The sequence below is a fragment of the Misgurnus anguillicaudatus genome, chromosome 18, assembly GCF_027580225.2.
Source record: "Misgurnus anguillicaudatus chromosome 18, ASM2758022v2, whole genome shotgun sequence".
Lineage (NCBI taxonomy): Eukaryota > Metazoa > Chordata > Actinopteri > Cypriniformes > Cobitidae > Misgurnus > Misgurnus anguillicaudatus.
The window spans coordinates 16,660,151-16,725,441 of record NC_073354.2 but is presented as its reverse complement, the minus strand read 5'-3'; the positions used below and the strand labels follow the sequence as shown (position 1 = coordinate 16,725,441).

General features: G+C 38.6%; 1 protein-coding gene across 2 annotated transcripts; it reads right to left on the bottom strand.

Moving 5' to 3' along the window:
- Positions 1–4,791: 4,791 nt before the first annotated feature.
- Positions 4,792–43,469, bottom strand: nudt14 (nudix (nucleoside diphosphate linked moiety X)-type motif 14). 2 transcript variants are annotated; one of them, XM_055186175.2, is made up of 5 exons: positions 43,285–43,469; positions 25,951–25,994; positions 18,940–19,004; positions 14,662–14,965; positions 4,792–9,769 (listed from the first exon to the last, which is right to left on the bottom strand). In XM_055186175.2, the coding sequence occupies exons 1-5, from the start codon at positions 43,363–43,365 to the stop codon at positions 9,520–9,522; spliced, it is 744 nt and encodes a 247-aa protein (XP_055042150.1). In that variant the 5' UTR covers positions 43,366–43,469; the 3' UTR covers positions 4,792–9,519. The 2 variants fall into 2 exon arrangements, with proteins under 2 accessions (XP_055042150.1, XP_055042151.1); XM_055186176.2 differs by lacking the exon at positions 18,940–19,004 and having other exon boundaries at positions 43,285–43,444.
- Positions 43,470–65,291: the final 21,822 nt, after the last annotated feature.

Here is a 65,291-nt window from a genome sequence, read left to right as displayed (position 1 = left end):
AATATAATAATTCATCCAAAGGTTTAAAAAAATTTGAATAAACAGATCAATCTTATTTACATATCTACAAAATAATTATGATTATATAGATTGAAAATAAAAAAATTAATTAAACGTTTGTAAGATAAAATGATTCATATTTAAGCTTATTTAGTGATCTAGTGAAGTTCAAATATGGTGGCACAGAGATAACGTTAAATCTCATTGGTTCTTGCATGTCTCATAGTTGTCAAATGTGACCCTGTACGACAAAACCAGTCACAGGGATACTTTTTCTGAAATTGAGATTTATACACCACCTGAAAGCACAATAAATAAGCTTTCCATTGATGTAAGGATAAGACAATATTTAATCGAGATACGCCTAGTTGTAAATATGGAATCTAAGGGTGTGTGCACACCAAAAGCTTTTAAACGCGTCTGAAAACGACTGGAGGATGCTGAACGCCAGCTTTCTTCACTTCAGCACTTTGGTTGCTGTGATACTTCTGCTTTGTGTATCAGTCGTTGTACGATGCGCAGGTTGGTTGTTGATATTTGTCCCGCCCCTCCTCCACTGTGACTGGACGACTGTGTGAGAGCTGACATTGACGAGCTGAGCTTTTCACCCAAAGTTGAATATTTTTCAAATCTCTGCACTTAGCGTGGAAAAACTGTCAAGTGCCGGCTTTCAACGCAAACCCCCCCCCCCCCCCCCAGCTGCTGGCTTTTTTGAAAAAGACCGAACTTTGGGCGTAAAAGCTTTGGTGTGCACGTCGCCTAAGGGTGCAAAAAAAAATCTAAATCAAATATTGAGAAAATTGCCTTTAAAGTTGTCCAAATGAAGTCCTTAGCAACACATATTACTACTAATGATAAATACAATTTTATATCTTAACGGTAGGAAATTTACAAAATATCTTTATGGAACATGATCTTTACTTAATATCCTAATGATTTTTTGGCATAAAAAATGAATTTTATTTTGATTAAGTTCGACTTACCAGAAGAAAAAGCGAAAAAGCTACTTTCACACTGAAAAAGAAAAATGTTTTAATTTCACGTGGTAAATGTTCCAGGGTGAATCTCAAAGGTGATACTTTGATCATTTTGCCGCTCTGAAAACAAGTTCAAATGACATCTGTGGCTTGAAAACATGGTATAAGGTGTCTATGAGGTATTAACGTTCCACCTTTTGGACCCAAAACTGAAAACAACAGGCCTTAATTAATCACCTTCCTACCTGGCGTGACAAAACTCCCAGTGGATGTCTGGGTATTCCCCACTGAATCGCAACTCCGTCAAACCAAAGTACAAATCAGTATTGCTTTTCTGGCAAAAGCGAGATGGTTTTGTTGGCTGGGGGTCAGATTGCGCATTAAAGTTGACATCAAGATGGGACAAGTTCACATAAACATGTACAAGTGTGCCATTAATGCATAAAGCTCTTACTATCTACAGTGAATCTTATCAGCTGCGCTTGGTGTGCGGAGCAGGATGGGGGAGTGATGACAGATCGTGGCTTCAGGGAAATGGAAATGCCCTTTCTTTAAGGAACCTGCATGAAATATAGAAGCTGAGGCTCATCGTGTGCTGAAATGGTGACCTCATTTTCCCATCATCAAAAACACTTCGTTGTTACATTTTGCTTTCTCTAAGATGATTTATGAAAGCATTGACAGTTAAGAATATAAATAAGAAATGTTAGAACATGATAACTTTAAGTCACCCCTTAGGCTACTGTATGGTTGAAAATAGCACGCTTTTGTCAGCAAATGTAACCGTTTCCAGTAAAAACAAACAAAACCCATGGTAGGAATCATTATATTCTAGAATCGATGTGTTGATATAAACCAAGATGTTTTTATGCCTTAAAAGTGTTAAAGAGCACCTATTTCATTGCTTAAAAAGCAACGTTATTTTGTGTATTTGGTAGAGTACACTGTGTTGATGTGGTTTATGGTTAAAAACACTTTGGGCCCTATCATACACCCGGTGCAATGCGCGACGCAAGTGTCGTTTGCAAGTTTCAACCCGGCGCAATGATCATTTTCACGTTTAACGTCACGTTGTTTAAATAGCAAATGAATTTGCGCCCAATTTTGCGCACATGGTCTAAAAACGAGGTGTGTTCAGGCGCATTGTTGGCATGTTGCTATTTTGAGGCAACCAAAACAGACTACACTATTGACCAACTAAAACCTGGTCTAAAGTCTAAAGTGAATGGCGCAATATTGTTTTTGTAATTTAATGAGCGTGTTAATATCCAGCAGCACACAACTGTTTTTAAATGTAAATTAAAGGATTAAAATGTAAAAGATTATTATTGAATCGCTTGGACATAAATGAGGACCGATGATGAGACGTTAGAAGGGGTAAAGAGCTGCTTCACCTGCAGCCTGGTAAGTAATTGAATGTTTTGCTTTAAACAAATGCAAATATTGCAGCTATTTTGAAAAGTTTTTTTTAACTGCTACCCCACGGATTTAGTGTATATGATGACTATGTACCAGTTGATATGCTGAGATGAAAACATTTATGCTTTTCAAAACCCTTACGGCGCTGTTCGAGTACTGAAACGTTTCGGCTCTCCACACGTTCGTAAATTCTTTATCTCCTGTTTGTTACAAATAAAGTATTTTTAGAGTAAAAACCTTTTCTTGCATATTTGTAAATAATTTTTTGAGATAACGCCGATGGCTATCCATACATTTACTTCAATCCATGACTGAAAGAAAACAACTGTTAAAGGTGGTCTTCTTCCTCCCCTTAGCTTTTTATTTTACAAATTCCGCCATCTAAATAGGTAATCGGCACAGCACCAGCGCAACTGGCTTTTAAAGGGGATGAGAGCTGTGACTCTTATAGGTTTATTGCTCGTTACGCCCAAAACACACCAATTACTCTCTTTTAGACCATACGCTTGGCGCAAAATAAAAAAAATCCCATCGTCCGAGAAAAGGAGACAATAACTCACGTCATTGTTTGCTTTGGGGTACAGTACCTTTTGCATATCGTTAACATGTACTATTACACACTTACAAACCAAAGGAAATGTGGAAATGTGGAAATGTAAAATTGTGAATCAGACCATTGGTGCTCTTTAATACAATTAATAATTTTTTATAGTTAATGCATTAGCCTACATGAACAAACAATACATTAATCAAAGTTGATTGGCCATTTGAAAAAATTGGCCATTTTTGCCTTTATTTGACAGTGAGTAGGAAAGGACAGGAAAGTACAGGGAGGAAAGAGGGGTATGGGATCGGCAAATGAGCTGGAAATCGAACTCGGGTCGCCAAAAGTGCAAAGCACCACACATTGGAGCGCTGCCCATTGGCTCCGACAGAATTTATTATCTTTTTAATGTTCGTTAAAACAAATGGATTGATCATTTTTTGTTTATGTCAATTCGTGCATCAACAACTTTGGATTTTAAAAATGTTTAAGTAAATGTTGAAATTAACATTAACTAATAATAATAAATGCTGTATTGTTCATTGTTAGTTTATGCTTGTAATGTTCTAATGTTAACGAATGGAACCTTATTTTAAAGTGTTACCAAAAAAAGTAAAATAATTTAGCTTTACACTGACAAACATTCATGCGAACTGAACACCAAGTTATCCAATCAGACATACATGCATAGACAACAGAGACAATTATGGTCATCATGGAGAATTACTTACACATCATTGGGTATAACACCAAGTATGTTGCTGGACAGTCATTAAACATGAAAAGTATATGAAACAAAATTAAGATGTTTAAAAATGCACAAAAATGTTTGTGCAAAACAAATCCAAAGACAGTCATGATTCTGCTCCTGACAAAAAAAGATAAAATTACGGGCTGGCGCAAAACACAAAGCAACATAACTGTCTCCCACACTTTGTTTTCATAGTAAAACGATCATCATACTGATGCCAGGCCACCCAAAAACAACATCTGGAATATTCAAGCCAGTATGTGTGGCCATCAGTGTAGGAAACCTCTACTTGGCTATGAAATGATGGGAAGAGAGTCCAAAAGTCTAAGTTGGTCCCATCACCACCATATCAATTTCTACTAACAAGCTAATCCTCTAAAGACCTACAGTACTATGATAGCATCTCTAAAACAACTGAACAAACTACAAGAAAAGTTTAAAACAGGCTTGGCCCAGTTGACAAACGACCAATTGTTTTGTATCGATTATAAATTCACTAAACGTACAGTTCACAAACACTTTCTAGGTCATCTAAACAAAGGCATCAGTAAATCAAGAAGACAGAGAAAGCGCTTAAGCGCACTCGCGTATCATCTCCTCTACTCTGCCCCACAGATCAAACTCATTGTGTGCCTTGTTGTGAGGCGTGTGGTTGCTATAGTAAAGTCGTGGTAGTTGCACTTAGTTACTTAATTCTATTATTTGTGACCCCCTCCCCCTACCACCTGTCCCTCCTCCACAATCCTTTTGCCGAACATTCATCAATAAGGCTGTCTAATGATTACCAACGTGCCTAAAAAAAAGAAAACAAACATTACCTTGACAGCTCAACTCCTTTCAAGTATCTTCTAGCGAAGAGCTCTCTTCAACCCCTAGAGAAGGCTTTGACGAATTGTCCCTCATCTTAAATGAAAACATTTGGTTGTTTGGCTCATGATGAATGCCAGACTGTAACCAAAAGGTGTTGCAATAGGGGGCAAATGGATTTTGAATTTTATATGATCATAAAAACATTTTACAACACTTTACAATATTGCATTAGTGTTACTTCTAATGCAATATTCCCTTTTGACAGAACAATGAAAGTCGAGACTCAATAATCGAAGGCATCAGACCTTTTTATTCATTGAAACTGAATGCAGATTAATATAATACAGATGCACATGCAATACTTCATTTCTGAAATAATCATTTCATTTTTCTATATTCAAAAGATACATTTTTGCATATATATATTACGTATTTGAAATATATATTTGCTTGAGGTGCCATTAAAAAAATCTGTAAACAAAGGCTGCGAGATATAAAATAAAAGATATAAAGACATTAGTGATTAAAACAACACCTCTGTAGAAATACTGAGTCTAAAAACCAAGCATTAGTAACAGTGGCACATGACAATAAATCAACGATAAGATTTACAATAAATATTAAACAATTATTATCAAACAATAATTTATTATTTCGAACAACCAAAGCCCTATCCTGAGATTAATGTACAAAACACTCAAACAAGTTTAAAGTTCAGAAACATGATTTTATAAGAGATTAGTAGTATGATATCTGAGGCATTATGAAATGAAATATGCTCTCAAGAGAATAACAACTAACAAAACCACTGCCTAATTCTCATTTGCATACTTTAAATAAAACTCCAAATATGGAAAAGCCAGAAAAATGATAAAGGTTTTCCCCATACCTCCACCAACTTCCAAATTGGTCTCATAATCTGACAGGACACTCGCAAAAACACCATTTTTGACCAACACCTCTACACAACACTTTGATTCTGCTTATATGAAAGTGACCATTGTGAATTAGCATATTGACCATCTGTATTGATCATTAAAGTCGTAACAACAGGACATAGACTAGAGTACAGTCACAAGAAAGAGAGAATGTGTTACAAAAAGATCCTCTTAGAATAGAGATTTTATTTTATGTGGTGGTGATAAGTTGTCACGGCAAGAACAGAAGAAATTACGTTAACATTGTATGCGTACTTCAATATCCTTCACAAAAAAAGAAATATGAAATAATGAGTGCAACAAGTGTAGAGTAAAATTGTGCAAGAGAATCTAAACTAAACTACAATAGATTGCTCAGATGGCTTATATGTCCTTAGGCGGCTTGTACAAAAAATATTTGTTCATCAATATTACTTCTGAGACTCGTGCCTCGTCTTGGGTAAAGCAACTTCTCAATTATTCCAGTTTTCAAATATATGTAAGTGATATAAAAAATTGCAGAAGTTTAAGTTAAGACAACTTCTCTTGAAATTAAGTTCAACCAACAAACTATATTGAGTTACAAATACTTTAAAAAAGCATTTTATGGAAAAAAATTGAACACACCAAAGCTGTTCCTCGCTCTAGATTACTCGCAAGATTTAACTTCGCATCATGGAAATTTTTCGCATGAATTGATTATTTTCAACTTGCACAGAGGCGAATAGCATATGTTTGCTGCAGTCGCGCTGCTCAATTTGCATCATTTGCATTGCCCTGCACAAATTTGTCTCTATTTGCGTATTTGCATTGACTGTATGTAATCTTCTCACGCAAATAATTTAATTAGCTTCTGGTGTGTACGCAGAATAAGTTGAATGCTCATAAAATTAAGCTGTTCTGTTTTGCTTTGCTATTTTAATATTTAAGCTTGAATCAGACTTACACAAAACTAACAAAAACAATTACAACTTTTTATTAAACAATACTCAGTGTTGTCAGGTTAAAGCAGAAAATGATCAAGTCTCCAGTATTTCCATCAAGTCTGATTTTACCAACATGTAAGATACTGTAATGCCCGGTGAGTCTGTTCTCAACCTAAACAAATGCTCAGCTCTTCAGCACAACGGTATCCTCGTAAAACCCATCAACAGAATAGAAACTCTTTGAAATACCAAAAGAACAAATGAAGAGTTTGGTTCCAAAACAAGATAACTCGAGTGCCCGAAAATAGTCCCCTTGGTTACTTTTCAATAGCGTGGGACTATTTTCAGGCACTGCCCAAAATCATTGCGCCTGCTGCAGCCATGGTACGGTCTACAATTACTCTCATTATACAATCCCTGCTGGGAACCTAAAACTTAAACTGATTGTGTGAAAAAAATCAAGCTATCAACCTAATGCAGATATTTAAGTTGACGTTAGACACAATATTACATTGATGTAATTATTAACACTTATGTCAGGACAACTCATTAAAAAAAGTTTAATTAAAATGATTATTTCAATTTTTTTACTTTCACCAGACTACATATTTCTAAACCAGACCAAAGTAAAATGATTTTCAAGTAAGAAATTCGAAAGATTTTAAAAGTACTTATGACTTCAAGAGGTATCAGCCACTCTTTCTGACACTAAGGGTGATTTCATATTAGGTTAGATTGCCTGGTCCCATTGCTCCCCATCCCTCTTCCCCCCTGGTCTCTGTTCACATTATAATATTTTGTTCTAAACCGCGGTACACTTGTGTCATCAAGCTGCAGCCATTTACCGATGTTGCTAGACAGAGGCTATAAAAGAGAAAGCGCCAAAATGGACAAAGTTGTTTGTAACCTTGTCTTTTATTTGAACATTTGGTTTTGTTATCAAAGAATAAATACAGAAACCCACTTGCATCTGTCTGCTGCAAAAGTGTTTAAATTGTACAAAATAGAGTGGGCCATCCACTGCCCACAAGCATCATTAATAGCGGTTCACTTACGCGATTTAGTTAGATTGTGTTCATATCAGCAGCAAACCGTACCGCAGTCCACACAAACCATACCCCAGACAACCATTTTTAGCCAGACCGGGGTGCGGTTCGCAGGTGCACACCCGAGTTCGTAAAACAGTGTTCACATCATCCAAACAAACCGAACTCTGATGTGAAATGGACTCGGATGCGCAACAAAAGTGCTAATGTGAACCCCCCCCAAGGAGTAGTTTCCTGGACAGGGCTTATCCTAGTCCCAGACTAATGTGCTTTTACATTGCATAGTACCCCACGGTTTGGTTTGGGTCAGCTCACCTCACCTTGGCTTGGTTAGCTTTTCCATCGAGTTTAGTAACACTTCAGAGTGGGAGGGATTATAGGCGTGTCGTTATATTTGTGCTGCCTACTGCTGTGACATCATAAGAGTGAGAGCGTTGTTGTACATTCCCATACATTCATTTATTTCTCAGTCCACAACAAAATTAAAATTGACCACCACAAATAGATGTTTGCATGTCGCGTTTATCACTAACTCAGTCTCACATGACAGTTTCTGTACAAACACCGGTGGGGTCAGTCTACGCATTTCGCCGAGCCTCATTTAAGTTGCATTTAAGCATATGTGCGGACGTGCGCATCGTGAATGTGCCGCCACAAACTGCAAGTCTGGAAAAAATTAGTATGGTGTTTCTGATTCTCAACCTGTGGATGTTTTTCAGCGCTAAAAGGGAGTTTGTGAACTTTTAGCAGAGCACAGATAACAACATGTTTGCTTGAGACAGCGCAAGCTAGCATGAAGGTAAAGCTAATCTTTTACATTATAGCGATGATGCTGGTAGTGACGATTCTCTCAGACTAATCAGTGATCTACAGTGTTTTCGCGTCACGTTTGGTATCAGTTCAGCTCGCTTGGAACCCCAACCGACGTGGTACTAAAAAAAGTATTGGGTACTACACCCAGTGGAAAAGCCCCCAAAAGTAAGCTGCCCCGACCCAACCTAAACCAAACCGTGGGGTACTATGCAATGGAAAAGTGCCATAAAATGCATGATTGAGCCTTAATTTACAAACCCCATGCATTGACATATCTAAACATATATCAGTGCTTTGGTTTTGTCTCAAGATGCACACCTGTAATGTTTTTTGTAAGATTTACTTATAAAAACTACTTAAATGTCCAAATATAACTAAGGCCTAGTCCTGGATTAATCTAGACTCTGTCCATGAAACTGCCCCTGTATATAATATTTTGAAAATATCATTTAGCGTTTTTCTAAAACTCAAGCAAACCCATGCACTATTGTATCCTAGTATGTGATCTGAAAGAATTGCTGGAGTTTTGTCGATTATGGTACAGCAGCTTTAAACTTGTAGACTAGAATGGTACTCCTACATCTACCAGGTATTTCATAAACTCAATAGATATTTTTTCAGCATTGTCACTAACCCTGAATGTCACAAAACATGTTAGCTCTGGACCTGAGATACAGAATACTGTACGCTAGAGCTTCATTTTTTTAATTTTCAGCAAGCGATTGTTTACAGTAGCGGCTATCAAGTTCTCTCAAGTTGGGTAGCTGCCTATATGTTGTCTACATGTAATCACATTAACTAATGATTTCTTTCTTTCTTCGCAATTTTTCTCCTATTGGTATTTCGGCAAACTGGTGGGAAAATGGCTATCGGGCTCACTCTCTGGCCACAACGCACAGCTTTGTTTGTAAATGATCCGAGACGGAGATCTTCTCCCTAATCCTCTCCAAGTGAGATGGTATCAACAAGGTCTTTCAAATATTGCCCTCTCAAGTTAAAGAGGAGTAGATCACCATTACAAAGTCTTTAAGGGCCAGGGTGTGATGTCAAAAAGATGCATCAAATGGTTGGTTGGAATTCCTGACGTATTCAAAACAAAGCATTCAATTACACAAAACAAACTCACAATGAGCCTCCCCTCAGTTCTATGGCAACCTGTGGGGATGTGTGGATAGCACAAGTGTTGATATACCATAGTTTAAAATAAGACAATAACCAGAACCACAACAAACAGTGTAAGAAACAACTAAAACAAATGAACACCTTTGAATACAATATATAAAAAAGTACATAATAACGGAGAAGAGGGCTTGAGATTACACATTGGTGGAGATCTTATACTTTTGTGACATATTGTTGTGGAACCATATGAAGCTAAAAATAACGCCCATTGTTTTTGGGATGCTCTCGTCAAAGGCGAAGGTCATTGCTTCATGGAGGGGAACTTTGACCACCTCGATCAATTCTCCCTCCTCTGGTTCACCCCCTCCTTCTCCTACACGATTTTCATCTGATACCTCCGCGTAGAACATGGTCTGCTTGGATCCAGTCACTCCAACACCCGACCTGTGGGGGGAGGGATATGGGTCACTCCATTATGACTCCATATATTTAAAACATGAAACAATTCCTATGGACAGCTGTAGTGAATAACATTAGGGGTTTATAATTGAGCAAACAGTGCTCCTGAAGCTCAGTTGGTAGAGAATGCATTAGCACCACAATAAGTTAGGGGGTTGACCCCTAGGGAACACACATACTGATAAAATGTAAACTTTGTTATGCACTGCACGTCGCTTTGGATAAAAGTGTCTTTCAAATGCATAAATGTAGTGCAAATGTAAGCAGAGGGTTCAAGCTCATCCAGCAGTGCAACATACTATTTAACTTATTTCTATAATGACCATCATTTACGCAGCTACCTTGCTCTCTTGAAGGCACAGAGAAACCTCTCGTACCTTAATGATTACATGGCAGCATCTGTTACGTACCACTGTGACTGAGGTGTCACCTCACCTGAGACACCGTCATGGAGATATCGCCATGGAAATCTCTTCTGACACCAAGAGTGCATTACAGAGAGGGGAAGTTTCCATAAGCCCCTTGTTGTAATATTCAGTATTCTGAAATGAATTTCTGAAATGAGTTCATAAAAGATGGAAGAAAATTACAAGGCCCTAATGCACGCTCAACATCAAAGTGATGGATGATGGCCCGAGGAGGCAAAAATGAAACAAGCCATGGCAATCGGTTTCAAGAAGAAGTTTAAATCAACCACAGTGGGTACATCTGAGAGTCTGAATTGCCAAAAGAATCCACTGTATCTGTCACCGATGAAGAATGAGATCTCAACTGGCACTCACTCATAAATGGAGCAGACAAGATGGATGGCATATGAACAACAATTAATGTCTTCCCGAGGCGCTTTAGAGGCCAGAAGATAAGGATTTCAATTAAAGTTTTGGAAGGATGACAGTTTCTGTTCCACAGAGTTTTCTTTTCTTTACTTTTGTAATGTCATGCCAGCTTCGGTGGCTTTGTTCATGTTGAGAGCCAGGTTTAGATAGCAGCTGGGGAAAGGTACTTACCCAAGTTGCTTCCTACCAGCCGTGAGAATCAAACCGGCGACCACTGGGTTACAATTGAAGCAGTACTCTCTAACCATTTGGCAATGATGAGTGATAGACATGCTTAGTAGACAGTGGATTCTGACAACATGTGTTTTTTTTTAGCTTAAATGGGAGTGCAGCGCAAAAGGTCATGGATTTGATCCCAGGGAACCCATGTTAGGGCTTGAAATAGTTAACCCCGGGTTATTCTAAACCCCAGGTAAACGGAATCCTGCGTTATCTGTTTCACACTGTTCATACTTAACCAGGTGTTAAGAGATAACCCTAGACATTCATAATCTGACGTTTCACACTGTGCATTCCTAAAAGCTAGCTTAACGTTTCATTTGCATACGTGCGGTCATGACTGGATAAAAAGCGATGTCAAACTAACGAGTTGAAATACCGTGCTGCCGCTTTAAATAACCACTTGCCTCGCGCTTCCACATCTGTGACTGAACAACGTTTTTAAGCCTCCTGGAATGTCATTTTTACTCCAATTTAGGTGTTTTCATTACAGAGATTATGATAACATAGATATATACACTAGATGTCGCCTTGGGGCTCTGAGCATGCGTCAAAACCGCCGCTATCTTAGAACAGGGGTCTTGTCATAGGAAGTAGCTAGGTAAAGCTGCTATCTCTGCCTGTACTTCGAATTCATGGACGATGCCGGACTTTTGTGCTGCGCATGGATGTTAGGGCTACTAGCACTATGCATTACAGTTAGAAAAAGTAAATTTTCATAAAATCAAAACTTTGATTTTTTCCTGGACTAAACGCTAAATACATGTCTGACTGTTGAAAAGAACCAAAAGAAAACCAAGAAAATCGCGTTCACTACGATTTATTGTGATTTTATTTCTGTTACACCATTGCCTACAATGATGCTAATGCGGGGTTCGCCTGTTTAAGATGGCGGCTCCATTTGACGCATTCGGTCCAATGAACTGTCGTAGCCAAGGCGACATCTAGTGTACATATCTATGTTATGATAAGAGGTACGTGGCTGTCCGTTGCCAAGCATTGAGTCATAACATTCTAACCCCACTTCGTTTGACACGGCATGCATTTGGCACAACAATGTGGGGTTAACCCTGCAAAATCAGGGGTAACCATGCTTCAGAGCAGGGTTTCATAACCCTAGGTAAACTTCAGGGATAACCTCGCTTCTAAATTACAAGTGTGAAACACTTCTTGAACAAGGGATAAAAATGGGGTTTAGAAGATAATCCTGGGTTAGCGCAGTGTGAAAAGACCTATACTGATAAAATGTATACTTGTAAGATGCTTTGGATAAAAGTGTCTGCCAAATGAATAAATGTATTTAAACATGAATAATTATCTCCTGGGTTAATCTCCATTCATATTTTTTAGATATTTGTGTGATTTTTAATGTGTTTATGTCATCAAAAATGTCTGTTATCCTATGTTGCAACTTATCATAAACTGCATTTTTTTTAATACGTAAAAGCGTACGTAAAATCATGAGTGAGATATTACAACTTTGTCTCATGTCTATAAAGCATAAAATTATCTTGGGTTAAGCACAGGCCTTATTTCATGCACAAAAAACACCCATTTAGGGGTGGCCGATAAACCAATAGATATGATAAACCGGTAGAAATTAGTCAACCGGTAGAGATTTTGGACAATCGTCTTTATTGAGGTTACGCGCCCAAATCCCGAAAACTTAAAACAATTGATTTTAAGCAATTGAAACACAAACAACAATGCTATGCGCACGCTGTTTGTGTTTGAGAGGAGTGCGCATGTTGCGCATCCACTGCTCATTAAAAGGCACACTCACATTATAAGCGACTTTGTCGCTGTGTGTCACTTGTCTCTTTCAAAAGAGGCGTTTCTAAATCCAGTGGTCATAAAAAAATGAGTATTGTCCACTCCAGTAACTAACGATAGACAGATGACGTGAACTCCACTGCTTCCATTTAATTGGTAGTCGCTACCGAAAGTCGCTCATAATTTGCAGAAAATTAAACATTTCTCAACTCCGCGTGACTGGACACGCCCTATCCAGTCGCCAACGGTCACTGTCGCTCGTGTCGCCGGAAGTCACCAATCTTCCATTGAAATCAATGAGATTGCGTCGCTTTGCTACTGCTAGTCGCTGCTAGTATGAATGCAGTTTAAGGTAGTGAGCATTTTTGCCGCTTTATTTGCCTTAAATACACATATGCGTCAAAATTACTCCTGTCTTTGCAAGTATCCTCTTAAACACAACCATTTAGGGCTAAAGATAAAGTAAACAGCTAAAGAGAAAACGCATGTGTAACAGTAGATTGGATCCGGACTTTGGTCTTAAAGGGGAAGTTACGTAATTTTGCTCCTGACTGTTCCTCATGTTTTTGTGAAAATCTCTCAGTGCTCTTGACTAAATCACTTTTCTAGCTTTAATAAGATATACACTATTTTTTATTATCATTCTTTCGTCACTGACTGTTTATCTTTAGTGAACTAAAATTCTGCATGCATAACATAAAAACCTTATTAAAAGATAAAAAACTCATACGATACATATCGTTATCATAATATAAAATGAACCCTTTCGTAAAATAAAATTTTGGTCACCCCTACACCCATTCAAAAAACATGATTGCTTCCATGACTGCAGAACCCAATTATAAAAAGTGGACAGGGATTCTGTTATAATTTCAATATTTATCACAATCAGCTAGAAGTAGGCCATCCCTTTACTCTGCATTCCTGTGTGTCCCACCCAGCCAATAAAAGCGGCAGGTGCAACATGAGGTGCGCAGGTGTGTATGATGGCACAGTGCGCAGGTGTGTCCTGCTGTGTCTGTGTGCATTTGGGAGGAAGCTGGTTTGTGACTCCCTGTAGTATCTTAGCAAATCAGGGATGGATGTGGTCCAGGTCACGACCAACAGCAGTAAGCAGATGTTGCACGCTGTCAGACACAAACGGAGACTCTGGCAGGTGTGAGATGCGAGGGGTTTACAACTCCCCTCATTTAAGACTGATAAGAACATAATGCAGCACTGTTTTATCCTTTACAGATGAGATGGGGACACCCTGAATACTTAATCTGAGGTTCTTTAGTAATGATGGAGGATTACTGCGAGAGTTAAATATTAAATTGAGAGAATCTGTTAAGAAGAAGCCGTTGAGATAAAAATGTATGTCAGTCATGACAGAGTGCATATTGCTACAGATAAACTGACTATAATCTATGCCAGTTATGTGATCCCTTAAATGTAAAATAAACCATTTAAAGATTCTCATTATCAGTTTCTTATCAGTGACAAAACACTTGTGTTATTATTAGCAACTTTCACACATGAAACCTGTTAAAATGCTTTCATGTTATCCACTGTTATTCACACATACAACATGTTATATACACACCGCAACCACCGAAATACCATTAAAGCATTCTGATATAATTTGTAAGAAAATGATCTTAAACTACTAATTGAATTACATTTAATGTCATGACGTGAATTTAAATGTATTTATAAAACACTTTTTTACAATCATGCGTTGTCTCAAAGAAGCTTTACATGAAAAAGTATATCTAAAATAAATGGTACTACATAAATCGTATGGAGTAGCCTTAAGGCTAACATATTCATATATATTCAAAACTTAATTTTTGATTTCATGGGGACTTTTTGTGCAGACACTTTGGGCAGACACTTGTTTCTGAACCGACTTCTATCTTAATGCACTGTATCATGATTGGTTTTCTGGGAATCAAGCCGACAGCCTTGGCATTGCTAACATATTGCCAGTTGAGCTACAAGACCGGTGCAGTTAATACTGAGACGATAAGATTTGAAATGTGACCGCATGTTCCCATGGCCTCCCACCTGTATGACGTGATCTTTCTCAGCTTGGTGACCGGCACATCAAAGCCGCACTCTTCCAGTATCTCCTGCCTGGCAATCTCCTCCAAAGAGAGATTAGGTTTGTCCACCAAGCCAGCACACAGCTCGTAGGTCACACCTGCCGAAGCCGGAGGTTGGTCAGGATGGCTTGACGTGTCTTCGCTTGTCTCCCCTGCTTGGTTTTCCTCCGGGACTTTGGGTTCTGCTGTTGTGGCTTCTGCAGATCCTTCTTCTGCAGGTTGCGGAGGCTTCGGTTTGCTCCGCTCCCATTCACTCATGTATACAGCTGTGGAGGAGTAAAAAGTGTCACTCAAGAGTGCTGTCAAATAAAAGGATAAATGAGGAATCGTCTGAGTACATGGCTATTTGATGAATGAGGTCTTAAACATAATGTAAACATACTGAGGGCCTCATGCACGGTGTTTGATCATGTAGGTACAAGTATGTGTGTGGGAACAAGTCAAGGGGTTTAAACTGGACTTGGCAAAAGATTACATATATTATACTTGAGTCATTTTTATCTGGTTTGATAGTACACACAATTGTTGTGCTACAAATAATAATTATCCTTCCTTTAGACGGACAGTGTTGTAAATTTGTGACTATATAATAATCTTTTCAAAATGCGCAAAAACAGAAAAACAAATAAATTGCGAATCAGGTGCGCTCCCATCAATTTGTTTCAGGGAATAACGGTGGTATTGGTAACCTAGTAACCAACAGTAAATAAAACAAGGCACGCTTAGAAAATGGAGACAGGACTGCATTTAGATACAATTGGCCAAATTCAGGCAGAAATTTGCATCATTGGAGGGGCTTTTGCAACTCCGCTCACTTCCTGTAATCAAGTCACTACTAGAGCAAGCTCCTGTTTCAGCCAAAGTTCAAAAATTTCAACTCGCGTGTTTCCCACAGCACTGTCAATTCGCGCCATTCGTGCAAACTAGACTTGCGAATGAGACGGAATCGCGTCTACCGCGCCGCGCTAAGCGGCTCATTCGCGCCACGAGACCTCCAGACAAGCATCAACGCGTCTTTACATTGACTTAACATTGAAATCACTCCTCTACCGCTGCTGGTCTGAACGCAGCATTATACTTCAGCTGTGAGCCGGTTGGTTGCTGTGGTAATGTCCTGCCCCTCCTCCACTGTGATTGGACAGCTGTGTTAGAACTGACATTGACGAGCGGAGCTTTTCACCCAAAGTCGAATCTCTTTTCAATTCTCTTTCACGGAAAAACTCCAGAGCACCGGTTTTCAGCGCTGAAGAAAACCGCTAGCTGCTGGCTTCTAAAACATGCAGGTGTAAAAGCTTTGGTGTGGACGCCCCCTAAGAGATTTTTATTTGGTGCTTCCATTACTCATTTTTTATGCGATACTTCAAAATGTTCATAAAATTGGGGTGATGGAAACCTTGCTTATAAGACTTTAGCATACATTTCACATGCAAGGTCACAACTAAACGGGGTCGCACACCGGACGAGAAGCACTGTGTTGCGTCACGCCAAGAATCTAAAAACAGAACACATTATTTTCTATGAATGTATGCACATCGGCGGCTGTCCGCTGTGACTCTGGACACTGCTAAATACACATAGTTTAACATTAAAAAACATCATATTTGTCCCAAATCATAAGCGATTAACATTGGCTGCTGATGTATATTTTGCATTTTGAAGTAGACGCTATCGGACTACGCTTGCGCTATTTAATGTGCCCTTCCAGTGCACTCAGAACGCATCACTTAGCTGAAGGGCATAACACTATGAACACATACATTGTGTTTTCAAAAATTTTGAATGGTTACCTGGCCTCTAGCTGTCACTGGGGTGGTACCCTTTAAAAACGTACACCTTTGCACTTAAAGAGTTAATAATACCTCAGAGGTACATATTGGAACAAGATATAGACATGTATGTACCTACACGGTGAAAGCTAGGGACCATTTTTCCTAACAGTGACGTTTCCCTGCACAATGCTAGAATCTAGCATTGTTTAAAGAAAGAAAAAAAAACAAGGTAAAAGAGAAAGGCACCTATTTTTCAATACAAGGCTTTCCTTGCATTCTGAAAGGCAGGGTAATGTCCCTGGTGAGCATGTATAGAACAATAGTGTAACAGTGTAGCTACATCGAGAGCGCTGAAAAATGTCCTGCTTGCACGATGACCATTAACATGAAAAATGCTCTATTATAAGAAAAGTGATTGTTTTAGAAACTATGTGATATAGCGAGCGATCTACACTGAGGTCAAGATATGCATTATTTCCTTGACATGTGATCTAAACATTGGCCAATTCACTTAGAAATGAGAAACGGGTGGAGCTGCTCTAAGATGATACAAGGTCAGTACATTGTACCTAAAACCATTACGTGAGAAACAGCTTTAAAAGGAGGGCATAACAATAACCCCATTGAGCCCACTGAGTTCAGTTGCTGAATACTTTTGTTATCTTTATTTTTAGAAACATATATCCAATGCAACTAACTGTATACTGTATTCAAGTTATACATTTCTCTTTTTAACAAGGATGTGTGTTCCCTAAGATCGAACCTAGAACCTCTGTGTTGCAATCCCCTTCCTCTACTAGTGGATCTACATTTCCAAAATTGTATTTATTCCTTTTAAATGTTCTGGCTATGCTTGCTGTTAAACTCTAAAAAACTAAAGTGCAAAATATACAGCATGAGAGACTGCATGTAATAAATCTGTAATTGCAAAGACAGCATGCAGAAGCATGAGGAGATATGGTCATAAACTTCTGCACTGTTTTATAACAGGAAAGTAATGTGCTCATTTAAGGAAAAGACATAAGTTGATCTAGTCTATCAACAATGCTCATGCAAACATTTCAACATAATAACACCATCCTTCCAGCAACTATTAAATGGCATATGATATCTGTTAGGTATCACCTGGTGGTCAGAGGACACTATTTTTTAAAGCCAGCACCATACAAATCTGCACAGAAATAATGCAGAAGTAGACTCACATACATACTTCTTACACTTGTTGGCGCTTGTGCGTGACAGCCTAAGTAAAACATTGCATTGTGTGTTAATATGTTGTTATGCTGTCAGGTAATGCTAGTAAATGTACACGAGAATAAAGAAGGGTTTAGAGAAGCTTCAAATGTATCTGGACCCTGAGGTGAGATGAGATGGGGGCTTAACTAATCTAAAAGCTTAGGACAGTTCTGACAGATGCAAAATGTAGCACGGGGTGTGGCAAACCTTACGCAGGTGCCTGTCTTTAGTCTTTCTGGGTGGAGACAACAACAAACTGACTAATGTCTTTTGGGGACAAGTACAGCATATATTTACAAGGAAAAGTGATGCTTGTGCTTTAAAGCCTCGTCACAGAAATCTTTCATCAAGGGCTTTATTATCAGTTAAGTAACCATGGTAACATCAGTAATGATCTCATTTAGTACATTAAACTAGGCAGATATTCGCCCAGTTGCAGCAAACCTCTTAGGAATTGTTTAAATTATAAGGTATAGCCACTACGTGCTAAACTTAAAGGGACACTCCACTTTTTTTTAAAAATATACTAATTTTCCAGCTCCCCTAGAGTTAAACATTTGATGTTGATTTTCTAGGCCATTATTGAAAGTTACCAAGGGGACTATTTTCAGGCGCTACGTAATATCATTGCGCCTCCTGCAGCCATGTTACAGCAGCAAAGTCTTTGATTATTACGCCAGAATGAGAGTATAGTTCCTAGCCATATCTGCCTAGAAAATCACAACTTTTAATTCTCCTTCTGTCTTAGTACACGATGTTACTACAGAACAATCAAGTTTTAAATAGGAAAAATATCAAAACTCTTTAGTTATTTTTAGCGCGATGCTAATGGTCTAGTCAGATTCGGTAGATTATGCTGAGCTATGCTGGGGGTGGTGCCGCCAGACCCGGGGATCGGCTGAATGGATTCCAAAACTGTAAAGATCAAATGTTTAACTCTAGGGGAGCTGGAAAATGAGCATATTGACTTTAAAGGGATTGTTCACTAACAAACATTGCCCAAAATATCTTCCTTTTTGTTTAGCAGAAAAAATAAATGTATACAGGTTTGAGGGTAAGTAAATAATGACAGAATTTAAATATGTGTAAGTAAATTATGTGTTTGTGTTCAACTGAAGAAATGGAATCATATATCTGGGAAGGCATGAAGGTGAGTAAATTATGAGATGAATTATAAACCAAGAGTCACATGTGGTGAACCATAAGATATTAGAAGAAGGACTGAAGAGTGTTACCTGGGCGAAACTGCTTGACCAGGATGAAACAGTGTGATGTGGTGTTGAAAATCAGCACGGAGACACTGGAAAGAGAAAAGAGAGGGCAAAGAGATGAATTAAAAGCTGAATTGACATTTAAAGATGCCGTTCCAGTTCGATCAGTACTACAATGGAATCTCACTTTTCTGTTAATCCATCCAGTCCTGCCAGAGTAACAACGTAAAAAACTGATCCTACAACTGTACTCGTACTGGATTTTCTTGAAAAGTGAATGCGAACTTGTGTATGTGTGTATATGATGGAGAGAGAGAGCTAGAATGAGAGAGAGAATGCATGGACACCCTCACTCTATCGAGCCTCAGGCAGTCCCTCCAGAAAAACGCAATTGTGCGATCGCGCGATATATTGCATAATCAGCCAAAGTCCGCATATTTATGCGGGGCTGCATTTTTTCCAAATACGACACACTTTCGCCGCATTAATTACATATTTCCGCACACAAAATATGCGGGGCTTGCATGATTTCATAATCTCTGCATTTTCGTAGCAAAAAGTCACATATATATTAGCAGAAAGTTGAAAAATGTGGCATTTACTTCCCAAAAGCGCAGCCGTGTCCTCTATTGCCATGGGAACGCTTATGAAGTGACGTGATTATGTGACGTGAACATCATTGCAGCTTTTGCAGGTTTCCGCAGTTTTTGCAAGTTCCGCAATTTTCGCAAATTCCCGCAATTCCATCGCATAAATATCCCGCATATTCCATCGCATTTTTTAAGAAAACGTGGTGCAAAATCGAGGATTTTTGCCCGCAACAATCACAAAAAAACTCAGCGTTTTTCTGGAAGTACTGCTCAGGGATTAACACCTTGGCTGTTGCGTTGGCTTTATCTTGGTTTAAGACTGAGCCTAATGCTTTAATAAGAGGAGACTAAAACCCTGTGTCTTTAGGATCTCAGTATAATAGGATTTATCGACTGAAGCGCACTGGGAAAGCCAGACATCAGTGGACTGAAGGCAGGCTAATCGCTCCGCATGGCAGGAGGTCCGAGGACCTCTGTCATGGACTTGTACATTCCCACAAGGAACATCCTTTTCCCACTCACAAAAGCATGTCCCTGTTTACACCTTGTATTGACATCTGTCTTGGGTGATGTGTTTAGAAGTGGCCAGGCAGGACAGATCACTTAACTGGTATCACAATATGTCTCAAATGCTTCTATCGTACCAAACATGTGACGTCTCGTGCAAGTATACAATTGACTTTTCCACATTTTTAATATACAATTGCTTTCTTCCATAGGAGGCATGTCAATGCCAAATGCCAAATGTTAAGTCATTGGAAGTTAATACCATGTGTAAATGTAGTAACAAAGTGAAAGATGTGTCAACTGCAATGCTGAGTTTTCTGTGATACAAAACAATGTATTTGCAATGTAAGAGATGTTTTGATAGCAAGAGATGGAGACTGTTCTTTAAGTGGGGAAAGCGGATATGTCTGTAGAAGCAGGAAGCCCTGCCCGTCTTTCTCATGGTGAAAGCGTGCTACAGTCTACCACACAGCCTGGCCATTCACGCACACACAAACACTGTGTCTCAAGAAATCTTATTTTAAGCATTACATGCGTGCAAAAATACGGTTTTTATTCTTTCCTTAAAGGCGCAATGTGGGACTTTAAAGGTGCGTTCCCATAGCCACCGGCGATAGCGTCAAAGTGGCCGAAAGTCATTCATTTTCAATGAAAGCCGGCAGCGAGCTACGAATCTTGGATGGTGTGAGCATCAAGGAGAGTAGAAATCAACTTAACTTTATGGTAATAATGAGCTATGACGCGGGTTGGCGGCAACCAATTGGAAGGCGGAAATGTTTGGCGCCAACAAATCTGAAGCCAGTAAAGGATTCCAGAGAATGCATTCGAGCATCAGAGCGTCGACTACTCTTTTTCTATAGCATCGTTGGCAGGGCAGCCAGAACGTTTTTTGACGCTTTCCCCGGCGGTGTAAACGTACAGTACAGTAAGCAGCATCTAGTGGTGAGACCAAGGGCTCAGTCCACTTTCGAAACGCATAGTAAAGCTACGGTAGCCGCCACAGAACAAACACATCATCCTCTGAGACAACGTAGTAATAAAACACGCTCTATAGAACCGTTTGTCCGTTTAGGGCTACTGTAGAAACAAAATGTCGACTTCCATGTAAGGGGACCCACAGTGTATGTAGATAAAAACGGCTCATTCTAAAATAATAAAAACATACAGTTTATTTTGTAAGGTCTTTATACGCCACTGATAATATAGTTATGTATATTATTTTGCATTTCTGTCAAGAAATTGCATTGCACCTTTAAATCAAACATATGCAAATGTTTGGTAGAAAAGCCTGTCATCTGGAGACATGATTTGTATGGGTCCAAGGCCTGATTAAGAGGGTCATGCTCCAGATTAAGAGCCCTTATTTGAGCGCTCCCATCTCACTTAGTGTCCTTCATCTATCCTCTCCACCCTTTCAGCAGTATGAAGAAGCTTTCAGGGGACATGTGCGTTGTGTTGTCTGTCAATCTCTGCCCTTCCCTCTTTTTTCACTGTTGATGAGCTGTGGAGTACGGACTGTTGCAATTAGAGAATAGTCTGGGTCAACCTTTGAACACGTCTGATGGGTCAGTGCACCAGCGAGCCTAGGCATGTTTAAGTCTCCTCGCAGCTTCACATCTCCAACCTGAAAATACCGCCAAAGTCATGCAGAACGCATCACATGCAGTTAACCCTGCTGTGCTGTCCATTGCGAAGTTTCGTACTGCGAGACGCAGAGCAAAACGAAATGAGCAGAGGTGCGGTGTAACAGTGAGGTTGACTTGTTTACGTAGCTTGTTCATTTAATAGTTACTTATATTTTAGCAGTGGTGCATTAATAAGCATGTTGAGAGCGTGCTTCGCTTTAGCTGGTAATTTGTATAGCCAGGCACATTTGGACGAATTCATGTTTTTTTTAGGACTGCTGCCAAACACAACAACATGTCTTACATAAATGCCTGCAAACACATCAGCCGACTAGCCTTATGCAACCACCTGACATTGTAGTTTTGCACATCCCTATCAACCCGTATTTATATGTTCATTTATCCATTTGGCAGATGCTTTCATCCAAAACGACATCCAGTACATGACAAGGTGGGGAAAGTGGATCACTGAGTGTCCTTGGATCGAACCCACAATTTCTTGTGCCGTTACCAATAAGCTACAGGCGCACTCTCAAATTACCCAGCATATGAATTAGGGATGCACCGATAGGATTTTTTTGGGCCGATACCGATTCCGATTTAAACAGACAACTTCTGGCTGATACCGATGCCGATATTAAACACTTGTATACAATACTATACAGTTGGTCTATTAGCTAGTTTATTTCTGCATGAAATTATTTTTACTGAACATGGATTGGATCTAATTAACATCCAACTGACCAACATAATAAGAGAGGCACAAATTAAAACAAATATAATAAGACAGCATGACAACCTTCAAAGGTGGTTTTTGCTATTCAGCATTTATTTTATTAACAACGTTAACTCATTTTTTACATATAATGGATTTCTTTATGCAGTTAATTAATAAACAATCGGTATCGGCCTGTCTCGTGCTATTGCCGATATGCCGATGGTTTCAAATTCATAAAAAATCGGCCGATAAATATCAGTGGCCGATACATCGGTGCATCACTAATATAAATACAAAGTGCACAGAGAAACACTCATACGAACACAATCTCACGGCAATACGTTACTATTTTATGAGATGGCTAATTTGTTTGCATTTGTGCGATCTCATTCGTACATTTTAATATGATCTGCTTTCATTTCATTAAGGTTAGGTTTAGGAACGGGATTTCGATCATGGTTTTTTCTAATAGAAAATACGTTTTTGGACGATTCACTTCGTACAAATTCATGCAAAATTCTAATCTTCTTTTTTCCTGAGAAATCGGGGTGCACACACATATACAGTACATGCAAAGGAATCCAAACACTTCACTAAGCCTGAAAGTCCTCACAAAAGGGAAAACTGACATCTACTCCTAACCTAAAGACTAACAAAGTTCACAAAAGACTGCAATAGTTGCATTAATGTCTTCAACAGATGCTCCTCTTAATGGTTTTACCTTTTAACTTCTAACCCCCCGGCCCTAAACAGATACACACTTCACTTGAAAACAACTCGTGTCATTCATCACCACACTAAACAGTGCAGCAAAACAGTGAGTCAAAGTCAAATGGTGATGGAAATATGACTTAACACTGCACCCTTCTCAATTCGTGAATTGTTAGAACGTTAGGAACAAACAGGAACTATGTTTTGGTTTGTGGACCATTTTCGGACACATAATTCTTTCTGTATTATTACTTTAAAGGCACTTCAATCTGGTTCCACCAGCGTTTCTTGTTGAGAATGACTGAATCTCCAGACAGCTTCTTGAGAAAATTAAAGTCTGGCAATGTTGACACATTGTCCACAGAGGTACTTGATCCACAAATATTTGTGCAAATAGCTTTAATGAACCCTGTATGAAAGGTTAGTCCTGATCTTAGGGTAGGGGCAGAAAACTGTAGAGGTACAAAGAGGCTCCTCTTAAGAGTAATGACCCAAAGAACCATTTGGGTCGGACGGGAAAAGGTAGTGTGGGAAACTGGGGTAAAGTTTCACTGCATCCACCTTTGGCTAGGTCAGGAATCAGCGAATATAATAGAAACACTTGGAGGGCTGCAAAATAACTAAGTAAGGTTTTATATCAAAAAGGGACCGCCTATTAAAGTAAGAAAACCAGAGGATATAAAACTCTACAGTGGGCAGTAAGGGAGAAGATGAGATGAAGCAGAGAAAGAAAAACTGACAAAGCTCTATGCAGATCTGTACATGAGAACGGATAAGAGATAATAACAACTTCCTTTCGTCACACCGTGGTGAGACATTCCAGACCCACAGGCTTCTATTTCTCCCAGGTTTATAGTCACCAATTGATTTACACTCAGAACAATACAGGAGACATCTCTCTGAGAATTAGGCTGAGATATATCCTCATCTCTATTGCTTGCTAAAAGCTTTATAAATGCTTTAAAAATTTAGCTGCTCTGCTGCATTCATGCACTCTAAAAAATGCTGGGTTGTTTTTAACCCAGGGCTGGGTCACTATTGGACAGAACACACTGCCGGGTTAAAATGACCCAACTGCTGGGTTGTTTTAACCCAATTGCTGGGTTATTGTCAATCAACGATGTTGAAACAGCCCAGCAGTTGGGTTAAAATAACCCAGCGGTTGGGTCCTTTTAACCCGGCAGTGTGTTCTGTCCAATAGTGACCCAGCCCTGGGTTAAAAACAACCCAGCATTTTTTAGAGTGTGAGACAGGGTTTCTGCGGGTCTCACAAAGTCAAATGTAAGACTTTTTAAGAACTTTATAAGACCATAATGAATGAAATAGGAGACCTATATCATGACAATAAAGTCCAATTTTATATCATTCAGTGTGTCCATGTGATTTTTAAGACCTTGTATCTTTCATGACAAAAAATATATTTGCTAGGGGTGTGAAAAGACAAGACACAAGATTGGGTTCACAAGAATGAGATGAAAAGTTTAAAATATGGATATTTTACCCTCCGAAGTCCTTTATTAACTCCCTGGAGCCGTGTGGATTACTTCTTTGAAGGATGGATGTACTTTTTTGGGCTTCAAAGTTAGAAGTTGTTTCTGATCCCTGTTTACCGTTATAAAGCTTGGAAGACCAAGGACCTTTTCTAAAATTACTTTGTCTTTGTCTGGAAAAGATTATCATGTATATTCAGGATGGCTTGAGGGTAAGAAAATCATGGGGTAATTTTCATTTTTCGCTGGAATATTGCCCTGTCCGGGAAAACTGCTATATAATATAATGTCTTAAAAAAACACATTGACACATGTCGTGATACAACTCTTCAATTTCATTCATAATGGTCTTAATGTCTTAAAAAGTCCTTAAATTTGACGGTGAAACCTGCAGGGTTTAATTCAGCAGGGTTGGCCATTAAAGCATTTTAAAGCTTTTAAAGAGCAATAGATTCTTTTTTTAATTTATACCAACTCCTCGCTAGTCAAGAAAGTGAAAATGTACAACAAATAGCACAACAAACAGTTAAAGGGCAGTATAACAGCTGAAACTAACAAAATTCAGACTGTAAATAAAGAGAAATAAAGTAAGAAAGAAGAGATTTTGGACTATCGTCTCTATCGAGGTTACCACCCATGTCACAATGCTGTGCGTGTAACGTTTGTACGTGTATTTAAGCACCGCAGTTTTAAGTGATTTTAAGCCATTGAAACAAAAACAACAGATCTATATGCACTCGCTGTTTCTGTGTACACTGCAAAAAATTACTTTCTTAGTATTTTTTGTCTTGTTTTAGGTACAAAATCAAATATCAAAAAAATTCTTATGCTACATACACACCAAACGTGGGGCATCGCGTTACTCGCTCTAGATTACTCTCGGGATTTAAATTAGTGTCATGCACATTTTTTGCTTAAGTTGAATATTTTCAACTTGGGCAAAGACGCATCGAGGCAAATAGTGCATGTTTTCACGGCAAACGCGCCGCCCATATTGCGTCATTTGCATCGCTCCACGCGAGGATGCGTCTGATCGCGTCTTTGCATTGACTTTGTATGAAATCTACTCACGCAAATTGTTGAACTCGCATCTGGTGTGAACCAACAGTAAAATCAAGATGCATTTTCTTGATGAGCAAAATGACATAAGAAATAAGTAAATTTGTGCTTAACACAAAGAAAAATATCTCCTAATGTGGTAAAAAACCTTGTTAAAAGATAAAAAAAAACACTATACAGTGATACATATCGTTAACATGATGTAAAATTAATCGTATCATGATATAAGATTTTGGCCATATCGCCCACACACTGTATATCAGGTATATTGTAAAGTTTTATTATTTTTCTAAATGTTAATGAATGTTTTAATAGACAGTAAGACACAGGCTTACCTATCATGGGTTTGCATAAAGTCCCACGACTTCTTTGTTCCATTCTGTAAAGAAAAGGCAAAATTAAATTTCATGTATATCTTCGCAATATATACAGTAAATATCTATTAAATAACATCAATATTTTACAGCCGAGTATGTCCAGATTATAAGAAAAGTAGAAAATAGTGGCTACTGCAGAAAAATAGTGAATTCTTGGTGTTAACAATAAAAGCATCCAAGTAATGAATTTTTTTCAAAAGTTCCAGTTTTAGCATTTCTAATGTTACATGTACAAAACTTGAATTATAAACCATGGCAGTTTTAGGTTTCTATTTCAAATGGGTGCTAAAGTCTTACAAAATTGCAAATTTAACTGCTAGTTGCTAGGCAACCATACATCCCATCCCCAAGATACAAGAAAACGCAATTAGCCGCAAACTGTTCATGCATGTAAAGTTTTGTGATATAGATACGATTACAGCTAGCTTTAGAGTAAAACAAAAAATATATTTTTTTCTAAATACAAATGAGCAGACTTGGATGTTCTGAAATAAAAGCCATTTTAAAACCATTTGGTGAGAAAATGAAAAGTAAGGATAAAAAATTAAGTTCCTAAATAAAGTAACATTCTGCTTCAGGATTCAAGCTAGATTTGGTAAAATTGTAAATTATCACGTTAAATTAACAATTAATTCAGCATAGACTTCTGAAATCGGTCAAAACAGGACAGTGAAAGAAAATTGTTGTTGTGTGTGCTTGATAAAAAAAAACTTAGCAGTTGTGTAGTCAAGGCTCATCTCTTACGTACAGTGCAGTTTACTGTAACTATAACAGACGACCATACCTACCATCATGCACGCACATACTGTACTCTGCAGTTCCTGTATAGTAATTACCTATCTGAAACTATGATTACAATGAAGCTTTTAATCTAAAATATGCTTACCTTGAAGGATTCGCACTGAATATTTGTCTCAACAGATACCAGCTCATCATTGTGTGACGAGAACGTGTTTCTAATAAGAAGGGTTTGGAAATTAGTAATTTTCTTTTCATGGGCACTCTTTGTGCTTACGCCTACGGTACGTATTCATTCACCACAAAAGAGTGGATTATAGCATCACTCTGTATTTAAAAAAATGAAGCTTAAGGGTATCTTGTAGGTTGTCATGATACGTTTATCGTTTTGGTGTAATACAACATGGCTGGTCAAACTCTTGAGCCATTTCTGACAAAACCTAAAGCAAGACTTTTTGACAATTTTACAATATGTTCTGTATTCAACTTCTATAGGGGTACTGACATTATACTAGCATTGTATGGTAAACTACAAAAGGTTTGGAATTATGCATTCCAAATGACAAAATAAAGTGTACCTGGCACATTTGGCCAGTACTATAAATGCAGGTTAAAAGTTTCTCCTCAGGCAACAAATTAGCTGAAACATAATACATCAGTCAACATATTGTGTAAAGTCTTGTACAGTGTGGTGTAGGGCTGCACGATAAATCGGATGTGATTGTCATGCGCATTTCGTCAGTAATGCCGGTTCCTTGATTAGTAGTAAAACGACATCACCTGCTTTCAGATGGAGCGCCATTTACTACACAGAGCCGTAGTTCACTAACAATCGGGGCAATTTCGCATTAATTATCGCATATGTGTCGCCTGTGATATGTATGCGATATGGCCCAGCTTGTCAGTAATGGTAGTTGTATTGCGAGGTACCGTTTTGACTGGCATTTTAATGTTTTTATGAAATCTAGAAAGACCAGCATAATTTGTGCAGTTAGGGGTTGCCATAATAGCTGGTACAAACGCAGTAAATCTCTACAAAACATTTAACCATAATCCGCTCACAAGAGCTGAATGTGTATGTGGCTCACATGCACACATGATCTGTATCCACACATCCATCCAGTAAAACCTTTTATAGAAAATAATATATAGTAATAATTTTTTAAAAGCAACTAATATTATGCTGATAAAAAATATGCTGATTTAGCTGGTTTATTTATAAAACGGAATGACAACATGTAATAGTTTAATATGTTAATTATGGTTTGTTAAAAAAAAGTACAATGTGTATAATGATAAAGATGCTGCTTACTGTCGGACCGCGTGAAGCTTGATGTGTCGCCAAAAAACTCAAACAAGTCAATTAAAAATTGCTGTTTAAAAACCTCACACAAGAAGGACAGCCGTGACATTTTAAACCATCACCTGAAAAGGTAAAAAACACGAAGTCTTGGTCTATTCCATGTACAAACACTCGACTGAGTGTAAAGATACTGGTATGTCTCTGTGCTTTTATATTTGCGCATTGAAGACCAGTCACCCCTGAACAGCAACACGAAATTATTGAATATATCTTAATATGATATCAGGCCACTTCAAAATTTCATCATCACACTGGGTCATACATGGCAAGTGTAGTAAATATTTACTATAATAGTTTAAATCATGTTTTATACGTGCTCCCACTACACTGTTTTCTACCGGCTGGCTATTGAAACAGAAGTCTTGCACAAAAAAGGGAAATACGTCACAACCTTTACTTCCGCGTTTAAAAATAAGGTGGATATATCACTCGTCATTCCTTCATCACAACTGGGCATTGTAAGCAGTCTTAAAATATAATTATGGTGCCATCATACGCTCATGGGCAAAAACTCACACGCCAAAATCTACATGGAAGGAAAGATTAAGATTTTACTCCTGCGACCCACCGAAATTAGCTTAAGGTGAGTACACTTTAATATGCTACAGATCACGTTTGTTTAATTGCTACCTGGTATGTATTGTTATTATTATTGCGTTGTAATGGTGCAACTGAAGACTTTTGTTACATTGTGTATGCATGAGGTAACTTGTTTTGTTATTTTAAATTAGTTTTAGTACTTCTGTCTGTTTCTCACTTTATAAAGTGTGCCCCCATGGAAATTAAATTTTAGAGTGTCTAAAAACAAAAAAAATATTAATGAGTGAAGAAAGAAAGTAAATAAACACGTACACTTATACAGCTTAAGGTTCTTAAAAGGTTCTGTATTGAGATGTATGGTTCCATAAAGAATCTTAAACTTTACAAAAGTACACAAAGGAGCAGTTTCCCGTAGAGGGTTTAAATAAATCCTGCACTAGGCCTTTGTTATATTAGAACATTTAAAGGAACAGTATGTAAGATTGTGGCCAAAACTGGTATTGCAATCACAAAACTTGTGGCTAAAACTGGTACTGCAATCACTGGTGGCCAACACACAAAATGACAACATAAACATCAGTTGAGGGCTGCAACTCCACTTTTTAAATGACAATATCCTGACCAGACCACTGTTGTCAGTGATATAAGTATTTGAAATGAAAATGATTTCTTAATGTCTAGTGACATATCAGGGCCATATTATGATTAATTGATATACATTTCTTACATACTGTTCCTTTAAGTAGTTTTTACAAATATACATTGCAAAAAACAATGCTGGTGAGCATGTTGAGACAAAACAATGGCACTGATATAAGTTAAGATATGTCAGGGCAAAATTTTTTAATTAAGGCAACTTAAACATGCATTTTAGCCTGGGACTAGGATAAAACCCTGTCCGAGAAACCACCCCTAAAGGTTCTTTTTAGTAGAAGAAGGGTCTAAAAAAGATTTTAAAAAAGAAATGTCTCATTTAAGAATCTTTGACTCAGTTTCATTGAGGTACTAAAATGGCTCTTCAATGACATCGCTACAAAGAACCCATTTTACCTCTATTATTTTTAGGAGTGTAAGTGTGAAGACAATTAAATAATCAAAGCTTTGCTACACCTTTTAACTGTGCCATTTAAAAAAAAATCAACACCTTTTTTCAGCTGAAGAGTTTAAGCGTGACCTACCTAACCATGGTTGCAGGTCTAATCTGTTAATAAGAAGCAAAGCTCCATTAATGGAAACACTCATCAGTTACCTGAGGCACCGGTGTAAAACGAGAGTGTGGAAAGTGAACCTGCATACCAAGCATGGTCAGCGGATCCGATGGGGTCATGTTTGCTTTGGGCAATGCCGCTTTTCGTGCTAATGACCTGTGTCTTTTGGCTCCAAAATGTGAGGGTTTCGGAGGGAAGACTAAGAAAGCGGAACAAACTTCAGTCTCATAGCTCTCTATGGTGTCAGAGTTGTTCCATTAAACCAAAAAGACCTATTAAATGCTTGAATGGGTCCCTATAGTCGTCATACTGAGCTTCATTTCATGAAAGACACGTCAGTGTTTGGAAAACAATTGGTGCTATGAAAAAGGTTTTTATTCTTTTATTTGAATACAAAAACTGGGTGAGTTCTGTTAAACAAAATTTACAAAACCTCTCAAAAAAGAAAAAATATAAGGGATATTTACATTTCTTCTATTAAATTAATTCTATATTAAAATTTGAATTTTTTACATTTCTGACATGTTTTTAAACTGACAATAAAATGTTAGAAAATTGTTATAAAAAATTACATTTACTTATAATAATAACTCCTTGAAGAACAACAGGGACCTAAAAAGTCAGAATAGTTCTGGTCATGGCAGACATGTATGCCTGCTTCCTCATGGTATTTTTTCAAACATTGGATCAGTGATGCAAGCATATTTGTGTAGGCGCAAAAATTTTCATTTTCTTCCGCAGGGCAAGGAGAGTAGGGATAAAAGTGCCTTTCCATGGCAAGTGTATACTTGAGTACATACTTGTGGAGGCACACATTTTTTATTGTTTATTAAGCAGATGGGGTAGCGTGAAAAAAAGGAACACTTCCAGAAAAAAAAACTTTTATCAAAAGTCCTAACGCAGGCCACTATAAACATTCAATATATAGTATAGACCCTTTGCAAACACGTGACCTAGACCACGTGACGACGCCATGCTGGACGGCAAAATCACTGACGCACTAGGTTGATTAGTAATAGACGAGCGGGATTTTTGATTAGTTTTAAACAGTTTAAATATATATTTCACTAAAATACATGGCTTCTTATATTAAGGAAGTTGTTGTGCCGTTATCGGTCGAGGTAGGGCATTTGGTAGGTCCTCACAAAAAGCGCTATTTAGAGAAGTTAGAGATAGCGGGACTGGATACCGACCCTTACCTTCTTCCTCCTTCAATTTTCACGGACCTCATTAAACGCCGTGTCTGCCCGACTTCAGCCCGCATGATTTGTGCCACTATTTGGTAAACGGGATATCCCCATACACTGGTGCTGATCTTAAGGCTTTTAAAAGTCTGCAGAGCTGCCAACTTCTGAGTTCAGCTTGGAGTGAGATATTTTTTTGGGGGGGTGGGGGTTTGTGGTAATAATTTTTTATATAAGTCCTAACCATTTGCCAATTGATAATAGTGTGGATTTTAGCTATTTCTGTGTTAAATAGTTGGAAAAGACTGCGTTAAAATGGTTCACAATACAAATCGAATCATATTTTAGAAATTAAATTGAAATAAAAGCTTTTACTGAGTTTAAATGCCTGGGATTAGAGTCTTTACTATTATTTTATACACTTCTATTATGCTTTCCTTCTGATAAAAGTGCCAAAAAAGTTGTTAAAATCTAATGAATAGGCAACTGGTCTCTGTAAAATGTATAACTGCAGATAACAGCAGCTTTGATTCAGTTTATCCACTGAGAAAGAGAAGCGTAAAGTGATGATTTGTGATTGGTGATAGAGGGACTGTCACAATCAAATAAACCAAATGAGTAGTTTAATATTAAACTAAAGCAACAGATAATGTGTATGTCAAGACCATATAATTATATTTCGTATATATTATTGTTTATAGATGTCAAATATCAATTGACTTTTTTCTCTTTTATTAAAACCTGTCACCGCAAACATCACGCAGGCTTGTACTGCTTGCAAACATGCACACGCGAGTGACGGTTGATTAAAATTGCTGTTTTCTGAGGGTATCTGCGTGCGTGGAATCCGGGCAGGTCTCTGCTTTTCATTCAGACCTTGACGCTTTGTGTGTTCGACTGGTGCGGAGCTGACTGATCGGCGTATGACATCAGAGTAACGCGAGAGCAAAGGTAAAGGCGGACCCTTTTGTAACATTTCGACTTGCTCTCGCGGTACTCTGATGTCCTCGCTGCCGAACTTCCTGCGCAGCGCCACATAAAGTGAAATGCTCTTTGACTCTTTGCAGCAAAGTACCAGCAACATGGGAAGGTGGCACGCAAAAGACAGTGAAGGTACGCTAAAATATAAAAGTGTCAGTACTGCGAGCACTGGTTTAGCTACTTACATCGTGAAAATGGATGTGTGGCGTGAGAATGGGGTCAATTGCGTGGGTCTCACGGTGAATGCGTAAGAGTTGGCAGCTATGAAATGTATGGTGTCACTGCAGCATTAAACAATAACATTCATGTAAAAAAACTTGTATTTATGCCACTTTTCTGTAATGGTAGGTGCATCATAGCAACACGAAATAACCATTTAATGACCCTAACGAACACAAACACGTACTTGTTCGGCTTGCCGTCCGTCTACAACATGGCACTTCCGCCGTCCATCATGGCGTCCATAATTCGCGCGAGTAGAGCGTGACGTCACGTGCAAGGGGTCTATACACAAACATCTGTAGGAACTCTGCATGTGTATTGTTATTTTAGCAGTTACACAACTTGGGAATCATTTTTCATCAACCCTGGCCTGTTATGATGCCAACAAGCTGTAGTGAAGACCCGCACTTTTCAGAGAGGTATGAAGATTAACATTCCACAAATGCGAACCATAAGGGCCCTTTAGTGAACTTGATAAAAAAAAACTTCCCACTATCACTGTTGCAGCAACTTCAGAGAGCAAAGAAAGGGAGAGGCCATGCAGTTTCATACATAGCAGATGTGCAAAGATGACAAGCCTGAAAAGTGAAAGTACTTTAAAGCAAGCACAAGCTTTTACAGGATGGAAAGAGTTAGAGGAAATGCTTTAAACTGAGAAGATACCCGTTTAGAGGTAATGGCTTTGACATACAGGTATGCATATGCACATAGCACAAACAACAGGTCTATTGCACAACTACATAATTACATTCATAGTGACCCGAAACAATACATGCCATGAAAAGGGAAAGCTTTGCAGGATAACAATGTATCAGATATCATTGATAAGAGATCAATGTGACCAGGGGATTTTTTTTCTTTACATGTGCATTTTGTGAAAATGAAAGAAGACATTTAAACCAGCATAATATTATTTAGCTATTTTCTAGCCCAACTAGTAGAATACATTTACTACGGCATGTAATGATCTTGTGTACACACTACACACACAGCAAAATCACCGGTGTTAAATGTACACTCCTGGTGTATATATGGGTACCACCAGGTCTGGTGGTACCCATATAAACACCAGCAGTGTAGATTTAACACTGGTGATTTTGCTGTGCAGGTGGCACATATGCATTTCAGGAATCCAGGAAACACACATGCTGACTGTAATGCACTCTAAGTCACTTCTGCCAGATGCATAAATATGTTATTACCTTAACTAAGAATTGTTGATACATCCCTCTATCATCTGTGTGCGTGCACGTAAGCACTGGAGCGCGTTGCGACGTTTCTATAGCATTTAGCTTAGCCCCATTCATTCAATGGTACCATTTAGAGATAAAGCTAGAAGTGACCAAACACATCAACATTTTTCCTATTTAAGACGAGCAGTTACACGAGCAAGCTTGGCGGTACAAAACAAAACGTAACGCTTTTCCAAGCGGATCCAAAAGAGGAACCATACTCTACGGCGCAACAGCACCTTTGTGAGCACTTCGACTCGCCTGAAAAGTCCGCTCCCCTTCTCCCTCTCATAATGGGAGAGGGAGGGTGTTACTGCGCCGAGTCGAAGTACTCCCATAAGTGCTATTACGCCATAAATGTAGTTCCTCTTTTAAATCCGCTTAGAAAAGGGATACGTTTTATTTTGTACCACCAAACTTGCTCGTATAACTACTCGTCTTAAATAGGAAAAACGTTGATGTGTTTGGTCACTTCTAACTTTATCTCTAAATGGTACCATTGAATGAATGGGGCTAAGCTAAATGCTATCGAAGCGTCGCAACGCGCTCCAGCGCTTACGTGCACGCACACAGATGATAGAGGGATGTATCAACAATTCTTAGTTAAGGTAATAGCATTTTAATATTGAAAATGAGTAGACTATTCCTTTAACATGCCAGGCCATTTTTTTCTTTTCTTTCTGAATAGTATCATTCTTTACATAATAAATATTTTTCTACAAAACACACAAATGTTCATTTACATCTAATGGTTGTTTGCAAATCTTTTACCTGCAAAATGTTTTTTTTTTCTTGTAACATGACTACATTGTATTGAATCTTTCTCTAATATGTTTAACTGTAAATTCATAATGTATCTTTTAAAGATTTTTGCCAGTCATCTTATCTAAACAGAGCAAGTGAAATTAAATATGTTGAGGTACAGGTATGAATCCTGTAAAACCAGACAGAGCCCTACCAGCAAAAACAGTTGTAACTGTTAAAACACAAAAATGCAGTTCTGTTTTAACCGACCTTTGTTTAGGAGGTTATTACAAGATGGTCTCTTGATAAAAAAGGCTTTCAAACACTTGATGATTCTTTATCAAGCCCTAGGTCTTGTTAAAATTAGGGCCGGGACTTTAACGTGTTAATTAAGATTAATTAATTACACAAAAAAATAACACGTTTAACATTTTTAACGCATTTTAACCTTCAATTTATTGAATAACTGTATTACAGCTTTTGTTGCACTAGTTGGTTATCGTGGTTGAGGATCTTGTTATCCTTGGTCATAGTACAAGGAAGTACATTGTAACATATAGCTCCCAATGAAAAATCAACATCCCCTTGGGTTCTGGCCAGGATCTAAATCAACAGTCAACTGCCTCCAAGTGTAGAGCCCTAACCCATTTAATTAAACTTCCCCTTACAAGGCTCTATCTTGAATAAACACAGCCATATAATATGCCATATAACTAAACCAATATTATAAACAATATATAATAAAAAGTATAGGCGTCGTGTCGCATCATTTATAAGCAAACCAATTTTATGTTGCCTCCAGAAACCCTGGTGAGGTTTTAGGTGCTTTTATGGCCCTAAGTGGTTTGCCCCCTACAGGACTATTTTGTGTGTCCAAGTGTGTGCAAGATCCCTGACCATGCACACAGATGGTGGGGATCCTTCATTATCAGGGCCACTCTCTAGGTCAACAAGAAAAGCCTTTTGGGACCCTGGGAATCACAAGCGACATGGATTACAACACAGATTACAGGGAGTGGAAGATGATGCAGGACCTTGAAATTTAGTGCCCCCTCGGTCCTTTTTGCAACAAAGGCTTATGAATGAATAGGGATGGAAGGACAGGCCTTGTTGTTTTGCATGCTTAAAGTTTAATTATCATCAGCTTTCAGTTTATATTGCTGTGACCTCGACAGCTGCTGAGAATTCAATTGCTGTCACGCTGCCATTTACAATCAATGCCTTTAATTCCCACTTTGTGCTGTTCAACTTCCCAAGATATAAAACCCTAATCACACATCAATCCCACCAGGCTGTCATGTGCCAATCCCTACTGATATTCCAAGAAAGAAAGAAGCTCTCGAGTTCATTGCAAGGTAGGAGATTAATGTACTGCTCATAAACCATGTGTTTTACTGTAACTCAAATTCAGCCTACATGATTTAATGCAATTCTTTTATTGGTGCTCAAAATGTCTTTATAAACAATTACATACAAGCAACCTCACCTCACCCTGACATAGGTGCAAAGGTTAATTGAGTCTTCAACCATACTTCAGCAATAACAATCCAGATCTCTAAGGTAAACACCAAGTTGTCACGACACCAAAAAGTAACCCCAAGTTACTAAACCCACAAACCACCAAAACAAAACAAAATTTCAGTGTATACATTATAGCCCCATCCACCCTTTTACAAGGACACATGCTGATTCTCCACACAACTCACAGAGACAACCCTAAACAACGACAGGGAAAACACACACAATCGAATATTTAACAGAGGGTTTACATTTTAATTCATGGTGCAAATTTATGTGCAGTCTTGTTGGCAAGAGGTGCTTGCAATTTTTTACCTTTGGGTTTCTACCTTCATCTCTCGTTCATCTTTGGCCATTCTCTTTTACATTTAAAAATTCTAACATATAAGAGCTGGGCAGACATATCAGCCCACTTTAACCCAATTGAAAAGGCTTTGTGTTGCTTCTTCTTGTTCCTGCTCTTGCGCTTCAGAGCACAGGGGTATGGATGAAAGAGTTCGAGAACAGAGGGAGCTCAACCTCTGTTTCTCCATCTGCTTTCTATGCTCCCTCCACCCCTCATCGACCCCACTCTCCTTCTGCCCCACCATGCCACAGGTGTGAGCTTACCTCCCCAAATTACCCCCTCCATGTACCTCCGCCCCCTTTAAGCTCCATGCTGGGCTTAAGTAGTGTTCATGCCTCCAAGCCCCAGGCAACAAGTTCCTACAGCCATTACAGAAATGCCTACTGTTCAGAAGCCAAATAAGGGTCCTCAATTACACAGACAGTTGATGGATGGCAAAACAATCTTGTTCTTATATGGCTGTGTAATATATCTCAGGCTTTTGTCAAACATACCGAGCAGCTTTATTTGGATGACGTTCTATTTGCAACAACTCTGCTTTCACAAGGGAAAAAACTGCATCAGAAAACTGTAAAATAGAGACAGCACTGTACTTTATATTCTTTACAATGTAAGTGATTTATGAACTTTTCAAAGCGTCACACATGATTGTTCCAACAAACAATCCGCAATCTCACAGGGAAATGCTCTACAGGACATAAGTACAATGCTTTGAATGGCAGCTGAAACCTCCTGCCACAAGATTGAGGCTTTGCCATGCAGTGGGAAAACATTCTTGGGTGCAGTCGCTTCCAGATTCTCACCATACAAAACCAACATCTGTAAGAGGGGATGTCAGTGGCCACACAGTCTTGGGAAAGTGACAGTGCTCTTTTCATCACTGATTTTGTGGGTTTGGAAACAGTTTGATAAGTAAAAGGCTACACTGTGGCACACTTACCCACGCAATGTAAGATAACAGGCCAGGATTGGATGACAAAGAGTACTCTGGGCTGAAGAGTCTTTCTGTCTCATCTCCATGTGCTCTTACTGTTTTAGAGAGTCTCTGTGTAGACCATCTCTTATAGACAGCTTTACAGAGGGTAGGGTTAACAACTTTCATGGGAAGCGCACATTGGTGGCTCTTACCTTTATCTTGCTCATTGGACTCTAATGCATTCATTACCTCTCTACACTCTCTCTCACTTGCACATCTGCCTCACGTAAATCCCATTTCCTGTGTCTATTGAGCGCGCCCAGTGGCCTGGTGCTGGGGCGATGGCCGCCACACGTTTCCCATGGCCTCGTCAACCTTCTGCTCACTCCAGCGTCCCTGCCCCTATTGTTCCTCATCTGTTCTTCCCCACCCAGTGCACACTGTTGTCTGCCCACCAACCCTGCTTTAATCCAACACCCCTCCTCTCCCCAATACACTCTCCTTTGATACCCCCTTTCCATAGCCAAGACCCCTGCTGCTAAAGCAGTAGCTTGGCAGCTGGAGCAGTTGACCGTGTTGGCTCAGCTGCTGGTTCACGGGACCTGACTAACTCGTAGCTCTGCACGAGAACACTGGGAGCCAGCTCAAGCTAAATTTTATTATTCAACCACTCTACTAATTAATTACAGCTTAATCCACTGGAAGCCCCCAATGGGATATGATTTGATGATGACTGTACCTGAGACAGGAGACCATAACAGATTATAAATGCATTGTAATATTACTTAACGCATTTAAGAGGCCATACACACTTTTAATTTAAATGACAACAATGTTTAGGGGCCTGATAATAATGTAATCTTCTGAAAACAGATTTAAAAGTGCTTAAAAACTATACCTTTACTGTCTCTGGGTAAACTACAAAAAATGGGAATTCATTAAAGACTGTGAAATCATGCACATGCTTATTACGTGTTCAGAGATCATGTGACTTCCCCAACTATTGCATAAGACAGCATTTTTTGTGATTTTTTTTAAGTGGACCTGGATGAACAGGATAGTTTTAACTATGGTGTAGCCTGTACATGAAAAACGCAAAGGAAGAAATGTTAAAATGTCCTCTTAGTATCCCTTAACTTTGCATTTGTTTATAATAATACAATTTATTACAAAAGAATGGGGAAACTGGTCCTGTATAGCTCAGTGGTAGAGTGTTCTCAGAACAAAAGGTCATGGGTTCAAATCAAGTGAGCACACATGCTGATAAAGAAATCTATTGGGAGCTGATCTTTTTAAATATGGTAAGGAGTGTCATATTTCTGGCTGACACTAGAGGTATTCAGTCCAATTACAACGCACTGGATAGCTGGCCAATCAGAGCACACCACGGCTTTCAGAAAGATGAGGTTTGTACAAAATTGACGCGTATCAGAGAGGCGGGGCATAGAGGAGCAACAATAATGTACTACTGTATGTAGAAAATGTGTTTATAAAACCATAAACCATGCAAACACATTGCATTACACCAAATACACAAAACTACGTTATTTATTTTTATCAACATACTAGGGGCTCTTTAAAGGTGTAGCGGAAGATTTTCCCGAATTTTAGAAAAGAACCGCCCTCTCCACTTTTTTAAAAAAATGCAATTGCGCAACACTCCAAAAAGGGAACACCTATTAAACGTGTGCACGAGAGAGCATGCACGAGACAAGTTGCTGTTGTACATTAAGATGTTTACCGTGTCTGCGCGGATTCTGACTTGTGCCAGGGCTAGCATGGCTAATCATAGCTTACTAACTTTTACTAACAGTCATTTTAAATGGATTTCTCCAAATAGCATGACAAACTTTAGCTGTCGAGTAGCAACTTCGCGACTGAGGCATCAGTGGGAAGCCCAACCTGTTCTTTTAGCGCATGCCAGCATGTGAAATATTCTCCCAAAAACACTCTGGTCTTGTTTTTTTCTTCAGAGGCCTTTCTCTTCTTGTCATACAATTCGTAGACACTTTTTCTCTTGTGAACCCCAGACATATTGAAAAAACACAGCGAGAACGCTAGCCTCAACGAATGGCTGAAACAGGAGCTCAACACACATATACAGTGGCAAGAAAAAGTATGTGAACCCCTAGGAATAAACTGGTTTTCTACAGTGATTTGCCATAAAATGTGATCTGATCCTCATCTAGATCACAACAATAGACAAACACAATGCGCACAAGGTGACAACACACAAATAATGATAGTTTCTTGTGTCTTTTTTGAGAACCCCCATTAAACATTCATAGTGCTGGAGGAAAATGTAAGTGAACCCTTGGATTTAACAGCTTGTTGAGCCTCATTTGGCAGCAAATACTTCAAGCAGAGCTTTCAGTAGTTCTGAATCAGACCTGCGCATCGTTCAGAAGCAATTTTTGCTCATTCCCCTTTACAAAACCGCTTTAACTCAGACACATTTGAAGGATGTCTGGTGTGAACCGCTCTCTTGAGGCCATTCCACAGGTTAAGGTCTGGGCTTTGACTAGGCCACTCCAAATGGCACATTTTGCTTTTCTTAGGCCAGTCTGTAGTGGATTTACTACAATGTTTAAGGTCATTGTCCTGTTGCATCAACTAACTTCTACTGAGCTTCAACTGGTGGACAGCCACCCTGACATTATCCTGTAGGATTTTTTTTAACTTAATAATTAATTTTACCCTTGATGATGACAAGTGGTCCAGGCCATGAGGCAGCAAAGCAAGCCCAAATCATGATGTTCCCTCCACCATACTTCACTGTTGGGATGATGTTTTGATGTTGGTAAGCTGTGCCCATTTTGCGCCATAACATTTTTCCCAAAATTCAACTTTTGTTTCATCAATCCATAAAATATTTTCCCAGTAGCACTGGGGTTTGCCAAGGTGCTCTTTTGCAAACTTCAGGCTCACAGCAATGTTTTTCAGGAGAGCAGCGGCTTCCTCCGTGGTGTACTGTCATAGACACTGTGCCTGTCCAAAGACTTGCGTATGGTAGACTCAGGAACAGAGCTGTGTGCCCGTTCCAATGATGTCTTCAAGCCTTTAGCTGTTACTCGTGGGTTCTTCTTTACTTTATTGAGTATTCTGCATGGTGTCTTAGGAGTCATCTTGACTGTGCGCCCACATCTAGGAAGGGTAGCTACAGCATTTTAACTGTCTCCATTTATAGACAATTTGTCTAAGTGTAGACTGATGGAGGTCTAAACATTTTGAGATTGTTTTGTATCCCTTTTCAGCCTTATGGAGTGCAACTTCTCTTGATCAGATATCTTTATAAGAGCATGGTTCAGAAGAGCTGATGCTTCTTAAGGATAGCAATCTTAAAATGTGTGAGTGTCTTAATATCAATCAAAGTTGCACTAAACCACACATTTAAACTCATTTTATTAATTGGACTCCAGTTTTCCAGCTTCTGACAAAAAAAGCTTTCAATAAAGTAATTAGTCCATGGGCTCACTTACATTTTCCTCCAGCACTGTGAATGTTTAATGGGTGTTTCCAAAAAAAACACAAGAAACTGGAATTATTTATGTCTTGTGAGCTTATGCACATTGTGTTTGTCTATTGTTGTGACCTAGATGAAGATCAGATAACATTTTATGGCAAATCACTGTAGAAAACCAGTTCATTCCTAGTGGTTCACATACTTTTTCTTGCCACTGTACCTGAAAGTGCGCATTTGCAGAAAGCGAACCTAGGGATGAGCACGTACGATGGCCTTACGTAAACATATCACCAGAATGATTGACAACTAGGATGACCAATAGTCTTGATGATCCACCCAGAAAAAGAAAATCCTCCGCTATACCTTTAACATGAAAGAAAAAATGGTCACGTAGTGGCTTCTTACTGCAATGATCTGCACTAAATAAAGTCCCAGCATGAGCCTTATTTGTGTGATCAGACAGGATGCTGATGCTTAAAAAAAGTTACAGGTGGCATAATGGATTGGCAGCAGCCATCTACAGCTACACAGTCCCAGCAGGACAGTGTGGGTGGCAAAGTGCAGTGACTCAGTGATGCGGCGGCAGTGGCTGAAAAAAATCTGATTAATTTTAGGAAAGCAAAGTATGGAGGTGTGGGTTCATAGATTTCACTTATGTTCTATTCACCTGAAAACGTGACTGCTGTTTTCTGACCTGCACTTCAACGCTGCATTTTTAAGCCATTAGGACCACTTATCTTCTGTTATAATTTATAATGAAAAAGTGGTGCTTAATAATTTTTTATACTACCTTAAACTTTGTACATTTTTCATACAAACAACAATTTGTAATTAGGGATGCACCGATATGGAATTTTTGGCCGATACCGATAACTCTTTAAATTTGGGGGCGATAACCGATATCTATAGGACGATAAATATTTATATTATTTTCACAATGAAAAACTTGCAGACCGCGGACATCTCGTCTTTGCGCTAGACTAGCATACTCTTCTTAAGCCCGCAACACATGTCATCTTCGTGCTATGTCACAGAAAACACCAATCAAAACTCCACATGGCCAGCAATGAGCAAGTGAAGTGGTTCAACAAACCAAAATAATCCATCATTTATCTGCCTAATTTTCCTATCAGACCGATAACCGATAATATTAAAAATAAGCAGTTATCGGCCGGTAACGATATGTCGGCCAATATATCGTGCATCCCTATTTGTAATGATTAGGGATGCACTGATATGAAAATTTTGACCGATAACTCTTTAAATTTGAGGTCCGATAACCGATATAGGCCGATAAATATTCATATTATTTTCACAATGAAAACCTCGCATACTGCGGACATCTTGTCTTTGCGCTAGACTAGCATACTCTTCTTAAGCCCGCAACACGTGTCATCTTCGTGCTATGTCACAGAAAGCACCAATCAAAACTCCACATGGCCAGCAATGAGCAAGTGAAGTGGTTCAACAAACCAAAATAATCCATCATTTATCGGCTTTCATTTATTGGCCTAATTTTGCTACCAGACCTATAACCAATATTAAAAATAAGCAGTTATCGGCCGGTAACGATATGTCGCCCGATATATCGTGCATCCCTAGTAATTATTGTCATGACTTTTATCCATCAACCAACTAGTCTAAACACATTTTATTACTTTAATGGGCTAGTTAACCGTAATGGTCCAATTATTCGTAAGCAAAATTGTCACATCAAATTGTCAAATAATACTGTAATTGAGCTAAAAAAATGCAAAGGCAATAAAAATTTGACCCTGCTAAACCACCAAATCTTTCTTGGCATGACACACCTCATTTGTACAAAAAATAAAGTTATGCCACCTTAGATAATGTTAAAATATATATCATAACAGTATTTTTTTATGAAGAGACCTGATTATTAAACATCAACTGTACTGAAAATCCATGCGGTAAGATTTAGGTGATGTTTTATCAATGTTGTTTTGTGTTGTGACATTTGACACACCATGGCAATCCCTCACCCTTACGATAAGTTACTTATCCCATGAGAATTCCATGAGCATATGGATATAATGCACTGTGCATTCCATCCATGCCAGCACACAGAAACGGATGTGAATGACTAAGACACATCATAGGCAACAGTGAGGTAGACTAGGGGAGCTTGTCAAACTACACCAAGAGGAAGTATTAGTCCATTCTTAAAAATGCACTAAGTGCAGTGCACAGCTTGAGGAGAACAATCAAAGAGGAAACACCCACAGGTGCCCTGCGAGAAAACAAAAGGATTTCAATCATGCCAGTACAACAGAAGGAAAAATGATGTAAACTCAGGAAGAATATGGATGTGTTGATGACGTATTATTGCCATCACATACAGCAATTACATGAAAAGGGGAATGCCACAACAAAACAACAGGTTAAAATGTGAAATCATACCCGTAGGCAATCTGAATTACACATACAAAGAGTGACAACACATAGCCACAGTGCCTTTCCACATGAACAAAAACGCGTTTCATTCCTCAATACAATATTGAGGGCATCATGTTGTTAAATCTCCTCAGATCCAGCTGTGGTGCTTATAAAGCGTGTGCTTGAGAAAAGTGTCTGCTTCCCGGTCTGTAGCATAAGTTAGCATTTTAAAGCTCAGATCAAAATACGCGATTTCAGCAGAATTGTCTTTGAAATACACCATAAATGACGCTGTGCATATTAAGCTCATTTTGAAACATGAGACGCGATGTTTGTCGATAAAAGCAGTGACAGTATGGGGGTTGGGCTGATGCTGACAGCTAAATGATGAGGTGTGACCGCATCACTGACAGACAATAACGAGTAAACTAGCGACTCACCTGGTTATAATGCACCCTAAACGGTCTCAGATAGTGAGAATTGGTGCAGGGAACGACCTGAACATTATTGATCTGGTCCATGGCTTTGATATAGCTGCCCACGGGTACTTCTCACCACAGATGGCACAGCCGCAGACTACAGGAGAGTGAGGGGAAACATCTACGGAAGCCTAGGAAGAGCACAATTAATTCGTTCTTAGCCTTGGCGTTTTTGTGTGTGTGTGTGTGTGTGTGCATGTGTATAGAGCATAGAGCAACACAGAGGATTATGTGAAAGACGAAAAGGCAGCGGTAGTTGTGGGTAGCTTATGTCAGTCATTTATTTACTTTAGGTTAAACTACGAAGTGTACCGCCTCACACACCCCTGTTCTCAGCTTTACCGCGCGCGCGCTTGACGCGGGAATGCACGTGCTCCTGCAGGCATTACCTCAGAATCAGATAGCCGCCACCTTTATGACGTCTGTGTGAGCAGCAGCGCATCAGTCGTTAAATAAACCGCCAAAACGAGTATTATATGTGATCCCTGGACCACAAAACCAGCAATAAGGGTCAACTGAGATTTATACATCATCTGAAAGCTGAATAAAGCTTTCCATTGATGTATGATTTGTTCGGTTGTGGCCAAGAAAACAATTACAAAATCTGGAATCTCTCTAAAACATTAAAGTTTTAAAGCTCCTTTAAAGTTGTCCAGATGTTACATATTACTACTAATAAATACATTTTTGATAAATTCTGTATTAAAATGTACAAAATATCTTTATGATTTCCGTTTTTTGACGGCTACCCTGCTGAAAAAACAGCATCAAACCAGCATGGGAATTATGCTGGTTTTATGCTGGTTTAGCTGGTGTTCACAAGCACACCAGCACCAAAACACCACATATGCTGGTCTTGCTGGTATGACCAGCATGGGATGCTGGGTAATGCTGGTTTAGCTGGTGCTAATCTGATTAGGTGCTGGTTTAGCTGGTGCTAATGCTGGTTTGGTGCTGGTTTAGCTGGTGTTCACTAGCAAACCAGCACCAAAACACAGCATATGCTGGTCTTGCTGGTATGCTGTTTTTTCAGCAGGGTATTGCTGCAAGTATACCTTTGCTGTGCGACTAATGACTTGTTTTGTGGTCCAATAATTCCTTGAACTTACTTTAGGCCTACAAACATATAAGGGGGTCTAAAGCTATTTCATGCATTCTGACTTCCTGTCCCTGCTGAAAAAATAGCATACCAGCAAGACCAGCATATGTTGTGTTTTGGTGCTGGTTTGCTAGTGACCACCAGTTAAACCAGCATTGACCAGCATAATTCCCATGCTGGTCCATGCTGGTTTGATGCTGTTTTTTTTTCAGCAGAGGTATTACTGTTTAAGAGTTGAATTCTTCTTTCTAAACATGCAAAGTTTAAAAATTTGAACATATGGAGTATTTATTCGTACAAGTTTCGAAAAAAAATTCAGAACATTAAAGATTTATGCATAACAATCTTGCTTTATTTCTTTTATGAGCAAATAAAGCAGAGTGTAGAGTTGAAGTCCTTATATGGGCACTTTAACCGGAAAAGAGGGTATGCAATGACGTCACTTTTTCACGTGACCATGCCGGAGCCTTGTTGATTGGCAAAACATGTAGCAAAATGGCTGGCTGTTCTAGTCAGTATAACTGACAATTATCTGCAAAATTTTGTTTAGTTGGTCGTGATAGTGACCACCATTTAGACACGTTTTCCTAGTGTTATCGCTGATTTCACAATGTAAACAAATTTTGCCGCTTTGTCTTTTGCCACTCAGTGGGCGTAACCGCTGTCACTTTGCATATGAATGGAAGTCAATGGAACGAAAACTGTAGTGTGACTGCCCCTTATATATTTCATTTATATTAGGCTGGACTCTTCTAGACTTCTCTACCTCATAACTTTGTATTAAAACGCAAGCAGTGCAATGTACCCAACTTGCTACTGGCACAATATGGTTAGATGCTATCTGCATTTCTTTCTTTGGCCCTCTGCTTGTACTCTGCACAATGACAAGATGCTAAATAAAAACGATAGAAAAGGTATTCAGGGTCATTTTAGTGGTCAACGTAAGTGGTCTAAAATAACAGGACAGATACTTTGATCATTGATAAGTATTTAAAATCAAAAAATGAAAGATTTTGTGTGAGATGACCAGCAAAGAATATATTAGAAGTATAGCAGTCTGACTGGATATGGTTAATTGTAATTGTAAGGAAACAATAACGTAATTCATTTTGTGCATTGCATCTTACACAGTTTCTTTATATGTTTTTAAGAGCATATATGCATGCTTTTATCAGAGAGTTTTCTTAATACATAGAATACAGTACTGTGGTGTCATCCCACAATTGCTCATAATTTAATCGAACTGCCCAACATGACATTTTTGTATTTTTATTTTTCCTATAAGCAGTATATTAGCATTTGATTCTGAAAATAGCCTTTCCTACTCTGTGCCATCATACGGCATATGAATTTCATCATAATGACTTCACTAAAAAGGATTTCACTACTGCAGAGTAAATATATTTGGTTATCAGATAGCTTAACAGCATTGATGATCTGTTAGTTGAAGTGAAAGCATGTGGTTTGAATGAAGTTTAAAAGAAACAGAATGTACCGTTTGATCTGGATGTCTGCAGAATTGCAAAGCTGTGATGGGTACAGGTTTCTTATCTGACCATATGCTTTACTACAGTAGGCTTATAGTACAGTCTCATCAAAAACAGCTGAAAAAGCTCATCCGCTCTTCCTTAAAGTATCTTAACTTACAATTATTTTCCTTTAATGGCTGGATCTTAGTGATAAACTTACTGTCCAACTGCTGTTGAATGTTGCAGACATACAGATTGGTTTGTTTTGCTGCAGCTTCCTACAATTTAATAGGCATTAAAGAGTAAGATTCAAGAATTGACTCTGACAGACATCTGAAAACAGGTTTAAAACAGTCCAGTTCATGCCTTGTAACATTCAATGTAGAGTTAAAAATCAAATGAATGAAACATTTAAAAGACTGCCTTGTGATGTTAATTATAATCACAGACAGACCAAAATTGTCACCTCTATGCAAAGTGACAATTTATCTGCTTGTGTGATCACACATCTTGCTAAGAAAGCATCCATTTGGTTTGTTACTTAAAAAAACCTAACATCATTCTGGTTAAAATGATGTATTCCCGTTTGGTTAAAGTTACGCTGCATGACTACAGTGATTAATGTGCAGTGCAATTCAATGCACAATATTCTCCACACCCTGTTCTTTCAATCACAGCTAACTCATATTTCTCATACCTCTAATCACAGTTCTCAGAACTCTCCCACAAAACAGTTTCCGCCCCTTGGTTCCTCCTCGGTTCCCACCCTTCTAATCTTTAGTAACTTTCTCTGGAAAAATACAAGTTTCAATTTGATCTAAATTGGATCTTTTGATGAAGACTGTGTGGAAGTGTGTTGATAAGGTAGAAAGGAAATTCACCATGTTCATTATGGACGCTAGGAGTGCACCTTCTTAAACCACAGTAGATGTTAAATCTGTGCATGCAGCACAGTGCTTGCGGCTGCCTACAATAATACAATAATCTATGCAATCACAAAGGTACCATGCGGGCCCAAGCCAAGTGGTGTTGAAAGGACTGGAAGGCGTGTAACTCCCAGGATGCCCAACTTTGATGTTAAACTTGTGGAGAGAGGGTGATGCAATATCCCAAAACCACAGAATGGCACTCCATCTTAGACATTCTGTGGGTCCCAATCTCTTGAAGCCAGTTTCCTCCTAAGAGGGCCAGGAGTCCCACCCTCCATACAGTGGCAGGATATAACACTTTTGCTGGCTGATTTACATCTAAATAAACATGGCCAGACAAAACAATGTGCGACTGGAATGGAAACGCAGCCCTTTTTCCACCCGGCCAATTGATATGGTTTGATCGAACAAGGCTGTGTTTCTTGATAAGCATAGGAGGGGACCATTAGCCTTGAAGGTATATAGTGTGACTTGCAAAGCTGACGAGAGAGGTTCAAAGAGAGTTTAAAGAGCCTATTGTTGGGAGACCCAATTATGCATCATTACTGAAGTTTAATATTAAAATATTTTATAAGATACAATCAATCGTACCTATTTGCTAATGCACTGTAGATAGAGCCTGAGTAAAGTTTGGTGACATACTGTAACTTTTATGTGTGAACTGCCCTTGTTTTGAACCACATACAGTATGTTTCCAAATAAGCGTGTGTGGGTCTGAGAACACAAGATAACTCAAGATGAGACATGGCTCATTATCTCTTAAAGGAGAATGGAAAATGGATACCGGATCACCCGTTCTTCCTTCAGTCAACGTGAGGCCCCCGTTAGACCCCCTGTATCTTATCTGACCATCGTTTTGGCTCGGTAGTCCCAACAGAGTGCTAATCCTGCACCCCTGTGTGTACCTCAAGGCGTCACTGTGGCCTGGACCATCCCTTCACTCTGAATTACAATCTCTGCTGCTACAACACAAGCCAGGCCACTGATGGCTCAATAGCATGGTAGGGTCATGGAGCCTCTCACTCTCCTTTTCTAGTAACTGTCTTTCTCTCTGTCTCCTCTTGTAGTCTAGCTGCACTAAGTTTATCAGAAAGGGTCAAGCAGGGATTTGTTGTTGCTGCTGATGAGAAAGGTCAAGCTTTTGGGAATGCACTTAGCTAAGGTGCCTGTTTCCTTTCTGGTCGCTTGTGCTGGTTGCTGGGCCATGCGCAACATCGCTAACAGATTGTGGTCTTGAATGTCAGTTGCTTTATGACAGTATTTCCCACTCCAGCCTACGTGGCACCCCTCCCAGGATGTTTTAAATGTCTCCCTATATAAAAGACCTGATTTCATTTATCAGCTTGTAAGTGTGTTAATTAGGAAGACATTTCCAACATTCTAGGAGGAAGCTGATGAGATAAATCAGGCGTTTCAGATAAGAAGAGATCTAAAACCTCATGGGAGGGGTGCCACATAGGAAACTCTACGCTATGATGCACTGACAGGTAGGGGTGGGGTGGTACCCAAGGTTTTGTTTTGTACCTTTACAGGTACACTAAACATAATACAATGCTGTACATTTTTGGTACATTTCTATTGTGTACTTTTAAAGGTGCAGTTAACTGTTTTTTACCCCTAACATTTAAATGGTACAAAATGGTTCCTTAATGTACACAATAGTTCTTAGGGTATAATATGGACTCCAAAAGGTACAAAATGTCCATGTGTGGTATATCACGATATGCAATGGTTTGCAATAACTGAACTTAAAACGTTAACAAATCACATATCATGATGTAACATGGCTGCAGCAGGCGTAATGATATTACAGAGAACCTGAAAATAATCCCCTGCTATTGAAAGTAACCAAGGAGACTATTTTCGGGCAGTGCATAATATCACTACGCCTGCTGCAGCCATGGTACAGCAGCAAAGTGCTTGATTATTACGGCTGAATGAGAGTATAGTTCATAGCCATATCTGCCTAGAAAATCACAACTTTTAATTTTCCGTTGGTTTTAGTACACGATGTAACTACAGAAGAGTCAAGTTTAAAATAGGAAAAATATTGAAACTCTTTGGTTATTTTTAGCACGATGCTAATGGTCTAATCAGATTCAATGGCTTATGCTAAGCTATGCTAAAAATGCTATCACCAGACCTGGAGATCAGCTGAATGGATTCCAAAACGTTAAAAATCAATGTTTAAGTCTAGAGGAGCTAGAAAATGAGCATATTTTCAAAAAAGTGGAGTGTCCCTTTAACAAATCACATATCATCACATTGCTTAGCAAGTTATTGCATATCGCATTTTCTTCAGTATTATGTCTATTTTTCTCATTATATTATTTGAAGAAACAATGCATTTGTTTTTTTGTGATAAAATATCTAAAAAACACTTGCACAGTGTGATATATTTCATACAGTGTATTACATTATCCCAAAAGTTCCCAAGGATTTGCAGTTCCCCCTTTTGGATAGTAAAAACAACATCTCCCTTCGTTCCACTCTCCTTCATAGCTTTATTAAGCTTCGCCTTTGTTTGGAAAATGCAATCTCTCCAAAGTTATACAATATGTTGTGCCTTGAATACAACAATTCTAAACATTTTTGGTGTTTAGTGAATATAATGCTCTTTTTTGCAATTGATACTGCTATTATTTGCCTGCTTCATATTTCTGTAACACTGGGAATTGAGAAAATAGAAATCCAAAATTACTTCGAATTGAATAATAGAAAAGGCCAAGTGATGCTGTGTAAAATGATGATACAGAAACAGATCGCTGTCATTTGTACGTTGCTAAGTTAAGCAATTGCAGTGAATGTATGGGATCATTATGTTAGAAGAATGTGCTGGAATAAAAGGGGTTACGTGCATTATGCCATGTGGGCAGGTGTAAGATATGTGGCTTTGGGTGGGATAAGAATGGCCATGCCTGTCACATCAAATGAGACTTCGGCCCTCCACCCTTTCCAGGTAGGGCCTGAATTAAGGCAACCTGATCTGTGTGGAACTCGCCTCTTGTGAATAGTCCTTCAAAGCAGCAGGCCTCTCTTCCATCCAAGGCCTTTGTAATGGAATCCACCACTGTTGTATTTTCAGGCAGTGCTATTATTGTTCCTGGTTGCGTTACCCAGACGGAGGCAGAGTTCCCGCGTTTGTGGCTACCATATTTAGACAAAATTTTGCATTACTGACATCCAATTTATATTATAGGCTCACAAACAGAATACGTTTGGGAGAATGATGTTCTTGGGATCGGTGGTAGTAAAGTGATAAAGGGGTGTGGGGGACTGATGAGATATTTTTTAAATGACAGTAGACAAAAGTGGCAGCGTCTTTGGGGATTACAGGGCCACAGGCCTGACAAGCCAAATGAACCTTGATCTCTCTCTCAATTTACTAAGGGACAGCTGACCACCCCCTCTCCCATGGAGAGGTCCTATTTTAAATGGCTCGAAACTTAAATCCTATTGTTTTTATGAGGCTTTACACTCTCAATGCAATGGGGCAGTTCGGTCTGAGGTGAAGGGTTCTGCTCTGTGTGTTTGTGATATGGCTTGTGACTCGCATCACCATGGGAATGCACGTTCCCCTGCTAATTACTTGCTTGAATTGGCCTACAGAGACACTGTTAATGACACGTAACCCGATCTCAAAAACCTGAGACGCAGAAGGTGCAGCCCGCTTATACAGAGCGAGAGGTTATGGATGGTGGTGATGGGGGATATAGTGGAAAAGGTGACCAGAGAGAAACAGAGAGCAACATAGTGCGACACAGTAAACCAACTGTGCAAACGCTGAGGCATGTCAGTTACGTCTCTAATTCCACACGCTATCTAATATGTGGGAGGGTGGAGGAAAGGTACCACTATAGTTGTGGTGGATGGGAGGGTTTAACGCCATGGTAAATAGTCCAGTTGCAGCTGTGTTCATTAACCGCAGCCTAAGAATAATAATTACTGTATTTGTCATGGCTGTGGTACTGTAATGACACGTTCTATGATAATACTACTTGTAAAACTCCATGCATGGAGAGGGACTGCGGCAGCAGTGCTGAGATCAACTATAAGTGATGTTGCATCTAATGTACTTGAGCTATAAAAAAAACACAAGACAGAGGTGATTAAAAGCCCCTAAACAAAAGCGCCTGGTTACCGGAAATAGTTTACCCTTTTTCCACAACACACCCTGCTAACATGCTTCTGTTGTGTAGCTTTACAATAATACACTGTAAAACATTTCTGTAGAAATTACAGTATTACTGGGTATTACTGGCAACTAGCTGCCAGTAACTTACTGTAGATTTTACATTTATGTTATTTACAGGCAACAGTTTGTTTAAAGTTAAATGAACATGAAACATTTTCAGTCATTATCTTCTACAGTAAGTTACTGGCAACCAGCTGCATAATTACAGCAAATTTTTTACAGTGAGATGAAGATTAACCATGGTTTTACATAAATAAAACAATACAAAAAACATTGTTAGTATAGGTAAACCAAATTAAACATTTGGTACAGGGAAGAGCAGGGGCGAACGTACCATTTCTCAGAAAAAACGTAATTTTAAAAGATGTTTTAGACAGAGATATATTTTTGCTGTGGATCACAAGTAGCCTTTCAATACCAAGTGGAATTTTTTATAAATTTAAAACGACATCCGTATAATTTTGACCCTGTCAGCTTGGTCAAAAATAACACAACAGAACTAAATACATTTTTGTGTTACACTTGTTTTTAGTAAATAAACATGACTATGACCTTCTTAATATGTAACTGCAAACATATGTTTATCTTTGCAAATAATAATTAAATTACATTTTCTTATTAAATTTCAGTTTATTCAAATGTTTCAAAAGCAACCCAATAGTACAAAGTTGAATTGTTGGGAATATTTTTTTTCCAAAGAGTATGAACACTACAAAATTAAAGCAAATTAGAATAATATAAATTTTCAACATAATGCAACAGTATTAGCAGTGGGAAAAATGAACAACTTTCATTCTGACAGGAAACGAGAAACACAACTATACACAACTATAAGAAAAAATGACTGCTTTAGGAATTTACTTATCATGATCGAAAACAGCTTTCGGGACCTGGATCCGCAAATTGACGATGAAATAATGAAATTTTTCAGCTTTGTCAAGGGTTGTGTGTGCTAAAGATGCTGTCATAGTTTGAAATGCAAATGTGGTCAAGGCTCTGAGAAAATCGCTTTGTTACTTTCGTTACGTGCTACTTTCGCCCCGGCTCTCCCCTACTTGTAGAAATAAGTTAACAAAAGCTGTTACTGGTGCGGTACCCTTTCAAAAAGTACACATTAGTACATAAAATGTGCCAATTAGTACCTGAAAGGTACATATTGGTACCTCAAAGGTACACAGACATACCTAACTAGCCCTTTTCACACAGACATTCCGGAAAATACATGGAAAATTCATTATGGATTTTTCTGGTATGATTTGATTTTATATGCAGCGTCTGAAATAATTATTTATTATTTCTCTCACTAGAAACCACTCGTGTGCATTTTTGTTTATGATAAGACTATAAAGAAATGCGTGACGTGCCGTTCTATGCTGGTGAATCATATTTGATGAACTCCTTGATCTCTGCTTTAATCCAGTTTTCAGACATTTCTCACCGTGATTGTTAATATGCATTTAAAACCCTCGTTTTGAGGAGCTGAACGATATATCTTGCATACTAATGTATAATGTATATGGATTAATGCTTTTAAAAAAGCAGCAAATGCAATGTTATAAAAGACACCATGTTCAACAAACAGTTACATTTATTAGTTGTACATTTTGCATATACAGTTCCACCAAGTTATATATTTTCCTAACTGTAGGCTATTTACAGTTGCCAGGCAACGCAGTGGGTCACAGGTATGTGTTTATAGCAGGTTTATAGTCATTTTAAAATGGCATCAAACATGACTCATGCAGATCTTCAGAGAAGAAATCATGCATTTACAACAAATGAAGACTCAGTGGTGTATTTGCATATTGTGTAAAACAGCTTGAATCAGAATCTGGTATAATGCTGATGCAAAAATGTAAAGATAACACAGCAGCCCTCCTACTTTTGTGTTTGGATCTTATGACTCTTATTCCAGGAGAAATAGAGACAAATTTAGATTATCCAAACTAAGTGTAAAACACATGCTGAGATCATCTGGGTATTCATAGGCTCTGTTAATCACTGTGGGGCAGAATTCATTATCAGTGTGAAGAAACAGTTTCACACCCTCATTGAACTATCAGCGTTCATTTTCACCTCTGGCTCGGAGAGAGCAAGACACCTGCAATGACAAAAAATTACCCTGTTCTTAAAAGTGACATTTAAGGAAAGAGAAAGACAAACAGTGAACGTACAGTATGTCTTGTACATTAAGGGTGGTCAGGTCATATTAAAGAATGATGCGAATGCCTGAAACAAAAAAAAAAATACTAATTTACTTTTATGCATTTGGCAGATACTTTAATCCAAAGTGACTTAAGCTGCATTCACATTAAAAGCGACTTTGTCACTGTGTGTCGCTCGTCTCTTTCTAACGCCCCATTCCGACCAGCTAGCGACCAGCAGTAGCAGAGCGACGCGATCTCATTCATTTCAATAGAAACCTGGCGACTTCCGGCGACACCAGCGAAAGTGACCGTTGGTGATCGTATGGGTGTGTCCAGCGACGCGAGAAAGTTAAGAAAAGTTTAACTTTATGCAAATGTTGAGTGAATTTTCGGGAGCGACTACCAATGAGAATGAAGCATTGGAGTTCACGTCATTCTTCTCTCATCAGTAACTGAAGTGGACGGTAGGCCTACTCATTTGTTTATGACAAACAGATTTAAACACGCCTCATTGAAAGAGACGGGTGACACACAGCGATAACATTACACGCGACTTTGTTGCTGTGTGTCGCTCGTCTCTTTCAAAAAAGGCGTTTCTAAATCTGGCTGTCATAAACAAATGAGTACCATCCACTCCAGACGAGAGACAGATGACGTGAACTCCACTGCTCATTCTCATTGGTAGTCGCTCCTGAAAGTCGCTCATAATTTGCATAAAGTTAAACATTTCTCAACTTTGTCGCGCGACTGGACACGCCCATCCAGTCGCCAACGATCACTGTCGCTCGTGTCCCTGGAAGTCGCCAAGCTTTCATTGAAATCAATAAGATCGCCTCGCTTTGCTACTGCTAGTCGCTGCTAATGTGAATGCAGCTAAAGAGGTTGTTAGGAGGCGTTTCTAAATCTGGTTGTCATAATCAAGTGAGTAACGTCTATTCCAGTAACTGACGAAAGACGGATGACGTAAACTCCACTGCTTTGCTCTCAATGGCATTCGCTCCAGAAAGTCGCTCATCGTTTGCATAAAGTGAAACTTTTCTTAACATTGCCACACGACTGGACACACCCCATCTGATCGCCAATGGTCACTGTCGCCGCTTGTGTGGCCAGAAGTCGCCAAGCTTCCATTGAAATCAATTAGACTGCGTCGCTCTGCTACTGCTAGTCGCTGATAATGTGAAAGAGGCTACAGTGCATTCAAGATATACATTTGATCACTATGTGTGTTCCTGGGGATTAAACACATGACCTTTTTTCAATGCTCTACCAACTGAGCTAAAGGAACACTGAAAAAATACACACAACATGGGTCTTAAACAAGGGGTCAGGGACCCTTTGGGTAAATGGTGGGATTGTAGGAGTCCTCCAAATATTGACTGAATGCAAAATAATCTTTTTAGAAAAATGAAAGTAGGCATCAAAGAAAAATGGATTAATGGGCTAGTACTAAAAAAATAAAAGAACGACTTTCCCACAATATAATGCATTCAGTTAAATATGTAGTATGCCAAAAAATATTATTTTACTCTCTTTGTAACTTTACCATAATAAAAAAGTTTGTATTATAAATAATAATGAATACAGTCCTAATTTGATGTACTGGGGGTCCCTGCACCTCCTTTTTACCATTTAAGGGGTCCCTATCCTGATAAAGGTTGAAGACGATTGATCTAGAATGATATTTTATAATTCACTTTTACACAATGGTGGTTATGGTTTATGTTTATTTGTTGCACACTTCTTCCTGTGTAATGTGTGTCAACATTTTGTGTAAATTGATTAGTCACAGATGGTCTTACTGTAAACTGTTATTCAGATGAACCACAAACACATGTGATGCCTACGCCCTGATTCTGACGTACATCAAAATACACAGTAGCATACGGTAAGTTTATTGCTAAGACAGCACAATAGAGGACTGAACTGTTATCTTACCATATAGTATTTGCCTTCTTTATTGAAGAGATGTACTGCGCCTGCTACTGTACTTTATGAGGGATAAGCGCCACCCATTGGTCAGAGGCTTAAATGCATGCATACTGTATCTATCAAGTATATATGGGTGATTATATATTTACAGGTACATTTTGTGTCCAAAGTCATTGTTTTTCTGATTTTGAAAGTTAATTTGTTTTAATAATTTGGAATGATGTTATAGGCCATAACAATATTACATTTTCTGTAAAAGTGTCATGCTGAAAGTCACGATTTTTTTGCTATATAAGACACTTTTTATAAAAAGTATTATATTGTAATGGACGGTCTGTATTAACATCTTATGATCCATGACTATAGTTTGCCGCAGGGATGACGTATTTTTGTGGGCCAACCCGGAAGTTAGCGGATGCTGGTTTTCTCGCAAAAAAGGCCATTCATTTTTCCCATACACTTTTGAATTAGTGCTAAAAATAAACTGTGTTTAACAAAAGTTAAAGACACTTAAAGACACGTTTTTTCCAACTAGTTAGTCTTCACAGATGAATAAAAAATGTATGAATTTTGAGGTGTAAATGCGTTTACTAGAAATATAAATAGAAGCATTTTGACTTTAAATGTATAAAAGTTGTGTTCATCTAACTTGTTGGATAAAACCTGAGAGTTTATTTTTTATGATAATCCAAAAGTCTATGGGAAAAATGTATGGGCTTTTTTGTGAGAGAAGTAAAAAGTAGTGAATTATTTAAATAATTAAATATATTACCATTTGAAAAAAGCAGAAAACAATAATAACTTCTGACACCAAGTGTAACTTTAATTACCGTATCACCAAAATGTAATATGCGTACAGACCAAGACTCATTGTTTTGTATTTGTACACCTCAAAAACACTCCAAACCAGCCATTTAAACAAATACATTTCCTGTTTAACCATAAATCCATCAAACATTTCAAAAGAGAAAACCTATTCTATTGTAGTTCGCATCACTTGCAAGGCCTTGAGAAAAGATTTTTCAAAGTCAAGGCCGATTTTCCGAAGCCATGCAGGTTGTTTTGGCATGCGGGGCTTTTGATTCTGCATCCCTCCCATGGGTGCCAGCAGTACGTCAGCGGTCGGACGGCTGTAAATAAACCCAGAGAGTTTTGGGTAACTCCCTTGAGGCTCTCTCTTTTCCTGTGCCACCCGCTTCAGAAGGGCAATATTATTCTGTCCCCGGGACTGAAGAATGATTCCATTGTGCTGGAGGTAGAATGCGGCCTTCCTCCGAGCCCACTTTACTGCCGCCGTTCTTTATTTAAACAGCCCTGCTTTTATCTACCCCCAACTGTACGTGCTCCTGCTGTCACTAACCAGGCTCGGCCAGTTCTCGCAGATAGGCCCCGATAAGGGTGGCGCTCTAAGCAAACAACCTCCTTATGGGGACCAGCAGGAAGCGTCCACAAAGAACAAGCTCTCGACAAGTTTGATTGTTTCCCATCACGATAATCGTAATTGTAGGCTACTTTATATTATGGGTGCCGTCATCATCCTGTTCGAATTGTACGTGCCGTTCATTGTTGCATTGTTTGTGATGTTGCTGGATTGAAAGGCCACTTGGGAATTGCCAACTAATGAAGAAGTTATGAAACATACAGACGGTGCACTAAACAAAATCGCATTTAAAGCTGATGTATTTGAGTCTTGCGGTTGAATCTGGATCTTTTGTTTGCCCTCGGTTCAGTTTCCTGTATCGCCACACCTGTGTATGCCCAGAAATCAGTGAGGGGTCAGACTACCTGCCCATACATGCCAGCATTCTTTTCTCAATCGGGCCACGGCTTTGGTAATCCCGAAGAAAATTACTTTCCAAAGGAGGGATCGGCCTGTATAACAGACTCTGCATGTGGTTTCTATGGAGCATGTGGACTTGTTTCACGTGTGCGCCCACAAGCTTGCATCCCATTAATTTGAAGTAATAGCAGGGATTTTCACGTACTGTAAGAACACAACGTTCCACATCAACATGGTGCCTACCTCAAAGACAAGGTTTGTTCTTCAAAGGTCATTTGCCATCGCCTATTGAATCTATTGTTTAAATAGTACTCACAGCTCTCTTTAAGAGGAACCTAATGCCAGTCCCATATACAGTACCAGCCGACACCAGCATTTGATGTGGAGTCAGCTTCCTCCCAGGGGAGCTTTGATTCCACCGATTTCAGACGACTGACATTAAAGTTGCGTATATACTGTACTTCATTTCACCCCTTTCTCTCCTCCTTTCTTTTCTTCTTCTCTCTTTATGTTTAATTGCCTCCCCGATGACAACAATCTCTTATATCGCTGCAGAGAGATAGCGTTACAGAACAGATCATATTGCAGCTCATTTATAATGTCCTTCTACTTTCTCCGGGATCTCTTGGCTTTACCGGCAACGGTTTATGTGTGTGTGTGTGTGTGGCTCAACTCTCAGCCCCACCAAGCATGACACTCTGAGGGAAGGTGTATGATAAGCCTAAGCCATCATATGACAGGACTTGTTCAGAGTTTGCCCGAGCAGTCCAGACGAATCCAGAAACCAGGAATGGGAAGCCCCCCAGATAAATAACGATTGATTATGCAGATAATGGAGACATCATGTACAGTTGGTTACGAGGCTACAGAATACACGAATAGAGGAGAATGTGCCGTCTAAGTGGCATTGTTTGGGGGTGCACAGCTGGTTTCTCCATGACAGAGGGGAGAGAGCGTGGGCGGCTAATGGGATGTGTTCCCTCATGTTGTTCCTGACGCGTGAGAGAAGGAAGGAGGGCGCCAGGCGAACAGTTTGCTTTAGAGCGGAACTCTTTTGAGAAGGGATTAGCTTGAGGACGCACACAGGCCTACAGTATATAGGCCACTGTGGCACGTTCCAGGAATCGTAAGTGTTGTTACCTGACAAAGGAACTCTAATGGAAACACTGAATAATCATTAACAATCATGTACGTCAATCACGCCGATGCATGAAGGTGAAAAAATGGGGGTGAAAATTAACAGGCTGCTACTGATGGGTTCTTAATAAAACTCTCATATCTGGGCACACTGGTTTTAAGTAAATCACCATACTGTATTTTTATGGATCTATCATATGTATACTTAACAGTGCAGAGAAAAAATATGCAGAAAACCAACTGGTTAGCTGGTCAAAAACGATTCATATCAAAAACTTAAAGTGTTTCAATGTTTGCAGGTATTAGGTGACACACATGATTTGCATTTACGACCCTGTCTGTGAAATGCAGGCTAATGTATCATAATCTAATAATGAGATTAGGAGCATGAAATTACGATTTCACTCATTGATTTCACTTTCATTTTAATCTTTGGTTATTTTAGGTTCAACAGAACTGTGTGAGCATAAATAAAGCTTTATATTATTTCAAATCTGAGGACCAAATTAAACCATAAGAACACAGTGATATAGATTTACACTGATGTATATTTGAAGAGTTTCGTTGCAAAACGAGATAACCACCGTTTTTTTAAATTGTTCAGAAATCTCGTTTTTTGGTTGTGCATTTCAATTAATTTCAATGCAACTGCAGTTGGTTTGTTTTGATTTAAACCTTCATAAGTTAAAAAATACAGCTAAGTAGCACCATAAAACAAAATAATAACATGATAACATAATAATAAACATGTTTTGACAAAAATGTTAAAAAATGGATTTATCTCGTTTTGCAACGAAACTCTTCATTTGTAGCTGGGACCAATTATAATTACGGTATCCTGATTATATAGAACCTTCACAATTTATGAGCTTGATTTTTTTCTTGATTTTGATCTTGTCAGTTTTACGGTGCAGATAACCACAAATTATCTTGTTACAGAAATGTACAGATGATGTATACATACGTGTATACACAAGTCAACACTGGTCCTGCTGCAGAAGTAAAAGTTGAAGCATGGAAGCCTAACCATTGCATTTCATTTGTTTAGCAACAGCGCCATCTGCATGCGATGTTTAAAAAAAATCAGCTTTAAAATATTTTCATCTTTGTTAAAATATGGCCAGGTCTGATTTGATTTTAGTAGCTAGCATGTTATATTAGTGCCTATCACTGTAAAAAAAATACATTACACTCATAGAAAAGATATTTGTGCATTAAGCTTTTAACACATTATGTGTAATATTACATTTGACATGATATTACATGATTTTGTTGTGTTGTGTTAAAAGTAACACAAAATCTGTTGTTTCAATAATAACAAAGAGATGGGTGGATTCTGGGACAACGCATTCAGTGTGTTGTCCCAGAATCAACACTAATGTGTTGTTTTTAACACATTCGTTCTAAGAGTGTATGAAGTTTAAATAATTTAAGTGTGCAAGTCAATTCAAAAACGTTTTAACTTAGAATAACAAGTTGAAATTGTTGAACTTAAATGTTTAAGTTAAAGTAACATAAAATATATGTGTATATGATATCAACAAAGCAATGTTTAATAGATAAGTTATACATTCAGACCTATATTAAACAATGACAGTGATATATTTTCAGCAGTTCACAATCACATCCTAGACCATTGCAGCCCTAATATCACATATAGATATTTATTATTTAGATTACTTGTTGATTAAACTTAAATACTTTGTGATGTTTCCCCATATTTATCAACAGGAAGACACATTTCTATAGTATTCATGATTAGAAGCAGTAGTGCTTGGTTGATACTTGTGGTTGATACATATATGACCTCAGTGGCGAACCGTGGGTACTTCAGCTGGGCCTTCAAAATATGCAATGAAGTGCAAATGCCTCTCCATCCATAATACTAGGCTATTCGTATTTTCGTTAAATCATACAGTGAACGTGTAAAAATTCTGAGCACGCAAAGTTAAATTACAGAATGGGCATTGTCTGCCTTTAAATGCAGTTTTAAAGTTTAAAATTACTTTAATCTAAATGATAAACACAAATACAGATTCTGCTGCTCTGTAATGACAGGGGCTCTGTAAATTTGCATTTAACAAGCTTAAATTATGTTCTTTAATTTATATTTTATTTTTGGAAATATATATTTAGCTGTCGGATACCTTGTTAATCTTTTTCATAAAGGGAAATATAGCACCCTGCGTTCTCAGTGCACTTCCTTGTGGCTTATAACTGTTGTTATAAGATATCCAGGGCTCGCAAAATCGCTAGCCCGAGCCCCCAGGTCCCGGGGCTATTGCAAATTCTTGTCGGGCTACCAAAATGTATCTCCGCCCTGCCCATCGGGTATAGCGAGGTAAAAAATATTTTTCGCGTTCTCTCAGATTTAGTTAGGAAATTATATTGTATGTAATTCGGCGTTGTCTGTCAGTCATTACTATCCTCACGTAACAAGTGAAACTGTCAGGAAGTAAAAGTATAATTAAACCCATTATTTTTCTCGTGTTCGCGTCATATGCACAGGCTCCTCTGCACGCGCTTCTCCCAGCTGTGCTCTTCACGAGTACGCGCTTAAGTAATTTCGTTTTTACCTCAGCCCTATCAAGCTAGCCACAACGTCAATCACGTTTTCCGCCATTTACCTCAACCACTCTCACCGCAGAGATTCGGGCCATTAGACTGTATTAATATTAACGGTCTATGATCTTCGTCTTTGGTGTTTTACGGCAGCTCGCATCCAGTTTGTTGCATGATTAGGACTTCATGAAGGCTTACAATGTTTTGTTTTTTGCCCGCCCACTTGAAATCAAAACGTGATTGGTCGATTTGCCTGTCACTCTCCACACCAAAACACATAGCTTGGCCTTCCTTGGGATTCATGAAGTCCTAACCAATGAATGAGCCAGCTAACCGGGCCTTAATAGAGACGGACGATTCTGATTGGATTAGATGTTTTCATGACATGAACCTGACAGTAAGCTTAACGTTAGAACATAGATGAGAGAAAATATATTACATGTATTGTATTGAATTGAATTAAATAGAAATTAAAAAATGTAAAAACATATTTTTATTGAATATTATTTATTTGTATTATTATAATAAAAAATATTTTTATACATTTTTTTAGGCCTTCTCTGAAGGCGTAGAAGGCCCTGAAGGTTCCCCACTAAATATATATTATGCTGCCATCAACAATTTTAGTGTGCCCCTTAACATCCAAACATACAAGTATGCATATACTGTCTGAAGCAAACCTGAAATTTCACTAAGATGCAAGATGGAAATTGGGTTAAAATTTGAAATGAAACCCTTGAAAGTGAGACAGCAAAAGAAAAACCCAACGAAAGCCTGAGCCAACATGTTCAATTGTACATGTAATTTGTGTCTCAAAATGATTAACTCTTTACAGCTGTTCTTAAACTCTGTATGAGAAGGAAGTGAAGATAGCACACATAAGGTACTCAGTTTAAACATATTGTGTCACTCCTTTGCCTTTGTACCGTAAAATGGAGTTTATTAGTGTTCTGTGACCTTTTGTTGGTTTTGTGAAGCCTAAAAATGATTAAGCATAGAGCTGAACAGGGCTGTAGTAAAGGGTTACTAATGATCCACGCACACTCAAAAATCTAGTCAAAAGTAGCAGGTCATCCGGGTAGGTTTCGCCTGCTGTTTCTGAATACTTTGCATACTGATTTTCTCTTAGTATGGATATAGGAGATTTCAGATATTGCCTTAAAAAATTGTTCCTGTTATGATGTTTTAGTAGGTGATTTAGCTAGTAGAAGATATCACCCATTAGGTTATTGCCCTTATATCATTCCATCTTTTGCTGTGGAGTCTCTACTGTATATTATGCCGGCTGACCATTTACTTCCCATTACATTCAGATTTAAAGGGACAATAGGGATGGGTCACTCTTTCTTCATGATATTAAGCAGAATGTGAAGCTGTATAATGCGGTAGATGCCTGAGGCACTTCAGTGCACCCGGCAGAATGAATAGAGTTGTGGGATTCCCGTCACACCCATCTTCCACTACTATCATTCCCGGCATCCCCTGAGAGCGGTACAGAGAAGTGTGCAGGTGTTTTATGGACACCAATGTGGCTCTCAAAAGCTTCATGCACAGTAAACATCCAGAAATGATGCTACTTCTCATGCAGGATGACAATTGGAGCAGCATTACATGTTTTTGTGTCTGTTTGATGCTCAGGTGCAAGTGACAGGTGCACTCAAGTTTTCCACAAGGAATTAAAGCTTGTAGATGTGCTGTAATAAAAAAAGTCAAAACAATTTGATTGCTACATTAATGTTTTTATTTTACTTTACGCTAATGCTGTGGGTTTGCATTATTCTTATTATTGTTTTACAGATATTTATTTATATGAATAAATATTTATTTGCAAATAAATACTTAAATATGGCCGGCATGTGTTTTTGTCTGGGTGCTACATTACATTCTGAAACAGAATGCACCAGACAAAATGTATAGGTCTATTTATGCATTTGGCAGAGACTAACAGTGCATTCAACATATACATTTTTATTTGGGAATCAAACCCACAACCCAACACTATGCTTTACCAATTGAGCTACATAAACAAATGTGTCAAGTAAATGCGTACTGGCCTTTATTGCCAGGGAACATTTTAGGGAACATTTACTAATACATTTTTAAAATCAAACATTGTCTGTGTTTACATTATAGTTAGAATGAACAATGAACCAGCCTATCCAACCCATATGACCATTTAGGTTGTTTGTCCATTCCCCCAAATACAAGTTCTTCATATTAAGTAATCTCATGGCTTCAGTTTGCAAGGTTTGCAACGCAAGTTGTTTGAAATCCTTTTATACTGTTTTTATTGGCTTAATTTATACAATGAATACCTGTGACTTTATACCTGTGTGTTGTGTTTTATATAGTTAAGAAGTGATTTGTTTTAGGCTAGGGAGGGGTTTAGATCCCAAAATATCTTTAAAAGCATGAATGTTCATGAAACCATTTCTTATTTTGCAAATGCAGAAAATTAAATTAGTCTAATCTGACACATAAGGCAAACAACCTAAAACATAACCGCAGGTTATAATAAGCAGCTTATCCTTGAAACGTAACCGTACATCTATAAGCTGCTTGCACAAACGGTGGTCATTTTTAGACCAACCGAGGCCAAGACAAGACTAGACCAAAGACAGTCGAGACCAAGACAAGAACAAGGCCATAAAAAAAAAAAAATGGATGGATGGATGGAATTGTGTGCCTTTGTATATTGTTGACAGATTTGCTTTTTGGACAATACCTAATTCATCTCTTACTGGCACAAAAGTAAAAAAAAATAATTTAAATAAGAAATAAGTAAATGATTGCTTATAAAGCCAGAAGTTCCTTTTAACTAATTACATTAATGATTTTAACACATAAATCAGACAATGCACCACCATTTTAATGTAATTCCTGCAGTTGTGGTCTTGAACGGTTTTAAAATAAATACCTGACCACTCATTCTGAGACCAAGACAAGACCGAGACTAAACAAGAAAATCAAAAAATTATCTTGCATGAGACCAAAAGAGAGCAAAATGCAGAGGATCAAAAAAGACTTGAAAGTGGTGTAAAATTTCACTTGTGACACTTCAGATAAATGCAAATGGTGGTTGGGTAAAATTACAGAAAAACAAAGTGTGGGTGTCCCCGTTCAGCACTACTCCAGACTCAAACCTGAATTCTGCACTATGGTCTTACAGTATATCACACGCATGTGTGCACTGCATAGGGGCTCTGACCGGTGAAGTTTTTGGTTGATAAAAGAGTGAGGGAATCTAATGACCAGCAGGCTCATTGTTACACTTCTTATCCGCATAGCAATCACTGACCTGAGAAAACAGGGACACCCACACTTTGTTGTACTGTAATTTTACCCAACCACCATTTTGCATTTATCTAAAGTGTCACAAGTGAAATTTTACACCACCCTTACGTTCTTTTTGATGCACTGAATCTAACTTTATCTCTTTTGTAGAAAATTATAAAAGAGGAAAAAGACTGCCTTTCTTATTTACGCAGTTTGCTATTTTGAAAAACAGGTGAATTGCAGTATAGAGATAAAGGACAAAAGTGTAACTGGATGCTGCACATAATATATCAACTTCATAAAAAATGAATACGGTCAAATAAGCAAGGAGCGTAGTATTCAAAGAGAATGTATCTACTTATTCAGCATGCACAGGGCTATTGAACGTTGGGTTAGACAAGTGTTTTATGATCATAGCATAAACTCAAAAATAGTAAACAACAAGAACATAGTGGCTCCTGTTGTTCAGTACAAAAAAGGGACAAAAGCTGTCACTAGGGCGGTATCTTTTACTAAAGTACAAATTTTAAAGAGTGCATATTAATACCAAAGGTATACTGGTACCTCAAATGGGGGGAACGCAGGGTGACGCAGGCTTTGGAGTGAATTCCGAGGGGGAACGGAGTTCCACCTCAAACGGGTTAAAATTTTCGAAATGGTGGAATTGAAAAGGAATTATATTTGAACAACTTAAAATCATTTAAAATTATTCCTCATTATGAGTTTTTCTATTGCAAATATTATTTCATAATGCATCAAGCTTGTCACATGACACTTCACAGTCACAGTAGTCAAATGTTATGCCTGTGTTATAACTAGATAACATGAAACATTAGCTGCGTTTACATGGACATTTGTAATCCATTTAAATGATCAATCTGAATAAAAATGCTCCATGTAAACACCTCAATCGGACTAAAAAGTGCCAATCTGATTAAAAATCTAATCCGCTTGTTAGGGGTGGTTTATACCGTTTGTAATCCGCTCAAAATGACATGTATACACTTGATCGGATGGATAACTGAAACTGAGAGGCTCTGCGCATGTGCCATCTTTTCTTTTTTTAATGGCGGTTGGCAAACGCACTGAAAGGTGCATTTCCGCCACCTACAGGACGGGAGTGTGGAGCATATTCACACGTGCAATGACGTAGAATTGCTGTAATGACATGTGACGCAAATAACTCGAGTTTGTTTTGCTGAAGGAAGTCACAAGAAGTGATTGTCTTGTTAATCTTGTTCCTATTATCCGTCCAATTCCCCATAAAGTGATACAAGACAGCGTTGTCCGGTCAGTCCATGATTTATTCTCTGATCCACAAACGCGTGTGTTTGGACTCGCTCTCGCGAACGGTCCCTGCAGCACCGCGTGAAGTAAAATACGCTTTTTGGGCACACGTGAGTGGGTGTTTTTGCTGCTGCTTTATAATCAGTGAGGCACAAAGT

Coding starts and splice junctions, on each gene's coding strand:
- nudt14 (XM_055186175.2), bottom strand. CDS start 43,365: ATGGACCAGATCAATAATGTTCAGGTCGTTCCCTGCACCAATTCTCAC. Junction 14,966..18,939: donor GGTCAAGCAGTTTCGCCCAG/GTAACACTCTTC, acceptor ACTCCTCCACAG/CTGTATACATGAGTGAATGG. Junction 9,770..14,661: donor AGAAAGATCACGTCATACAG/GTGGGAGGCCAT, acceptor CTCCCCCCACAG/GTCGGGTGTTGGAGTGACTG.